Source organism: Pinus tabuliformis, chromosome 4_2 (genome assembly GCF_031772625.1).
Source record: "Pinus tabuliformis cultivar Carrire ecotype Pingquan chromosome 4_2, CPIR1, whole genome shotgun sequence".
Taxonomy (NCBI): domain Eukaryota; kingdom Viridiplantae; phylum Streptophyta; class Pinopsida; order Pinales; family Pinaceae; genus Pinus; species Pinus tabuliformis.
In genome coordinates this window covers 76217945-76290033 of record NC_142304.1, presented here as the reverse complement: position 1 = coordinate 76290033, position 72089 = coordinate 76217945, and the positions used below count along the sequence as shown (strand labels likewise).

The 72089-nt window shown below is 36.6% G+C and overlaps 1 pseudogene; it reads right to left on the bottom strand.

Moving 5' to 3' along the window:
- Positions 1-36713: 36713 nt before the first annotated feature.
- LOC149168296 (hydroxyacylglutathione hydrolase cytoplasmic pseudogene) lies at positions 36714-42227 on the bottom strand (annotated as a pseudogene).
- Between the last annotated feature and the right edge of the window lie 29862 nt (positions 42228-72089).

The window sequence follows — 72089 nt, the reverse complement described above, 5'->3', positions numbered from 1 at the left end:
CTCCACATGAATCTGTTATTTATTTTTGGCAGCGCTTTCGTGATTTGCAGTTTCAAGCTTTGAAGAGCTAGATGAAATTTTCTTATCTTTGGGACTGGTTCAACTATTGCCTTAAGAAATTTTCCCATCCCAAGAGGAAGCTTGATATCAAGCCTTGCTCAACATTCTTCATTGATGAAACTGTGCAATCTCATGTGGGAGTGGTCATTGTCTCAACTAAACGTCCAGCTTCCTCTCATTCAGCAGCTCCACCACTACCCAAAGATGTTGAGGATCATGCTCACACACTCCACTCGATTTTCGCACAGATTTGGTTGTGAGTCCTTCGAGTTCTCATATGCATTCTTTTCTTCGACCTCCATCTTTGCACTCAGGTGTTCCTCCGAATGATGCTACCTTGTATTCATCCATTCCAAACTCTTCACTTGTTGTGAACGATTAACAACCCACTAACATATTCGGTGTTGCACAACCAACATGCAATTTCATTCATGAAGAGTATGAGTGGGAGCTTGAAAATCAACACTCAGCGAAGGATGACTCCCTTCTTTCTAAGTCCCCTCCGTTATTTCCTAACCTCTTTGGTGAACCTGCCATCCATGATTTTGCATGTGTATCTCCATCCACAGATGCAACCATTGTTGATCACTCGCACAACTCACCAGATGTTAGTCCATCATTCGAAAATGGAGAGGATAAGTTACTCATTGAAAATCCACTTGATCCTTCATCTATCTTTTCCAGAAACATAGAGGATGAATTTGTTCGCTTTTCATCTACCCCTCTGTGTGATTCATCCAACCATGAGAATGTCGACGAAAATCCTGAATTTTCTAATCTTGGTTTTCATGATCTCTTCACCTCATCATCTGATCACGATGTTGATTCACTCATTGTTAATCTGTCTAAGCCACTACTCTATGAAGATCCATCCAGCAATGAAGTCGAAACCCCACAGACCATTGAGGCACTTCAGCCCGAGCTGATGGTTATGTCAGGCCCTCACTGTATTAAGGTTGATTTTGATTCTGATTAGGAAATTGTTCAAACACTCAAGGCTCCTCATCACTCATATGTATGCACTCAATATTAGTCTAACACTTAGATTTTACTTCCTCCAATCGAACTACGCGATCCCATTGCTCATGCATTGGAGGAGTCTTACATTGCAATCACTCATGTGTGACGTAAGTTATCTTTGTTTCTTTCATTTTCTTGCATGTCACAGTCAAGAATGTGCTTATGCTTCAAAGTTGCATGTACCATGATAAGTCCGTAGACTGCCTGTCATGCACACGCACTCACTTATGTCCCATGGGCACTTTGAATCATGAAGTGTGGTTGTCTTCATTGTCATATCTTTCTTGCTTGTTGGTTCGCACAACTGGGTTGCTCGCATACCAAGCCTTCACCATCATGGGTCTACCAATGCGCTAGTGATTGCATTGGAAGTATCACTTCAAGTGATCAAGCCCATGTACCGTTAGCGTAGGAGTAGGAGTAGTGTTTGATTTCAGTTGTTTGCTTGCGTGCTTGTTTGCTTACATGCTTTGTTTGCTTGCTTGTTTATTTAATTGCTTCACTTTCATTTTTGCTTCTGCTCTTGCTTTGCTTTGTTGATTGTTAGTTTGTTCACTTGTTTTGTTCATAGGTTAGTTTTACATGAAACCATGTATGACTCTTGAAGCGAGCTAGGTAAAGTACAAGAGGGCTTGTACAGCTATCGCTACTTGGTTATTTGTCATCTTGCCTTTGTATGATGAGCTTGTTACTTTTTAGTCCATGATACATCGAAGGAAAATGCGTGCTATTCAAAGTGAACCTTGGTGTAAACACAATGCTTGCACACTAACTAGTGTCACCTTCTCTAGTCGATTGTTGTTGGGTTAACCCTTGTTAGCTCAGTCAAGTAGAGTAAGGTGACGAGGAAAACCTTAACAAGCATGTTAGAGATATAATAAACTACTTCTTTGTTGGAACAACCTCTTCAGCACTCAATAAGTTGGGATTCCTCTTCCGCCTCTGAAATGAATAAGTGATATGCACAGTGAACATGAAAATGAAAAAAATCAAAAAATCAAAATGAAAAGTGAATAAGGCGAAAGAAGAGAAAGGCTTCCTGCACAGGGAGGTGATGAAAGTAACTCCTCCGGGGTACTAACCAAGCTCGCTGGTAGCAGAGCCATGCTTGTTTTCCTATGTGACTCCACCGGGGTATTTTCCAAGTCTGTTGGCAGTGGAGCAACACCAAAGATGAAACTAAGACTCTGACGACTATACTACTTGTGAACCTATATACCCCTCAACCCCAATTTAAACAATTGTGTTGCCTTGGCTTGGAATGTGTGTCAATCGACCAAGGGTTTGGTAGATGCTACATCTTACAATCAAGTTAGTGTGAATCCAAGATGAGCTGAAAACTAAACAATACTTCTGGATGTTATAGACTTGCTTTTCACGAACAAGGTCCATTCAGAGAGCTGGAGTTATACCAGTGTGTCGCCAAGTGTTGTAGTGGCTAAAACCACCCTCCAAAATTTTTCCTTGGCCTATTTTGGAGCCTCCCTACCAACCTTACATAGCACTTTTCCTTGCTTCGTCAAGCACTCAAGCTTCATGTGTTTTCCTCGCACAAACACAACCTGTCGATCACAGTTGATCCATTCCCCTCATAGGCTACTTATCCAGACTTGGTCCAGCTATAGGTTGAGCAGCTTCCCCTTGAGAATTGTGAATTTCTAGAGGGAAACCAACCTTCCCTCCAGGAATTGCACAAAAATGCTAGCCAACCCTCCCAACAGGATTTGCACAAATTTTTCCAGCAGCAGGCTGTTCAGCCCAGGATTTGCACAAATCTGGGCAGCAGTCAGTTGCTCTACCCAGAAATTGTGCAAATCTCTTGGGAAGCCAACCTAGATCCCAACCAGAAATGTGTATTTTTCTCCAAGAATCGAGAAGTCTCTTGCATGTGCAGCTAAGTTGACCGGTTCCCTCCAAGACTGAGCAAAACAGACTTGCATGCATGGTTGCTTCTCCCAAGGAAGCATGCAAAGGCATCCCTTGTTTCAGGGATCTATGTTTAGCAGTTGGAGGTTACATGCAAGGTGCAATTCCAAAACCTCCCACCAAGTGTCACTTCCCCTAGATTCGTGGCATGTGTGTCACAGCCTCGATGTTATCAAAACTCATCAACTGAACACTGTCGATCTCATTCCTCACATCAACCTTGTAGCTCTGACATCCCACATCAAATCTAGGAGCAATCAGCATATTCAACTAAGTTTTTTTAGGGTAAGCCCTCTTCTCATGCCTTGTGCTGAATTTCTATCGCTTTGTGTGTTTTTGCTTGTGGGCGTACGGTTTTCTTGATTTTATTGAACGCATGCTACCATTTACATATATAATAGCTTTTCCTAACTTTGTTTCAGTTTTCATTGCTATCTCAATGATGTAGCATGAATGAATTTGTTTTTCACATACATTCGCCCAACCGGCAAACTACCTCACCAACATGCATGATGATCTGTTTTTTGAATATTTCATTCAAGTTTTTCATGCATTGTCAATCACTTTTACTATCACTTAATGTCGCCATGCATTTACTGTCTTATTTGCTTTCAGTTTCCCATCAGTGAGTCGGGCCAAACTTGGCCCAGACTCTGCCCTTCACCAAGGCTGCATTGCGCAATCTGGGGAAGGAAGGATCACCTTCCTCTCTAGATTTGCACATTCCTGCCCAGCACTGGCCTCCAAGACTTTTTTGTGCATTTCTAGAGGACAGTGGTTGCTTGGCCCAAGAAATTATGCAAATCTATCCCTGGGCCAGTAGTCCTTTCCAGCTGGAATTGCGCATTGCACAATCCCAGTAGTCAGCAGCCAGACTGGACTGTGCATTATATAGTTCTAGTAGTCAGCTAGTCTCCCAGCAGCCTAGATTGTGCCTTGAGCAGTGTTGGCAGTCGGTCTCTCGACCTCCCAGTAGAAATTTTGCAACCTTCATGATCATTTACCCAGGTATGTTGCAAGTTAGTTCTCATGTTCATTTTGGTTTCAGCTAATAGATTGCTTGCTATGAGTGTTGCCAGGTCTCCAAGTATTGCAACTGTTCATCTACCTCTCAGCAGTACAGGTACAATGGTTTCCAAGAGAGGAGAGACAAAGACACCGTTCAGAGCACACTTGGGGATGCAGTTGATCAAGTGTCTATGAGCTTTCCTACTCATGAAGACATCAAGTCATTCATAGACAATGACATCAAGCAGAAGCATCAAAATAATTAACATCATGAACAACAGCTGAAGGCATCATACCGAATGCAGCGAATTCAAAAGGTTTTTGACAACACAGAGGCGGAACAAAGTTTCAAGATCAAGTAGATCGACTAATAATGAAGGCAATTTTGGAGACTAAGGATATGAGGTGACAGTGTGACATGATGGTCCCGTGAATACATAGAATGGAACGAAGAAGGAGTTGCATGTGCCGAAGCAGTAACTCAAGGAAGAACATGAAGCTGCACAGACAGAAGAATGAATTGCAACAGGATTAGGAACAACGGTGGGTGCAACATGCACTCATAGATGAAAGTGTTCCTATACAAGTTAAAGATCCATCCCAGTAGCTAACACAAAGTAGAAATGGTGAGCATTGTTGTTGATCGCATGCAAGGGATTCAATAACATGCATGTCATTGTGCACATGCATGCAACCCAATCCATTCAGCACACTCACCAAGGAAAAGATAAGAAGCAAGTCCAACTGGGGTTGAACATGTACTTCGGCGAGCTTATGCGCATGACCACCAACACACACTTGAAGATTAGCATGGACACTATGCATCAGTGTGCTTCTGGTTCAACCATACCCAAGAAGACCATGCGCATATTAGCAAACGAGTTGGATGAAGGGGCCAAACCAATTCACCGGTTGCAATAGAGGCAAGAGTTTGCTTCAACAAGATGTCACCATGAGGTGCATGCACACCATCATGGATGACCAAGCTTGGCATACCGAGTGTCAGTGATGTCTTTCAAGGCTTTCTCAAGCCATGTTGTCTCACATGAGTATATGTGCATTGTAATGTTGATTCATTTCAAGTGTAAGTCAAGTGTCAACAGTTGGATGTAATAGTCATAGAGTAGGTGAAGAGTCATGAGGGTAGTTGAACTGTCACAAAGGGGAATGTCAAGGGTTACCCCACCCTTTGCTATATATAGTCCCTCATAACTCATTGTAAGGGATTTTCATCAGCCAAGCTTCTACTAAGACTATCTTGAAGAAGGCTTGGACAGTATTGTAATGCACCTTGGCTTCTCCACTGCACGAAGCTAGTACATCTCTTTGGAGGAGCAGGAAGATGTGGTTGTAATGTTCCACTTTTGGGGTTAGCAGGTTTACATGGATGTATTGTATGATTGTGACTTACACTTATTTATATAATAAGAGAAAACACATTTTCATGCATATGTTGTTATTTTAGTTGGACTACTTCGGTTGCTTTAATGATATATATTGTTTAACTTACATACTTGTGTATGAATGGATTCACGTGAAATTATATGATTCTTTTTGTTAATGTGTTGCATTTTTTGTTAATGTTGTCACCATCTGTGTCATCTACTCCGCCAGACATCAGATGGACCTTTCACTTGAACCTTGCCATAACAACCATCGTACTTGTCTCGAACTGATCCGTGTGTGTTGTACGTGTTATCTTACCTTGTATGATGTGAATGCTACATCTGAGTGGACTACACCACCGGAAGCTATGCATATCCTTTGTGTTGTGCGTTCCTAGCTAATTTGGTACTGATCCCTTTCAACCTGAAACTCACCTTCACCTTCTTCTCCCTTCAAAGTGTTATAACCTCTCATATACCTTCCTTTGACTCACTGCATCAGTCACACCCTTGCTACTGACAAAGTTATTCTACTTGCCTCTGCGTTACATCGCGGTCAAGGCATTACCTTATGACCCACTGTTCATACTCCTACACCAAATGGTATGAGGTCTGATTGGGACTTCTTACCGAGGAAATCCCCTTGACATGTTGGTGGGTCCAACACCATCAATAGGGCACATTGTAAATTATAAAATAAAATATGTTTTTTCTTGAAAGTGTCAAAATACCTTCAAGTTCAAGTTGGTTGAATGAGTTGTCAAGTCAGCCTACATGAAGAGCCATGTCCACCCTTGAAGAAGCCTATATATAAGAGGAAGTTGTCCTCCACTTGGATCATGCATTCACTCATCTCTTATGTGAAGAAGGAAAAATAAAAAAACTCGAAGAAGGAAGTGCGAAGAAGTGAAGGATGAAAATTCAAAGTGTTTGGGTCTTTCTCCATTCTTCTGGAAGTGCGAAGTTAGGGTTTTTTTGCCAGACTAGTTTGAGGTTCGATTTTGGGAGAAAGAGAGAAGGAAGGTAAGCAAAGGTCTCTTAGGGAATCTTACTAGCCCTAGGACTCATTTCAAGGCAAATGATGTCAAGGGGAAGGCAATTAGAAGGAGATCAAAGTCTCCTAGAGAAGCAACAATAGTTGCAGCAGTTGTTGGGAAGCATAATTTCAAATCTACTAGGAGGTCGAAGATAATTCAATAGGAGGTCGAGGAAGACTTGATCTTGGAGGGTATTTGTCTAAGTCTAGGTCATAGTATTCACCATGTGAAAGCTCTAAAAGATAAGAATATATTTTACGGGTTTTCCCTTTAAGAGGAGGCATTTTGGCCCTGGCTTGCAACCTATCTACTATCTCATTGTTTTTACTGGTTTGGTATTTGTTTGAAGTATTTCACAATGGAATAAGAAACATCAAAGCTAATAAGTAAAAAGGTAACACAAACAGTTATCAGGTTAAGAGAGGTAATATATACATTGCCCTATAGAATTCTCAACATCCTCCACTTCTTCAGAGATATGGGCTTCTTCTCTTCTTCATTTGTTGTTTTCCTTCTTGAGCTTAGGAAAGTCTCTCTTGTAGTGCCCATATCATTAAAATCCATAGCATTGGATCTGAGACATATTGATCTTATTTTTTCTAAGGACCAAACTTGCCAAATATCCCTTTACTTCTTGACATGACAGCGAATGTTTGACCCTACTCATTTGATCATCTATCACTTTTTTCCTTCAACTTGTTTTCTTCACTCTTCCATAGTGACCACAAATTATTAAATGGAATAATTGTATCCTCTTCATAGGCCTTTGATATAAAGGTTTCCTTGTTCATCAATTACAACATTTAGAAAAATGGTGATCATTTATTTATCATATATTATCTCTCCTATATCTTGAAGTTGATTCCTTATTATAGATTCTTTTGTGAGACATGTAGATATCCCTTCATCCTTTGATGCTTTCAATTTGCATAGATCAGATCTTAGTGATATGATTTTTCCTATCATGCTTTCAGAGAATAATTCTGGTATCCTATCATATATCCCTTTTGATGTATCCAACTGTGCTACATATGGGATGAGGGAATCCTTGATGGATTTTATAAGGCTCCTTTGAGACCTTAGATTCTATTTCATAATTTAGATAGTTCTTTCCCTTCATATGGTTTGAAGAATTTTCCATTGACATGATCAATAGCTTCGTTTTCCTTGAGGACTAAGTCTATCCTCCTTTTCCATGCAAGGAAGTTCGATGACCTAACCAACTTGTTGATCTCCTTGCAAAATGAATTAATTTTACTAAATTTATTTTATAGGAATAAAGATACTTACTTGTCTAGTGACTATGAACTCTTCAACGTGATTCCTTTGTCGATGATGATTGATTACTTCTTAATGATGTGTTGATGCTTATTAGATGATATTTTTCAAGGATAAGCTTTTTATTTTGAGATGAAATCATTTGCTTCAAGATTCTTTATATTCAATTCGCTCCTTTCTTAAGTGGAAATAGGGTCTTTGAGGTCCCTTTCTTTGATCATGACTTGAGCAAGGATCCCAAGACTTCTTTTGATGAAGACTTGTTCTAGGGTTTTGACACTTCTTTGTAGATCTTGACTTCAAGATGACCTTCTAGATTTTCTTTGATGCCTTCCTATAGATTTTGTCCTTTAATGCTTGAGTGTCTCTTGATTAGATGCCCTTTCCTTGATTTTTTCACCTTAGCTAGGATACCATGTTGGGAAATCCAGAGCATCAAGATTAGGTTATTTCTCTTGTAATGATAACTGCTTGCGAATGATATTTACTTCTTTAGATTATGATCTTATCTTGGTTAGAGTTTTATAGCGTTCTTTCTTCATCAAATAACTACCAAAGCATAAACAATAAAGAGACAAGAGACATAGAATATAGGCAATCATCCAATGCCAAAAACTCTCCAACTTGAGAGGAAAACCCAAACAAATTCTTCTTCTTATAGAGACTTCAATTGATGAATTCCAAGACCTGACCCTTGACCAAGAATCATCCAAGACAAATTCAAACCTTAAATCAAATTATTTTCTTCCTTGACTTTAAATTCGAACTTAGTAACATTCTTACTATGACTTCATCCTTCCTTCTGACAATTTTGGCTCACCTGCAATTTCTGCAACTTTTCGACTACAAATTCAAAAACCCTAGATCATATGAGAGAGAATATAATGGATAGATCTATCTCCCTTTGAATTCACTATGCCTCCTTCTCTTTCTTGGTGAGTTTGTCCTTCAAACTAGACCTTGTTCACCACACTCTTTTACAGTTTGATGTGACTGCAACTTGATCTCTCTACAACAGAATAAAACCCTAGATCTCTTCACATGTGTGGAGAGAAGTGATCCAAAACTTACCCAAAACTTTGATCTTCTTGTCTTCTCCTTGTCCTACTTTGTTTTTCACTTTCTTCCTCTTGTTGATGCTCAAATCACAAGTGTGAAGTGTCTCATTGAGGGAGGTTGAATTCCTCCTTATATAGGCTTATTGATCATGACTTTAGGCTGACTTGCAATTATTTCTAGACCAACTTGATCTTGATTTCATTGATGAAGGCCAACTTTTTGGAGGTGCTTTGAATTGGTCTTGGAGGATCTTCTTGACTCAAATAAATGCCCAAAAGGGTCTTACATATTTTAAATTGACTCAATAGACATTACGACATGATGACTAATCCTAAAATCTCACAATGGGAACCTTAACTAAAAATAAAATCCCTTGAGAATGAAACCCATGAATTAATTAGAATTACAAAAATAATTTTTTTCTTCTTTACATCAATTACATAAAATCATGATTATACATGTCATTATGAAGACCAAACTTAGTTACACTTTTCAACATTGGCTCCTTCTGAAAACTAGTTGTCCAACCCTAGTGCAGGCCCTTCTACGCTGCCTCTGCACAGAACCTCACACGTGTGGCTAAGATCAGAGAAAGATCAAGTCATATTACCTATCTCTATTGTTGGAAACTACTCTTTGGCCCTCTAGAAAAATTTCCCGACCTTTGGAAGCTAAATTGACCTCCCTCTCGGCTAAATAGAACTTCCATTTGAACCTATTATGCAGCTTCACTGTGGAATACTTTTGTCATTTGTTGTTTCCTCTCGGAACTGGAATCTCCTTTGGAATAAATTTCTTTGCCCCTCACTGACTCTCCATCCCCTCTCTAGCTTGAAATCTCTCTGTTGAATCACTACAACTAGGAAGCTCGATTTCTACCAAGGAACTTGACCTCAAGTATGTTTTTCTCCAACCCCATTGACCTCCTCTTATAATTTCTCATTGGCTCACCAACCACCATGATTAAATCCTCATCAATGGATAATATCATTTCTAAGTTGATCAATGTGAGTTTCTATAGAAATATCACATTTCTCAATTAATTCTTCTTAATTAATCACTTTTCCTAAGTTAGACTTAGCAAAGACTTAATTATTAATTAATTAGATTGATTGACCCATATCTAGGTGTTTTCTCCTAAAACGTTTTTTGGGTTTTCGAGTTCTAGAGTTTCTTAGCCTCTCTGACCAAATTCAATATTAGGAGACCTATCTGTCGCTACCCAACCATTAAAAACTAACACTCCCTCTTAGCGAGGAAGGTGTTTTAGACGATCTAATAACATCCTCCCATAAACGTTGCTGATGTTTGACAAAGGCGATAACCCACCACTGCACAAATTTGATTCATCTTCCACATTATATTTGAACAAACTTGCATTTGTGTTGTCACTGAAATTACGCTATACACCCTATACTACTACCAACTCTACTCTGCGCTGCAACTAGCTCATACTGCTGCCAACTCTGCTCTGCGTTGCAACTATCTCATGTTGTTGTTGTCATTGAAACTATTGTAACTGAGAACAAAAGACTTTGAATCAACTGATGTTATGGCGAACAAATCGCTCTTGCAAACAAGAGTGATCTCCCTAGTATCAAAGGAGATCTAGTAACAAACAAAACAAGTGACTGCTACCTTTCCTTAATTTACAACTAAAGTATGAAGTATGAGATATGTAAGAGCCTCTTACCTTTTTATGAAATGCATGTGGAATTCATTTTGATGCTTTCAAAAGTCCCTCCCCACTTCTTCAAAGGAAGCTATGCATAAACAAAAACAAGCAAGGCATAAAAGCATAATGCAGATAAAGGTGAAACACAAGGTGAATGGAAATCACAACATAGCATATATCACAAGATTAAACTAATATTTAGTTATAAACTATGCAAAGGGTCAAGGATATTTGCAAAGAGCATTAAAACAAGTGCAAGTAGGAAATAACAGAACTTGTATTAATATTGAACAAGAAGAAGCACTACACCCTTGGCCTTGATGATGTATGCCTCTTCCCAATGATCTCTAATCCTCTCCTTAGGTGACAAGCCTTCCATCCCTATTCCAATAACATAAGTTTACATTCAAAATTCCTCCCCCTTTACCCTCCGGTCTGTGTTGAATTTATAGGCCAGGAGGAGGAGGTTTGAGATCCTATTTCTAAGGGATGAGATCCATAAAGAGAGGGATTAGGGTTCGTAAAAGAGAGGGAGTTTGATTCATGAACCAAGGGATGAGGCCCAAGTATGTACGGACTCGAGGAATTCAGTTGGGAAATATTCCTCCAACAAGGCTTCTAGAAATAATTTTTTTATTTGTACTCTCCTTAAGATATTTGCGCATTTCATAGTGGAAGACATTGCATTGACTTGTGCAGGCCACAATGGTCAAATATACGCTTGCACAGGTAATGGTCAGGGAAACTGTGCAAGTGCTTAAAAATAGGTTTTTAAGCAATGCAATCTAAAATACTTGTAGACTTTGGGATTGTTTTACTTCCAACTTTGTAGGGTAATGCTTGGAACATTACATTGGATAGTGAGAGATCCAAATTGGAAGTCATTTTCGTAATGGTGACAAAATTACGTGTAACAGATTGCCCCCTAATGTGAAAAGTCTAGAAAATATGTTTGAGGCCTGAAGCGCTTTATCATGCCAAAGTTCAGATTAGAGACCATTGTTGGAGACCTGAAACAAACAATCAAGGGTTACAATATAATATCTTCGCATAGTCATCACTAAGGTAGGCATTCTCATAGTCAGAGTAAAAGTATCTCAAAGAATCAGTATGGAAATATATAGAGATCCATGTCAAAAGTAGACACGGTATGAACGAAACTATTAAATATGGATCTATCTTTACAATCATGAATATTTAAAACTCCATATAGCCTGGATGGATGAAACTAGATCTAGGGTCTTCGTCTTCATCTCCATCGATCCATAGTATGAATCTATCCATGTGAGTGAATGTCTCAAAGTTGAACATGGTAGAAACCACCTAATTATCGATCAATGTTGTGAATTGTTAACAGGTGTGAGAGAAACCACCTATAATGACAATGGTTCTCAAGGTGCCCTAGTACAATCTATAGAGTGTGAATAAATGCATTGAATTTGAACACTCATAGAATCATTCAATCGAAGGTAAATGATGGGAATCTATCATCGAAGGCGAGAAACCTACCATTAAAGCATGTAGGTTTGACGGTACTTGTTGTAACTCAATTTTACCTATGCATTTGATTTTTTTTAAATGCATAAGTTTCTTTCAAAAACAATAGTTAAAATTTAATTTTTGTACTTTGTAATAAGCGAGAAAATTGAAATGTTGGTTTTCAAATTTCAATCGTCACCAAAAAATTGTTTTAAATGACTATTTTATCCAAATAATTAGTTGTCTCCGAAGGAAATAAATGACATGCACCTTTCAATGCTCAAGATCATGCCCACCCAAATCAACGACCAGCAAGCAATTGTGGGACCCCCCGCACTCCTGATGGATAACAATGCGGGGGGGTTCCAAAAAGTTGTTTTCACTTTACCGTCATCCATTACGTGCCGCACTCTCATACATTGTGGTACACACCCCCCCATCATATACCACATACTACCTACCCACCCCCCCTCCCACAAACAACTTCTGCTCACCGCCAATGCTCCTGCTAAATTAGCACTCCACTACTACCCCTACTAAAATATCCATTGCCAAACCTTCCGATAAATTCACAGAGTTATATGTTAAGCTATTAAATTCTCCCGCCAACCTTCCAACTAATAAATCCTAATGTTCCAATAATGGTAAATTGAAATAAACCGTTGAAACCCATTCCAAATTTATATCTTGTCTATTGTTTAATTCTTATCATTTTTCTATTCTTGCCTAAAGAACCATGACAAACCAAACACCGACTAGTTGCAGTGATCCTTTATGTTATCAACCATCATTTCAACTAGGTAATTTCTTAAGTTATCTCATGTTTTATTAATTTCTTGAAATGGCCAGCCAAAAGGGAAAATCCAAAATAGTTGTAGAGAGTTCGGCCTTACCTGTTGTCATTAACCTCGATGAACTCCCTTTGATCGATACATAGTACAAAAGTACTGAAACCCGATATGAATTCGATCTCTATGAACTCCATAATTGGGAATATCAAAAATTTGAGGATGTCAGTCATGAATTTTGCTTCTGGGAATCAATGTTGCCCCAATTTTGTCTTCCCCAAACCCATCATTTTCTAAATTCATCACCTGGTGCGAGAGTCGTTATTTACCAAGCCAAAGAGCCATAGTGGCCAGAAAAAATGAAATTTTGTTCTCAATAACCCCTGAATCCATTTTTCAAGCATTGCATATCAATCCCCAAGGTCCTCTTCATCCTTTTTTGACTGATTCCCTCATGGAAATTTACCAGAAGCTTATTTTTCAGCAATGAGCCCACATCTTATAGTCTTTTCTGCTTGAAAGTTCAGAATTTCCCATAAGCAATCCAGCATACTCTTCTGCAATCTTTCTAGAGATATATAGGCAAGTAATTTCCATGGTTTCTTGTCTTCTAGGGTATCAAAATGATCAATGGGTAGATGAATTCATCCTTGGATTTTTGTCAGTATTCTCATCTGGAAATAAACCCTCATTTCTTTTTATTTTATTCAATTTTTATCAGATGTTATTCATGAGAAATTTCTAAAATTTAGTGCCGGAGGATCCTTCAAGAATCAACTTTTTCTAGTTCATCTATTTTTGTATCATCAGTCAAAGGTTTAAATTTCAATTAGAAAATTAGAAAAAACTGAAAGGAAAATGAAATCTAGAGAAGAAAGTAGTTCATCATCAAAGAGTAAAGAAGACGAACACAAAATTGATGAAATAACCTCATTATTAAGAACTGTGTCCAATCAAATTTCAAGAATGGAAACTTAGCCCATAGTAGCTCAATAGGTTGCAAATAGACCTCTAGTTCAATATAAAAGATTTTTTCAATCAAATATTTTGCACAGAGAGAGACCAAATAATGACTAACAAATTTAGCCTCCATTGATGATTGATGATCAAGAGCCTAAACAAGTTATATCAATTGTGCCCAACAATATCAATTATTTTGATGACCAACCTTCTGAAAATGTTGTTGTTCCTCTCCATCAAATCCCTTAACCTGCTCAAAATAAACCATCTATTGAAATGTCAAAATACCAAGATTTTTCCAAATTTATAATTGTTGAGTTAAATAAAATATATATGATTTGAGACCCAGACAAGGCCCTGGTAGACCTGAAAATAAAGGTTACTTTTTATATTCCACTAGATAAAATAGAAAAACTTCATTTATTCTACCCCAAAATCAGCCACGAGACCAGTCTACTACAGAAAAGGTTGTCCCTACTATTTTCAAAGTCAAAATAGAATTAAAAAGGGTAAAACTTTCAATTCCCCTATCTGAACATTCAAGGAATCCAGATTATAAGTGATGGCCTACCAAGGTCAAATTTCCATTTTTAGATCACAAGCAGTTAAAATAATCTTTTAATAAATAGTCTTAAACCCTCGAATCATACCAACTTCTTCTTCTCCCCTGTTTTGCAATCACGCATACTTGATGTTCTAGAAAACATAAGCATTCACCACAGACTGAAACTTTATGCATGAAACCATAAAGCTTAGTTCCTTTATATAGATCTCGACTGATCTGATCCCCTGTTATATAGATCTCATGATTTTTTAAACAGATCTGGATACCCAAACAATCTATGTGAGCAAAGATTTATCACATAAACAAGCTAAAGCTTCAACTTATTCTCATGTAAATGTTACATACATAGTATTAATTACCCTCTTCTTTGTTATTAAAACTACATGCCCCATGGTTTGGTCAAAGTCTGATCACCACGTCTTTAATGGAATATCTCAACATGACCTCCAAAAACACTACTCCCAATAGAGTTTTAAAGTCCCCTTTGTGCCCTACTCATGCCATATTTATATTGGTGGCTAAAAACTTATAGAAAATTCTAACAACCAAAATCCATGATCAACACAGAAAACCAAACTTATATATGTATTCATCAATGCAGCTAGATACATTTTTTTCTTAAATCAACTATGTATCAAAAAAGCTAAAACTTAGAGATAACTCTTGCCCTTAATGGTCGGATTTACATTGAATATGGGTGCTCCCAAGGCCCTACCCATTATTTCTATACTCATTATCCTTATTCAAAGGGATTTACAACCATATCCCATTCGAATCCTCCAACAAATAAATCCCTAATTAATTGGACTATAAAACACCTATGCTAACAAATTCAATCACCTCATTACCAACTTGGCAATCTTAACAACTTATTACAGACAAATAATTAAAGAAAATTAAGAGGACCAACCCTCTTTGGTAAATTATTTTGACTAGTCAGGTCAAATTGAATTGATATAGTTTGATGCTCCTACATCAGACTCCCGGGGAAGAAGAGAATGATCCATCAAAATTTCAGGATCAATCTGATACTTCTGCAATTTAGTTGTTGTCATCCAACTGGTGTCTTCCACTGGTTGTCCCTTCCATCTAATCAAATACTAATAATAAGTTTGTCCTCTAGTTTTCCTAGTCACTCTCTTATCCAAAACTGCTTCCACTTCCCTTTGTGTTGCTTTTGGCAGTTGTTCCTTCCACTTTAAAGTTTGAATTTCCCCATTCACAGGTTCATCTATTACTTATATTTTTAATTCTCTGTTGGGGTATAAATATAGGTGAAATTTCAATTCCTTCTGGAAGTTCTATTTCATAGGCATTTGCAGAGAATTTTCTCAATATTCTACATGGTCCTATATTTTTTAATTTCAACTTGTTGTATGTCCCTACAGGAAATATTTCCTTCCTCAAATAAACCATAACCAAATCACTTGTCTGAAATTCCTTCTCTTTCCTTCTCATATCAGCCCTTTTCTTGTACTTACTACTGCTTTCTTGCAATCTATGTTTTACATCTTCGTGTAACTTCTGCATTTGCTCTGCGAATTCTTCAGTATTTGCACTTCTTATTTCATGCTTCCCCAAAATTTTGAGTTCATATACTCCTCTAGGGTGCATTCCAAAAACAATTTTAAATAGGCTCATACCTATACTCCTGTTAGGAGTATCAAATTGAGCTAGTGCCAAATCCCACTATTTTGGATTCTTATAAGCTGAACTTCTTAAGATGTTCCTAAGCTTCTATTCACCACTTCAGTTTTCCCATCTATTTGAGGATGATAGGCTGAACTAAAACTGAGGTTTCTACCCAGCTTCCTCCATAGAGTGCTCCAAAAGTGTCCTAGGAACTTAGTATCTCTATCTAAATCAATACTTATGGGTAGCCCATGTAATCTTACAATTTTTTAGAAAAATAGATTAGCAATATGTGCTTCATCATTAGTTTTCTTACAAGCAATAAAATGAGCCATTTTCGAAAATATATCTAAAACAACATAGAGTCTCTGCATTATAGCTGTTGGAGTCTCTGCACACTCTATTTAATCAAGCTAAGCCGGATTGGTTCTTCAACTTGTCCTGACGATGAACCACACTGGTTGGTTCGAAACGCATCGACAAAAAAGTGGTTATGTGATTTTGCCGAAGATTATCTAAACAATGTTATGGATCACAAAAGTCTAAACTCCCTAACATAGATAGAGTCATGCTCTCTTTGATTTTTTGGAAAACCTAAAACAAAATCCATGTTGGCAGCATCCCAAGGCATGTTTGGTATTGGAAATGGCTGATATAACCTAATGTTTTGGCTCCTTCCTTTGGCATGTTGACAAATTAAGCATTTCTCAACAAACTTTTTGGCATCAATTTGCATTTTTGGCCAATAACTTGAGAAAATGTCTTGTCCTGTCCAAAGTGTCCAAACAATCCTCCACTATGTTTTTCTTTAATCAGATTTTCTCTCATGGAACACTTAGGAATGCACAATTTGTTGTTTTTGAATATAAAACCTCCTTGAATCATGTAGTCCAACCATTGGCTTCTATTATAAATCATGGGATTTTGAATAGTTGTATATATTTCTTTAAGATATGTATATTCCTTGTACATGTCAATCATTTCTTCAAATCCCAAAATGCCAATATTCATCTCCTACACAACCAACTTTACTCGGTTCAAAGCATCAACAACTTTATTTGACTTACTACTTGTGTACTTGATTACAAGGTGAAACTTTATATGAACTCCACCCACTTAATGTGCTTTTGGCTTAACTTTGGTTGATTATTTATGAACTGCAATGCATGATTACCAAAATACAAAAATAAATTCTTTGGGCAATAGGTAATGCCTCCATTTTTTTAAATCCTGAACAATAACATATAATTATTTATCATAGGATGATTAATTCTGCTTGGCGTCATTCAAATTTTCACTAAAATAAGCTATAGTTCTCTGCTCTTGGCTCAGTACAACTCCAATTACTATCCCACTAACATCAGTCTCAACTTGGAAAGTTTTATCAAAGCTTGGTAAGGCTAAAACAGGTTTTTTAGTGATCTTCTTTTTCAACAGTTTGAAGTTTCGGTCTACTGCCTCTATCCACTTAAATGGTTGTTTTCTTTCCTTTATTGTTTCAACTATTGGTGCATAGATCTGACTAAATCTTCTTATAAAGTTTCTATAAAAACTTACAATACCATGAAAACTCTTACCTTAAATACGCTCCTTGGAGTTGGCCAATTCAAAATTGCTTGTATTTTTTCTAGGTCCATCTTCAAACCTTCTTCTGAGACTACAAATCCCAGGTAAACAAGCTCTTTCTTCATGAAACTTCACTTCTTTAAATTTATCAACATCTTCTATTTTTTCAAAGTATTCAAACCCAACTTAAGATGCTCTAGATGCTCTTCTTTACTCTGACTGAAAATTAGAACTTCATCAAGATAAATTATCACAAATTTTCCATCATATTCTTTTAAGACCTCATTCATCAGTCTCATAAATGTATGTGGTGCATTAGTGAGTCCAAAAGGCATCAATAGCCATTCATACAACCCACTATTAGTCTTGAATGCAGTCTTCCATTCATCCCCCTCTTTAATCCTTATTTGATGGTATCCACTCTTCAAATCTATCTTAGAAAAATACTTTGACCCACTTAAGCAATCCATCAAATCATCCATACGTTTTAGTGGAAATTTGAACCTGATAATGATCTTATTTATCGCTCTAGAGTCGATGCACATGCGCCATTCACCACCCTTCTTTGGACTGAGCATCGTTGGTACTACACATGAACTTAGGCTCTCCTTTATCAGTCCTTTATCCAACAACTCCTACACCTGTCTTCCAACTTCTTCATTTTCCTGAGGAGATAGCCTATATGTTGCTTTATTTGGTAAACTCGCACCAGACATTAAATCTATGTGATGGATGGTACTTCTAATTGGTGGCAATGCATTTAGAAATTCATCAACAATAATGTTGACGTAATCATTTAGCAAGTTCTTAATTTCCACTAGCAAATTATCTAAATTAGTAGAATTCAAAATTGCCTTGTGTTTACCCACAACAGTAAAATGATTTTTTTCTCCTTTTTGACTTTACACAAAAACTCTTTTCCATTGATCATCAAAACATTATTTCCAGTCACTCCTCTGTTCACTTCATCATTCAAAGGAAACAACGTGTGCTTCCTCCCATCCTTCTCTAAGGTGTATGTGTTTCTTCTGTCATCATGAATGGGTTTCATATAAAATTGTCGAGGTCTTCCCAGCTATATATGGCACACATCCATTGGAATTACATCACACAATACCACATATTTGTATTTACCAATCTGTATCTCCACTCTACATTGTTCTGTCACCAAGAGCTGATGTCCTTTCCACAACCAGGAAACTTTGTAGGGACTAGGGTGTACCATCTTAACCAACCCCAATTTCTCTACCATCTATGTGGAGACAATATTGTCAAAGCTCCCACTATCAATCAAAACCTTGCAACATTTCTCTTTAGACTTGCACACAGTCCTGAATAGACTTTTCCTTTGAGCCGGTTCATTTGCTTCTTTTTTTTCCTTAAGCAACACTCTTTTTAACAATAAATACTCTCCCACCTCAGGTGGCTCTTATTTCCCCTTGACCTTAGGGTTTTATTCTTTTTCTCAGCTATATTTACATTCCTTTGATTTGTTGTTTTGTTTTTAGGACAGTCCCATGACATGTGTCCAAATTCATCACATGTGTATCACCGTATTTCTCTTCCCTGACCTCTTCCTCTTGTTCCAAATCTTCCTCTACCAAAGTCTCCCCTCTGTGATGGCTGATTACTTGAACCTTGTGCTTCATTTTAATAATTCTGGAAGCTCCTCCTCCTTTTTTTGGACCTTTACTCTGTTTCTCTGACTTTGTTTTCTCAATATTTTCTCCTCTACCTTCAAAGCTACTTGATAGGCACCTTCAATTGTCTTCAGACTTGGCATATTGATTTCATCCTATATGTCATATCTCAAGCCATTGATATCCCTGGCTACCTTTTCTATGTCATCTCCAGCATGTCCTGATCTAATGATCATCTTGTACAACTCCTCTGTGTACTCTTTGAAAGTCATCCCTTTCTATCTTAAGTTTTGTAACTATCTGAAAAGGTTTAGCTAGTAATCTTTAGGCATAAATTTATTTTTTAATTTACTCATCATTTTATCCCACTGCTTAATACTGAGTTTTCCCTTTCTTTCTCTGGATATTTGTACCTCACCCCACCAGATGGATGCATGGCCTTTCAATCTAGTAGCTACGAATTTCACCTTATTTTTATCTTCGACCTCCTCATAGTCAAAATACTTATCTAATGAGCTGATCCAATCCATTATCTCTTACACATTAAGGTTTCCTTCATACAAAGGCATTTCCACATTCGGTCTTCCACTTTCTTTTTCCAACATCTTGAGAAGTTTGGTTGCTTCACCTTCTTCCTCTTCTTCTTCATCAGAATATTCTTCTTCAGTGCTGGCATCTCCCTCATCAGGTGCTTTCCTTTGAGAAGTTTCCATTGCTTCCATTCTTATGCGAAGAAGTCTAATTTCCTCAAGCATCACTGCACTGGCTACAGGTCTTCCTCGACCTATGCTAGCTCCTCCTCTCCTAGGTGGCATATTTGTTGAAGTTCTAAGAACAGAACTATGTTCCTATGCTTTGATACCAAATGATGGCCTACCAAGGCCAAATTTCCCTTTTTAGATCACAAGAGGTTAAAATCCTCTTTCAATAAATAGTGTTAAACCCTCAGATCGTACCAGCTTCTGCTTCTCCCCTGTTTTGAAATAACGCATACTTGATGTTCCAGAAAACATATGCATTCACCAAAGGCTGAAACTTTATTCCTGAAACCATAAAGCTTAGTGCCTTTCGGCACTTACACACCACCATGGCCTTCACTGATCTGATGCCATATTCCATAGATCTCATGATTTGTTAAACAGATCCGGATACCCAAACAATCTACATGAGCAAAGACTGATCACAGAGACAAGCTAAGGCTTCAACTTATTCTCATGTAAATGTTACATACAGAGTATTAATTCCCCTCTTCTTTGTTATTAAAACTACATGCCCCATGGTTTGGTCAAAGTCTGATCACCATGTCTTCAATGGACTATCTCAATGTAACCTCCAAAAAGACTGCTCCCAATAGCGTTTTAAAGTCCCCTCTGCACCCTGCTCATGCCAGATCTATATTGGTGGCTAAAACCTTAAAGCAAATTCTAACAACCAAAATCCTCAATCAACATAGAAAACCGAACTTATATATTTATTCATCAATGCAGAGTGATTCCATATACAAAGATTTTTCTCAAATCAACTATGTATCAAAAAACTAAAACTCATAGATAACTCTTGCCCTTAATGGCATGATTTACATTGAATCTAGGTGTTCCCAAGTCCCTACCCATTCTTTCTATACTCACTATCCTTAGTCTAAGGGATTTACAACCATATCCCATTTGAATTCTCCAACAAACCAATCCCTAATTAATTGGACTATAAAACACCTATGATAACACATTCAATCGGTCCATTGCCAACTTGGTAGTCTTAACAACTTATTATAGACAAATAATTAAAGAAAATTAAGAGGACCAACCCTCTTTGGTAAATGATTTTGATTGGTCAGGTCAATGTGAATCGATCGAGTTTGATGCTCCTACATCAATAAGAAACAAGTTTATAAATGGATATAGTCTTCAAGTGTAGATGTGATTAGCTTATAGGATGAAAACCTTCAGTAGATTTTGGGCCTAGTTAAGACATGAAAGATGAAAGTGTGCCACCTTTCTATGCTACATTAAAGGTTCATGATTTTTTGTTGTACAATTGTATGTTAGATTTTGGTGTTTCTCATAATTTGATACCTAAATTTATTATGGACCAACATCACTTAAAAATTACAAGGCCCTATCATGACTTGTATACATTTGATTCAAAGAAAGTACCATGATTTGGGTTAATCAAAGATTTAGTTGTTACTCTTGCTCAAATTCCTGTCAAAAGCATAGTAATGGATATAGTAGTCACAAACATCCCTCCTAAGTTTGGTATGTTATTATCAAGATCTTGTTGTGCTAAGCTTGGAGGAAGCTTACAAATGGATATGTCTTATGCTACCATTCTTGTTTATGGAGGTGAACATTTAAGGCTATATAGGGAAGTCATATTTATGCACATTGTCTGCAAAGATAATCAAGCAATAAATCATCCTATATATGCTATTGATCAAGATCTAGGGTGTTTTATTTTGGCTACAAATGATTAGTGTAATCCACAAAACAAAATTGAAGACACCATAAATGTCCCTCAAAATTCAGGCAGTGATGTTTGGAAAATGTATTTTGATGGAGCTTTTTCTAAAGATGGAGTTGGGGCAGGAATTGTTTTGATTTCATCAAAAAATAAAAATTAAAAATTACTCAATCATTTAAATTAGATTTTGAAGTCACTAATAATGTGGAAGAATATGAGGCTTTAATTTTGGGATTAGAGTTGGCTAAAAATTTGAAAGTGCAAAATCTAGTAGTATTTGGTGATTCATAATTGATAGTGAAACAGATTAGAAATGTTTGCCAAATAAAACATCCTAGATTTAGAGCTTACAGAAATGAAGTATGAGATTGTGTCAACAATTATTTTCAAGATTTTAATATTTGAGTTATCCCAAGAGAAGATAATATTCATGTAGATTCCTTGGCAATTTATGCAAGTACATTTAAAATTCCAGATTCCTCACAGTTACATTATCAGATTAAAGTGAAATATAGGCTTTCCATCTCAGAAAATTTAAGACACTTGCAACTCTTTGAAGATGATGAATAGTGAAAAAAAAAATTGTAAGCAAAAGAAAATGTTGATGAGTCAGATATGAATTTTAAACAAAAAATAGTTGATCATGATATCATCCAGTTACCTAATAATTATATTCCAAAGGGATTAGTCCCCCTTGAAAATTTGTTTGATCAAAATGAAGTACCAAAATCTTCATTGTTAAATTCACAACAAGAAGATATACAGGATTGCAATATTGGTACTGCAGAAGAAGTAAGAAATGTCAAAATTTCAACAATTTTGCCTCAGGCTGTCAAAGAAAAATATATCAATTTATTCAAAGAATACAAATATGTCTTTGCATGGTCTTATGAAGATCTAAAAACTTATAATACAACAATCATTGAACATAAAATTCCATTGAAACTAGGAGCTAAGCCATTCCAACAAAAATTGAGAAGGATTAATCCAATTTTATTGCCCATTATTGAGAAAGAGGTAAGGAAGTTGTTAAATGCAAAAATTATTGTTTCTCTAATATATTCAGAACGGATAGCTAACCTAGTGCTTGTTAGAAAAAATAATGGAGAAATAAGACTATTTGTTTTTTTTAGAAATCTAAATAAATTGTCATTGAAATATAATTATCCGTTATCAAAAATGGATCGATTGCCTCAAATAGTAACAGATTCTGACAGGATTTCAATGTTGGATGGTTTTTTTGGATATAATCAGATATTGGCCAACCAAGAAGATAGGGAAAAGACAACTTTCCCAGCCTCATGGGGAACCTTCATGTATGCCAAAATTCCTTTTGGTCTGATTAATGTCAGTGCAACATTTAAGAGAGCCATGAATTTGGAATTTGTTGGTAAGGTAAACAAATTCATAGTTATTTACCTTAATGTTTTGACAATATTTTCAGGCTCTGATGCAAAACATATCAAACATTTAAGGAAATTTTTTTCAAAGATGTAGAAAATTTGGGATTTCTATTAATCCTAAAAAATCATTGTCTTCCATGAGGGAAGGGAAATTCTTAGGACATATAATTTCAAAAGAAGGAGTTACAATTGACCCTAAAAGAGTTTCAACAATTCAGGTAATTAGTCTGCCTAGAAATAAGAAAGAAATTCCGTCATTCCTAGGAAAGATAATTTTTTTAAGAAGGTTCATACCTAATTATGCTAAAATTGTTAAAGACAATGTCAATATGCTCAAGAAAGATAATGTGATATTCCTACATAGCATTTCACTAAGTAAATATCTAATTTTGCTAAATTTTGGTGTATTACATTGTTTCACTTAGAAGAAGTGGGCTTAGGGGACCCACATTCGATTTTTGGCATGATAGGCACCCCAACATTAGAGTTCAATGGAAATATTGTAGATTTGGTGGAGTGTGGGGACCACCACAGGGAATTTTGGCCCACATGCAGAGTACGCTCTCACTGGAGCGAAATTGGTGAGGGAAATTCGATGTGGACCCGCATGGGAAACCTTGGAGGAAAACCAACAAAAGGAAAGACGGGCTCTCATTTTATTTATCATCTATCATTTTCATAATTTTTCTTTTGACATAGAATGCTTGAGAAGTGAGCCAAGTCTACATGTTGTTCAGCACATCGAGTGTTTCAGAGTGAAAAACCTATCCCCTTGCTTTGGTGGACTTCGAGTGCTAGCACAAGGAGGTAGTTCTACATCATCCCAATTTGTACCAGCAGTAGTGAGTCGATTTATAGCAGCAGGGATTGTTACAACAGCGTAGGGAATGCACAGTCATAACTAGAGGCACTCCGGGGAAGTTGGGGAGTGAGGGGAGTTTGTGGAGGAAATTTGGAGGGAAGGCTTGGGGAGCCTTCTAACCGGTTTTGCATACATTTTTGGAGCATTTAGTACTAGAATATTTAGGTGGGTCGATTTACCCAATAGGAGAGACACTGAAGCCCAAGAGGGTCAAAATTTCAGGGTCAAGATTTGGTTAAACCCTTCATGGGTTATTATGGGTTTCTTGAGTAGAGTTCCCGATTAATTTCCCGAAATTTTTTCAGCAGTGAAGAGGGATCTAACAACATATCATTTCAGGAAGCAGCACATTTCTAGGTAGCTACAGCGCAACAATTTGGCCGAATTAGCAGCAGATTGGAGGAGGGTATTTTATTGATCATTTTGGGCTTTTTCTAGCTTGCTTAGAGCAATCCTAGGTGCACTCATTCCAACACCTTGTTGTACACCTCTTTCCATTAATAAAATGAGTACACAATGCAATCTGGATGCAAATTCATGGTCTAATTGTTTGTTTTGATTTCATGGTGTGTTTGTCTATTTTTCTTTACATATTTACTGTTAATTTTCGCTTAAGGATATTACAGTGGTATCAGAGCTCATAGACTTGGCACAACCTATGGGAGAAACGCAGTCAATGACAATAGAGGATAGGAAAAACATGACATACCCGAGGTAAAGGTATAGAAGCAAAGACCAATGGTTAGAGATCACCCCTGATCCTATGACTACAGAACCAAAGGTAGAAGAAATAAATATGGGGGACAATGAAGGAGACAAAAGGGAGGAGGAGAAGGATTTTTCCCAACTCCTACTGAAGGCAGTGCGGGATCTATCTTGAAACATTGAAGGAATAGGCCAACAAAATGGAAATGGAAACAAGGGGTAGGGAGTCCAAGGGGATTTCCACTATAGAGAAGGATATGACACCTCATAGCATCATGCATCTCTCCACGCCAACATTCCCTTGATTCAAAACACACCCCCTATATCCACCATTCCTACAATCCTACAATGTAGAGCAGGTGGGCAGCCAGAGCATGAGGAAGCACCTTATGGGGACTATTTCTTGGAGTTTCAGTCTTATGGGCTTGGTTTCAGGAGGGCCATTACTTTCAAATATTTTTTCTAGTTGAAGGGCAACAATAAGCCTAAGGGACATAGTGGATGAGGTTACATGCAGGGGACATATTTGCAATGCACTGTGGGGAGTCTATTTCTCCCAACCTTCGATGGGTCCTCCAAGAGTTCAACCAAGGCATGGGTCGAAAAGTTGGATGTTTACTTCCAGCTGAACCAAATGAAAAAAGGTCAAGCAATCGATATTTCCACGTTGCATCTGGAAGGGGAAGCCCAGGATTGGTGGTTCCACGGATTGACCATGTTGTGACATGAGGGAGTAACAACCTATGATGATTTCGCTAGGAGGGTGTTGGAGTGGTTTGAGAGGAAGGATCTGGAGGAGTATTTCGAGGCGCTGAGAAGGCTCAAGCAGGTTGGGAGAGTAGAATCCTACATCTCATATTTTCTGTGATTGTCTGTGATGGTGTCCTACATGTCATAGTCTAGGAGGATCTTCATGTTTATGGATGGGCTAGAAAAGTCGTTGTGTGGGTTAGTGAGGTCCAACTAGCCCACTACGTTAAAGGATGTGGTAGGGATTTCCCAAGATTTACTCGATGCCCTACCTAGGGAAAGGGCACCATTATCCCCTAGACAAGGTTTGCAATAGATGGGGAAGGACACCAGGGCTCCACCACTTAGAGTCAACCAAGGGCATGGGAAACTAGATGATGAGACCTGGAGAGACATAAGGAGGAGGAAATTGTGCTTCACTTGTCAGGAGCCGTGGGCACTAGGCCATAGGTGTGTAGTAGGCAAGGCCCACTATATTGAGGTCTTCTCTGATAATGAAGCAAAGGATGAGACCTGTTTTGGGATGGGTGGAGAGGACATCATAACACCTCAATAGGGAGGACCACCACCACCAATGGGGGGATTTTCCTTCACAACTACTAGAGGGGTCCATGCGTCACTATGTGGGGTACCCAAATTATTGACTATGAGGATTAGAGGTAATTTTCAGGGGAAGTGTGTATCAATTCTAGTGGACAGTGGAGCTACCCACAATTTCATTTATGCTTAGTTGGTTTAGAGGAGGGGAATCACAACTGAGGATTTTGAGGGATTCTCAGTTCATGTGCCTGGGGATAGAACCATGCAGTGCACTCATTATGTGCCATCCTTGATAGTGACCATGGGGAAGTACTCCATGACATATCATTTCTTTGCGGTGGATGTACTCAACACGAACATAGTGTTGGGATTCCAGTCTCTCTATACGCTTGGAAGAGTCACAATAGACTGGAGGAATTTAGAAATGGAGTTTGTAGGGCCAGATAGAAAGACTGTGTTGCTTTGGGGGATGTACTCATACCCACCACATACTATTTCAACCCACAGGATGGAGGCTGACTTGAGGCATGGAGACATTGAGTGGGTTGTGTAGTTGAGGATCGTAGAGGCTGGGGAAAGCCCAATCCACCACATCTGGAGATACAAGTTATTCTTGAGGAGTATCCAGTGGTGTTTGGGGACATTCCACTAGGTCAACCACCTGACCGAGGGTTTGAGCACACTATCGAGTTGGAGCCAGGGGTGCAAGTCATCACCACTACCCCTTACCGACATCCCAAGGCTTATCAAGATGAGATCGAGAGGGCCATCCATGAGCTATTGGAACTTAGGCACATCAGGCCCAACCCTAGCCCTTTTGCCTCGTCAATTGTGCTGGTGAAGAAGAAGCACAGGTCCTTACAGATGTGCATCAATTACAGGTCCCTCAATAAGAATATGGTTGAAGAACCGCTATCCCATTCCCCATATAGATGATCTGATGGATGAGTTGAGGGGAGCTAATTCCTTCACGAGGATTGACTGTGGTCAGGGTACCATCAGATCCATGTGAGGGACCAAGATGTCCCGAAGACAACATTTCGATGCCATTATGGGTAGTTTGAGTTCCTAGTTATTCCCTTTAAGCTGACAAATGCACCTTTGACATTCTAGTCATGCATGAACTGCGTGTTTTGTGGGAAGTTGAGGAAGTTTGTGTTGGTATTCTTTGATGACATATTGATTTATAGTCAGATGTAAGAATATCATTTGCAGCATCTTGAGGAAGTATTATGCATTCTGGGCTAACCAAGATGCTCTACCTAGGGCACATCATTGGGGAGGATGGTGTTAGAGTACATAAGGAGAATATCAGGGCTAATCGGGATTGGCTAGAGCCCTGAAATGTGACCAAGTTGAGGGGCTTCATGGGAATTTTCACTTATTACAGGAAATTTGTGAAGGGATTCTCCCAATTAGCAACACCCCTCACAGACTTAACAACGAAGGGGGCCTTTGAGTGGACCACTAAAGCACATGAGGCATTGATCGCCTCAAGGAGGTCATGAGTAGTTGTCCGGTGTTGGCACTTCCTCACTTCACTCAACCTTTCATGTTGGAGTGTGATGCATCTTGAGTGGGTGTGGGCATAGTATTGATGCAAGGGGGCACCCCATAGTTTTTGAGAGTCAGAAGTTATTTACCCATGAGCTACTTTATTCCATCTATGATAAAGATATGTTGTCCATCATGCATGCGTTGGCAAAGTTCAGGCAGTATTTTGTGGGGAACAATTTTAAGGTCAAGATCGATCACAACAACCTTCAGTTCTTTGTAGGGTAGAAAAAATTGCAGGAGAGGAAACAATAGTGGGTGAGAAAACTACAGGCATATGAATTTGAAATTGACTATGTCAAATGGAAGCACAACGTAGTGGTTGATGCGTTGTCCAGGAGGCCAACCACTCTTTCCTTGATGATCATCGCCTTGGATTGGAGGGTGCAGTTATTAGTGGAGTACTCCAAAGACAAGTTTGCATGTAACTTCCTTGACGGGTTGGTGACGGATGATTGGTATCGGGTGACGAACGAGGTGATCTAATACCAATACCACATTCACTTGGTACCCAACTCTGCACTGAGGGAGAAGATTCTACAGGATGCTCGTGATTCACAATTAACAGGGAACCAACGGTTCACAAAGACATATCGGACCATCAGGGAGTGCTTTGCATGGAATGGCCTCAAGGATGATGTTCTAAGGCATATCTGGGAGCGTGACACATGCTAGAGGAACAAGGGAGAGAAGACACGCCCCGCAAGCCTATTGCATCCACTTCTCATTCCGGAAGGGAAATGGGAGAGAGTGTCGATGGATTTCATTACCGAGTTTCCCACAGTAGAGGAAAAAGACTACATCTATGTAGTGGTGGGCCACTTGATGAAGTACGCTCACTTATTTGCTATTCCATCTCAATATGGGGTCTCGTAGGTGGCTGAATTTTTTTCAGGGAGGTGTTTCGGCTACGTGGTCTCTCGAAGACCATAGTCGGTGACTGGGACAATAGGTTCATGGGTGGATTTTGGTAGGAGCTATTCATGTGGGTAGGTACTAAGTTCACCCTAAGTACCAATTACCACCCTCAGACAGACTAGCAGATGAAGATAATTAACAAGTGGATGGAGGGCTACTTGTGTAACTATGTGACAGGGCAGCAAAGAGCGTGGATGCGATGGTTGCACTTAGGTGAATATTGCTACAATGCCATGCATCACATGTCTATAGATATGTCACCATTCTGAGCTATGTATGGTTATGATGCGTTATCTTTCGCTGACATTATGTTTGAAGAGAGCAAGTTCCCAAGGGGCAAGGACTAGATACAGGCGAGCCAAGATATCTTGAGGGATCCACTAGTAAAAAATGTGGAAATTAGTGACTAGATGACTAAAAAAGTTAGTCATAGCAACTTTTCAAAGTGATCTACTACCAAAAATGAGCATTCTTAAGTGACCCCAATAAAAGCGAATAACATAAATGACTAATTTAGTCTCGGGTTAAAATATATGACTAGCTAATAAATAATACAACTAAAAATGACTAACGTGAATGACTAATTCATTCTAGGAACAAAAATACTACTACCTAACAAGTACTACAATAATACAAATGAGTCGTTTATGTTAGTCATTTTAATTGTCACTTCAACAATCTAAACTTACAAGTGACAGGGGATTCAAAGGCTATTATAGATTGGATGAAATGTTATATTTCCTTCAACACTTATCTATTGGATCAATGGATGATTAGAGTTATGGAGCTGATTAGAATCTTCAGGGTCATATCCTTTGATCACATTCAGAGGGAATTAAATTCAAAGGCTGACAAATTATCCAAAATGGGAGTGGGCAAACACCTCCTTTTGTAGCACGACCTAACCACTTATATATGTTGCAACAACCTTTCCAACTTCTTTAGTGGGTTGCACATCTATTTCACATTTCTTCTTTGTCTTGCAAAGTGGCAGTAACAAGGAGATGGTATCAACTTCAATCAAGGAATGTTCACTTAGTACCACTGCCAAGTTTCCTTCATGCAACTTGTCAAATGTCTTAAATTTGCTTCACAACGTATAATAGTGCTTAACTTAAAGGGAATCCAAGAAACCCTTTGCCAAATCTCTTTGTTGGTGGATTCAGAATATCCAAGCAACCCTAATTATCTTCAACCCTTTATCTCTATCAAGATTACTAGGGTGTTTAATTTTCTCAAGGGCCTCTTTCGCTTGCCATTTATAGTAATGGTATTTTTTTGCCACAAACTTAGTGCCCTCAAGTTCAATGTGATGACAACATACCGTGAATTGTCATGAGCGACTCTCACAACATTCACTTTCATTTTGTGCAATCTAGGGTTTGTTGTTGCAAATTGAGAATGGATATTGATCATCAATAACTTATGACCAATGTATATGAAAGCTATTGAATAAGATCCTTGAAGTTGAATGACATTTTATTGTCTCTTGTTCGACCTACTATGATATTTGTGGTAGATATTATTGCTTATTTGGAGATCCTCACATGTTAAGATCTTGGTTTATTATTAAGACTAAAGACATGTTGTCCTTTTCTTTTTTATTTTTTCAAGGAAAAACCAGGTAGGAAACCTAAAGGATGATTCCCCACATTCATGGATGACATCCCTAGTAAACTCATTGACATAAAATAGTACATCGACATAGTGGGATTTGAACTGAGCACTTGCTAGCACATATCTAGCCAAATTCTTGATGGAATTAGTACAAGTAGTTGAACTTTCCCCTCGTGTTGACATGTTTTTCTTTTTATTAAAATACTTGCTTAATTAAAAAAATATATATGTACCCCACATCCAACTCTAACGCTATATAAAATCACTTATATTACTATCTCATTATTTAAATATATAAAAAATAAAATACATATCAATCTTATTAACATTTATCTTTAAATCAATTTTCCAAAAAATAAATTCTATTTAAAATATCTATTTTATAACATTGCATTACTCACATTTTCTTGATCCCAAAAATTAAAAAAACAATCTTCCCATTTTTCATCACAAACCTTCTTTCTATTTTGCATTATTGTATATTTTCTGCTCTTACTACTATTTTTTGTATCCCTTACGCATTATTATATATTTTCTTCTATTACTACTATTTTTTGTATCCCAAAGATTAAAAAACCCTCTTCCTAGTTTTGATCACAAACCCTCTTCCTATTTTGCATTATTGTATATTTTCTACATTGGTTGGACCTAGATTATGATATATGCGCCACCAAATACCACTTGGTGCGAGGAGATGCATAAATATTGAAAAAATCAGATCGCGTGAAATGAGGAACAACAAGCGAAAATAAAACTCAGTACAAGATACATGAGATGCATCAATATTGAAAAAATTAGATCGCACGAAATGAGGAACATCGATGGAAAATCAAACTTAGTACAAGACACATCGAATGAAATGAATGAAGAAATTTAAAAAAAGAGGAACACGAAGACTGAGGATGGATGTAGGTTGGAAAAGTGAAGGAGGAATATCTTCTGGATCCTAACCTAGACATCCATGCTCTCCTCAGTCATTTCAATGAATGATACTTCGGCAACTCTTTAGGCGCATGCACAGTCGATTGGAGTTCCAAGTACATGACTTTGTAAGAATTACCCTACCAACTTACCTTTTTTTCCCTGCACACAGGTTTGTCAAATCAAAATTTTCACCATCATCGATCCTCGTTGAAATTTCGATGCACTAGACAATCAATATGTGCTCTAAAATTTCTTTATGGAAAATGAAAATTAAAAGAAATTTCATGAACCGATGAACAAAAATTGTGATCAAATTTGTAAAATTGCTAAAGGCAACAACAATTAGTGACTTATTGATTACTGCAACTTTTCTCTGGTACATAGTCCGTAAACAGTGTATACCAAGTGAGTCTTTAAGGATCATGGGAATTCTGTTACCTAAATTATATACTCCAGAAGGGAATATTTATCCCGGGAGTGAATTAGGGGTTAGAAAATAGAAGAGCCTGACTTATTTTTAGCACTTGGATTATTTGCAAGCAAGTAGCCCTTCATCCTTGAGATATGAAGCTTCGACAATCTGAATAAAATGAATTGGTCTCTAGGGTCTAGGTTTTTTATGGCAATTAGAATTACAGATTTATTTTAAAATCGGATCTATGAAACATTGAGTAGAACTTTAACTTCTAAATGTTTCAAGTTATATAGAATTGCAAAAACCCTGATAAGTCAATGGGAAAATTCTCTAGAATGCAAGAGGACTCATCGGTTTCCTATCAAATAGAACAATTTAAAATTTTAAGAACAATTATGCAAAGAGAAATCGAGTAATTGTGAAATGATTGAATGGAATAGAAGTTGTACTAAATATTATTCTATGGGAGCAAAGAAGGACAATGTTAAAGGGATTCAAGAAGGAATGTAAAACACCACCTATTACAAAGGAAATCTAATTTAATCTAACATATATTCACTATTGGTTGTGCTTAATTGTGTTCATCTCGGGTAGTGAGGAGGAATGACTGTTATCCTCCTCAGCTAGGTTCAACTCCCACAAGTGATATATTGAGATCATATTAAATAAATTGTTGTAACAACTTTGAATTTTTTTTGTTAACTGACCCTAAACCCTGGGGTTTAACCATCCTTTAAATGAGGGAGAGTAAGTTTTTCCCAGATTCACTACTGAGCATAAATGGCTAATGAGTGGATGTTGGGATCATTAAAGCATCACTATGAGAGTTGTGAAAGAAATAAAGATATCTATGTTGCAATTTTTTGTGAGATGGGGATGGCCCGAATGAGTTTTGAGGAAAGTTTAAAGTTTTTTGTCAAATTGACATCATCTACAAAATTATTTTTTTATTTTTGTATAATTTGTGTACGTAGGTAGAAAATTTGTATTAGATATTATCAAAATGAGTAACATCAGACAATCTTGTTATGCTTACTTTCCTGCCACAAGGGAAACTAGACCAAAAGCATAACATTAATGCTATTGTCCAAATAAAAGGCCTAAAACTTATAAACAAAACCCATCATATTGTACCTACTAAAGATATTATAGCCTATTTTGCAGGCTTGAGACCCTATTCTATCTTTATTTGTCATTAAAATAACATAAACAAGTGTGTTGTAAGTTGCCTATAGAATTTCCATGAAATTATGATCTGCTAATAAGAATAATCTGAAGAAAACAAAAAAACAAAAACAAACAAAAAAACAAAAACAAAAACAAAAAACAAAAACAAAAACAAAAAACAAAAAACAAAAACAAAACTAAAAACAAAAACAAAAACAAAAAATTAAAAAACAAAAACAAAAACAAAAAACAAAAAACAAAACAAAAAAAAAAAAAACAAAAACAAAACAAAAAAATCACACAAAAAAACAAAAAAGCAAAAAAAATAAATAAATAAAACAAACAAAAAAATAGAAAATAAATAAATAAATAAATAATTATCTACTCAATTTGTAGCAGAATTAGGAACAAAAATAAAACATAGTCACACAATATTTTTTCTTTTAATACGGAACCCAATTGGGAAAAATCCTCTGCTTGATGAGAATTTTATTGATAGAAAAAATTGAGCATTTGTTCTCTTACAAAATACTGTGGTTTCAATCTAAAAGACACACTTGCCTTTCATGCTTGATCTTTGAAACCCTTGTAAGATTGTTGATCTTTGCTTCCCTCTACCAACCTGTGCACAAGCTTCTCTTGCACACTCTTCCTCTCATAAGCTCCACTCACAAACTTGTGCTTCCTATTGCTTGGTCTCACCAATGCATGCTCACCAAAACAATGATTAAACTTGTGCCTTCGTTCCTTCTTTTAAAGGAAATACGAATGGTTAAAATGAGTGAGTTTTCTAATTAAGGAATTCTTTGCGATTGATTGAGACAACATGAGTTAATTGGTCATGCAACACATCATATTTCAAGCTAACCACTTGAAACTCGATCACTTGTGTTTTTCCTCAATTACCTCACACCAGAAAATCAAGAACTCAACCTTCAATTTCAACAAATCAGTTAACTACCACCTAAATCATCCTAATTTTTAGGAACTTGAGTCATGCACAAGAAGGAAAATGTTCTTGCTCCTATGATTAAGGCAAAAATCAAGGAACCATTTTCTCACTAATATTTTCAATACTCCCTCTTAGAGAGGAAGGTGTTCCTGGAAGAACCTCGTCCACCTAGATCTGTCTTCAACTCTACCAAGTTCTCTACTACTACAACTGCTTCCTCTGAAACAGAATACTTCCCTGCTTTATGTTGTGGAACCTGCTTTCAAGACCTATTCTTTCCCACCATGCTCTATGAGTCCCCCACTTTAGTCATAAATTCCATGTACCCTATGTATCCCTGTGGCTGATTCTTGATTTTGGGAGGCTAACATCTCTTATGATCTCCCTTAACCAAATCCTCTACCCACTTAGCTCAACTCTCCCAATACTGGAAGTATCTGACTGAGTTACTACCTCTACTCACCCTAGGTTATGGTCCTCCTCATCATCATCCTATTGGCCAGCCCAATTTCTAACTAGCTTAGATTGAAACTGAGATACTGGTCGAGGCTCCATCTTGAGAGCTCTAGCTCAACCATCACTTCTCTACTCTATGCACTACCTACCTTGTTTCTCAAGGTTGCACCTATCTCTACCTGCAACTTGTAGAGATTCTTAACCCTCAAACCTATCTGCTTCTTACATCCAAAAGCTAAGTGTTGGAGGTATGCCTTACCTCTATTGAAGATGACATAATATCAATTGTCCTCAAGGGTGGCTGTTGAAACAAGATTCTGCCTCAATCCTGGAACATAAAGAACATCTATGAGGTGAAGGGAATTACCTAACTCCCTCTGAAAGTTGAAAGTACCAACTCCTCTAGCTGCATACTGACCATCATATCCTAGCTCAATTTGAACTTGTATTTCCTTCTCCTTCATGTGGTTGAAACTCTTCCTATTACCGGTCACATGGAAGGAACCTCCTTAATCAATATACCACATGCTATTATCTGTTGAGCTTTCCATGCAAGCCATCAATGAGATATCCTTCTCAAACTGGGTAGAAAATTCATGTACCTCTATTGATACAACAACATAATACTTCTCGACCCCCTTCTTCTTACCGGTACACTTAGAAGCATAATGTCCAAAATCATGCAATGGAAGCACTTGATATTATTTTGATCCTTATTCTTTCCCTTCTCATTGGACACAGCCTCTCCTCGGCCCTTCTTTCCCTTAGCCTTGCTACCCTTGCATGCCAGACCACGGTTCTCCTATTCCTCTATCATAATCAATCTCCCTTTTGTGTTTCCTCTTCAGATCTCTTCCTATATGAAGTTAGTCGAAAACCTTTCCCACCTTGGGAAGTTCTCTCTCCCACTAACAACATCTTGAAAACCTTTTGATGACTTGTGAAGTCCAAGTAAGGAAAAACCCACAATATCATGATTAGATACAATTTCTTACTATGTTTTATTCATTTGTAATGTTGAGTGCCAAATTATTTTTAACCTAGAGTCTAAAATTTTCGTAAATGATTGCGTGTGTGATCCTAAGCACAATTGTACTTTTATTTTTGGTTGTTTTATCTCTGTTGGGAAAGAAATGTGTCGATATAATCATAATAGGATTTGTGATTCTATTTCTTTGTGCCAAACACTTTATCAAAAAACTCTATTGTTGTCTTTTAGTGAATGGGTTGATTCCAAGATAAATTTTCTCAGCAAGCATTTTTTAATGGTGGTGACAACATAGTTTTCATTGAATTCTTGCAGTATGCAATGTCAATGGAAATATGTAATTCACAATCAAAGCATAATATGGTAGGATCTACAACATATGTAGCTACAAAACTTATATGAAATCATACTTAGTGATCATTTGTCATCCCCTTTATTTTGGTAACATTATAAAAACTTGAAACTTTGCAACAATATTTTGTATGATCCATGGACCACCAAACTGATTGTGATATGTCCAGAGGCAAGTATTTTCCAAAATTTTTGTAGTTGGAACTAAAGAAAGAATTATGTAAGTATTACTCATAGCAGTGATGGTGTATGATACACTGTAGAAAGCATTTTTTACAATAATTGCTAACTATCATTCCCTTAGCAACCCTCTCACCTTCCTCCATATTTCGTGTGAAAGCCCCATAAGCAATACAACTCATAAACAAACCCCTATCCAACATTTCTTTCAATTTGTTGATTGGATCCTAAATTTGGATAGTGTTGCAGAGTTCATAGATCAGGGAAAAACATATGAATGCAAACAACAATCTTTAAGAGTAATTGTCCAACACATTATTATAATGAAATTTCCTCTGGCATATCAAGAAACCTTCCTAACATGAAATTTTTGTACTTGGCCTTCAAATAATCCATCGTAGTTTTTTATAGATTCTTCTCTTTACTTGATGGCAACTTCTCTAAAAGAGTTGCTTCCACCAATTTCAAGCTCTCCTCACCTGATAGATACTTCTCTCCCACATTAACTTTGCTACAAAGGAAGAATTTTTTTTTTGTTAACTGAGAGGAAAACACCTTGGAAATTTTGATAGGATCAAGAGACACTAGACCTAACTCATATGCAGGTACAAAGTATTCATTTTCATAGTCAACCAAAAATGGATAGGTGTCTTTCCCAGGTGTGAGTTTAGATGTAGAAGGAATAACCCGTGAGCTGTCAATAACAAGCATTATTATAGAAAATGACATTCTGAAAAGGTTTGGTGCTTTAGAATATTCACTTTTGAAAATTTGTTTCTATTCCATCAGGACCTAAAGCAACACCTTCTCCATTTGAAACCAAGACTTATGCAGAGTTGGACAACTCTAGACTGCCTTTTTTGATGCAAATAATGAAACTATCCATTCTCCATTTACAAGAAGCCATAATGGTAGGGGAGGGCATTGTGTGTAGATATTGCTGGTGCAACTGCAGATTTTAGTGCTCCCTTCAAGGAAAAAGTATCTGAGAAAATTTTTCCACATAGGATCAAGGATGATTTTAGATAGTCTCTTGTAATAAACTCTCCATTTTCATTTTTCCCAAGCCGAACATACTGACCATGCCTATATATTGTTTCGTGACAGAACCAGTGAGTTTTCCAAACTCCAATATCATGGAACCGAGTTTGTTTGCTATTCATTTCAAAACCTGTATACCTGCTATTAAAATCTCACTCGTCGCTTTATCCTAGTCTTATTTTATTTTTCATCATAATTCCTCTTGATGTAAGGCAATCATATTGATTCTCAATGACAACAAAAAAATATGACTCGTCTTGAGCCCAAACTAAGCAAGCTCGTCATTTCTAAGTACCCAGAAGTCTGAAGTGACTTCAAAAACTTGCATATGTACCCAAACTATTATTACATATTAGGCCCCACAACTTATTAATGTTAAACTAGGAAATCTTCTTGAGGCTTGGCTATGGATAAGTAGAGGAAGAAATCTCTGATTTTGAATGGCCAATGGCACAGTGGGCTTATTCTCCTTCCACTGTCACTCAATCCAGTTAAGTTTTTGCTTGATCATTGCATTTTTTTGGTTCAACATTCATTATGCACTAAACATTCTTCACCACATAATCATGTCCACAGAAAACCTGAGTTGACCTAGGCAACGAGGCCAATATTTTGCCTCTACTAAGCCTTAAATTTTTTTTCCACAACCAGCAATGAACATTGTGTGTGCAAGGCCTTCATAGTCATTGTCTTGCCCAAATATAGTTCATCACTGTGCTCTAATTCAACAGTACAACCTTTGACATGATCTTTTGCTCCACCATAAACTTAAATACATGGGACTAGTTTCTTAAGTTCTTCATTTCCCCAGCGCGATTTTAGTGATGATGGGTAGTTAAAAATTATTTAATGTTTGTCCCATATGCCTCTGTCGCCTGTAAAATGTTCTGAGATTCCACAGGATCAACACCTTAGACATCAATGGAAATGCTATCTAGCACCAATCACCTTACATTCATTTTTTGTTTCTTAAATTGTATCGAACATAATAGCTAAAAATATCTATAGCTTCTTAAATTGTATAGAATAGAATGACTAAAAATTTTAGTCATTTTTTAATGCCATTATTGGTGAGAAAATGGATTTTGTTATGTTAATTCCTAAATCAAAATAGACAAGTGTGAATCTGTGAATCAGTTCGGGACTTACGCTAGTAATCCTTTTCATACAGGGAATTAAAAGGTCTTAAAGTAGTATTTACAGAGAATTCAAAGGTGTTTTAATTTTTAAATATTATTTGACTTTCTTGACAAGATATTTGATTGTAGACCCTAATAACGGATTGTGGGAAATTTATACTATAGAATTGTTTCAGTAGTAAGGATGATACCCACTCTGCTTATGATCACTTTGTGATTCATTCCTAGTGTAGCATAGGAAGCACAAATCACTTTACCATTCATTTACTTTGCCATTCTTTCCTAGTGTAACATACGAAGCACAAATCAGGAACAAAACCAAATCCTCATTACCCTTATCACTGAAATTTAGTACGCTTTAGAAATCAACATAAATTGTCCAAAGGGTTAAGGTTTTTAGGGATTTTTTGGTTTGCTTCTAGAATGCACGTGTCAGATTACTGAGATTCAAATTTTACTTGGAAATAACAGGTTGTAATTGAAATATGCATCTTTCATTCACATATGGATGGTCCAATGGGACTGGACTTGAATTTTGTTTAGGAATTATTGAGGAGGGGTCTAGTTGTTTCTTGAGTAAATTTTCCTATATGGATGGATAGTTTATGGTGCAAATATCAAAAATAACCCTACATCTAGATTCCTTCATCATCTAGAGTAGTTTATCAATGATATGTATAGGAGGTGTCTTTTCATTGTTGTTTTAGTGGATATGTTATCCTACTACTTTTCAAAGGTGTGTTTGCTAATGAACATTCATTTTTTGCTAGTATGGTTTTTTAGTGGGTTTCTAGAAGGAATTAGCAAAAGGTTTAGTGTGTGTTAGTAGATGTTGTTCATATATTCTTATCTAAGCTTGATATCATGAGATATGCTAGAAGGTTTTAGTATTTTAATGCTTCCGAAGTTGTTATTTTAGTAATTGTTAGGCATTAAAGTGATCTAGGTGGATATTGGTGGCCACCTGCCAAGTCCACCTGGACCCCCACCATTTTCTTTCTCAACATTTTCAGTTTCCTTAATGGTAGCACAACTTACTATTTTTAGCAGTTTTTCGGGTCCTGAACTTCCGGAGCCGTTTTGAGGCCCTAAACGACGTTTTTTGGGGAATCCGGGGACTCGTGTTGCCCGTTCCAACAATGATAGTGCTCGGATAGATCTTTCTAATGAGCTATTGTACGCGTCAAACGGAGATCATATGCCAAAGTTACGACCCCGGGAAGTTGATGTACCAACTTACCCCCAAACAGGGCCCACAGTTTGGCGTTTCATCTCCTAGGGTTAGGTTTTGGAATGTTAAGGGTTTTTCCATTGTTTCTCAACAATAAATAGGCCTTCGAGCCTCATTGTAACACAGTTCAGAGGCATGTAGCCATCACATCTCTTCTCAGAGATAAGCTACCATCGCCCTAGCTAGTTTATTGCAATTTCTGTTTGTAAGCATATTTCAGTATTTTCCATTAATGAAATGAAGTATTATTTCCGCTGCATCTTTGTGTATATGGTTATCTCTGTAATTTGTTGCGTTCCTGTTTAAATCCGGATCATAAAGGCATTTTGATGGTCCAGGAACATTTAAATTACAGGGTAGTGAAGTGATTTGATTATTTAAGAGGGTACAATTACTCTTTTGTTGCAAGATTAGAGTTGAGATTACTATTTTTAGAAGAGTTGTATATGGGAGTCTCTCTTCTATCTTGGAAAGACTCAGTGTTCTTGTCCTTTGATATTTTTTTTATCTTCTTCTAGTCGTCTTTCGAGAGTTAGTTTTTTTTAGCGGGGGCTCAATATTATAGGTCAATGGATCTATGTGATGTAGTGAATGGTAGAACAAAGTAAGTTTCATTCCAAAGTGTTAGGCCTCAAGGCCATGTCAACTTCTTTTCATTAGAACCATTAATTTTTGGGTCGGAAATCCATATGGCGGTATAGATTTAATGATATATTTTTATTAGGCCACGATTAGTGATTTTTTTGTTGTTTTTATTGCAACATAAAGCATGCAATTAAATAGTAAGGCATCATCAACCTCATAGAGATCTGTAAGTTTTTGCAAACATAATTTAGCTCTTAAAATCAAAGTTATTCCACATCTAATTTTTTTGTGTCAAAGCTAAGAGAAATGCATGTTTATGGCTTCTGCAATTTGGTACAAGAACTGGGTATTTACGTTTAATGGTAATTTCAAGATAAATTTGGGTGATGAATCATGACACCAATCATGGAGATTGAACAGGCTTTTTTCTGCATTTCTATGTTTAGCAAGCTTGTCTACCTAGATTTGTAAGATTTACATAGTTATTTCCTTGAATTTTTTATCTACATAGAATGCAATTGATGCAGTTTGATGAATTCTGAGTAATGAGGAACTCCAAAAATCTTATCAAAACCCTAATTCTAGCTGCCAAGGCCCTTTCCAAATATCGATCTCCATATGAATACAATGGAAAAGATTAATCTATAAGCGAGAAAAATGTTCTCATGCAATTGTGGCTATCCATGTTCATGTAGGAAACCCTAGAATCATGTAGGAAATTAAAAACTAAAATATTCTGTAATAGAAGCTATACATACCTCAAGATTACATACCTCTGCCTTTTATGATTGAACATTTTTATGTTCCATTAAACTTGATGCTTTCCTTGCAAACTGAAGTTATATAGTTAGGTGATTGAAACATAAAGAACAAAAATTAATATTTACTTGATTCTGATAGGATCTTCGAGGCATCCTCCACAAGCTGGTGCAAGACAAACTAAACAAGTTCTTTGCACTATTGTATATTATTTCCTTCTTTGAGACAAATATACTAAGCTTACTCAACGAGATCTTCCTTTCTTCCATGAAAGAATATGGACTGAATCCTTTCTTCACAGTCCTTGACAATAATGTTGGTTCTTTTGCCAAAAATTTCTTGAACTTGAGCAGGGACTGATATATTCTTCCTCCAAGACTTAGATTTCAAAGTCAGCTTATATATATATATATATATATATATATATATATATATATATATATATATATATATATATATATATATATATATATATATATATATATATATATATATATATATATATATATATATATATACTATATATGTGTATATATGTATATATATATATATATATATATATATATATATATATATATATACACACACATACGTATATATATATATATATATATATATATATATATATATATATATATATATATATGTATGTGTGTGGATATATATATATAGATATATATAGATATATCCAATCTTTTCCACAGGGATCTCTTCTCCTTCAAAAATTACAGTGGTTGTGGCTTTTATAACAGGGCTACAATGCCTCTAAACAAATTTATCTTGGTTCTTTTGACAAGTAGACACTTCGTTTAATATGGGGACTTCTCCTAGTCCACAAATGATATTCTATTCTTGTGATATAGTTACCATGGATATTTTTGTTCTTCAAGCCTGTGACTAGCTTCTACTCCTCTTTGATCCTGAAATAGAGACAAAACAAACCTATAAAATAGTCTTATTTAACCCTTCGGCCTAGACTTCTTGAGCTCGGCTACTTTAGGTGCATAATTAGTCCTTTAGCCTCTAAACAACAATGATCTTCTAGTTGCTAATGCTTTTTGACCTTAACTCTGATACCATGTTGAGAAATCCATAGGGAAACATAGTTAGGGGTTTTATTAATGTGACTTCTCTTTTCTTTACACTTTCTTGTGATGTTTATTATTAGTTCTTCTTTCTAATTATTATATTCTTATCATCATGACAAATGACAAACAATGAATATCACAAACACAACAAAGAACATAAGATGTAGGCACTCAGTCAAGGAAAAACCCTTCTTCTAGGGGAAAACCTAGAAATTCTTCTTCTCTTCTTTAGAATCAAATCAAATGAGAAAACCAAGACCAAGACCTCAAGATATCCTTTTATCCACCAAGTTAGCCTCCCATGAACAAGTCAAACTTTCAAATATCAAGGCAAGGAAAAACATCATGTCAACTAGGCTTTCAACCCCTCTCTTCCTTCTTCTTTAATTTTTTATCTCCTAACTCAATCCTGCACCTTTCAGCCCTATAACACTTCATTAAACTTGCAAGTGTGGCATATGATAACAAATTTAAGACCTCCTAATCTCCTTCGCTTGGCTTCCTTTTCTTTTTTCCATAGGATAGGCTCTCCTTTATGTATTTCACACTTCATTTCCACTTCTAGTTGCAGATCGAATGCCATATTTGTATATCCTTCTCAATAGGTTGAATGCATTGGTATATATAGTAGTTTGAAGCTACTTTTTTAGGCCGATATGAGTAGAAAGGAAAAATGACTTGATGGAGGAGAGACTAGACATGGTTTTGACAAAAATATTTTTCTTCTTTGAAACAATAATCCCATGAAGGGTCCATTACATGATGAGATGGACTAAGATTCATGACATAAATTGTAGAAGCCTTCAATGGAGGATTTGACCTAGAAACAAAATAAAAAAGCATGAAACCCATGCTCTTAAATAATTTTTCATTTACAATATTGTTTTTCTTTCCTTTTGAGAAATACATTACATCATGACTCAAATACAATTATGAAGACCGATACTTGTTACATTTCTTGACACCTTTGAGTAAGTTCCATTGAGGAGTATTTATTCTATCACAAGAACCCATGTTTTGAAACTAGCCTTACCTTCTACCACCTTTTGAACCCAGGTTGTCATTGTTGCTTGTGTCCAAATTTCTGACTAGACAACAGTTGGGTATTACTTTGATAGGTAATTTTATTAAATTACTAAAATAATTGTTTGATATATTTTAATTAACCCAGTATATGAAACAAATAAGGCATACTTTTCCTCTTTATGGTACAAAACTTCACAAGTGATGCACACTACAAACAAATTGCATTTGAGTAAGTTCTGGTATAGAGGAGTATATGTTGTGTCAAAGTAACACAAGTCGTGAACCTAGCTGATTTTCTACTAGTATTTGAACCTAGGCCATCATTCCAACTACCGTTCAATTTGTTGTTATACCATGGTTGGATGGAAATTTTTAGGTGAGTAAGTGTTGCAATTGAGGAGTATCTATTATGTTAAAGTAACCTAGGTTATCATTGTTGCTAGTATTCTTTTTGTTGTTAGACCATGGTCAAATGGACTTTGGTTAGGTAATTTTGTTAAATGATTGAATTAATTGTTTTATCCATTTTATTATCAAGTGTATTGTTGAGTTTATTGATCACCAATGCATTATAAAATATTGCAGCCGAGAACTTCCTCATCTTTTGGACAGAGAAGTGAGTGAAGGAAGCCTTTATAGGTTCCTAGTCGATACCATAAAACATCATGCCTTAGTGCATAATAATATTATGCATGCTATGGAACAAGTGTCTTGATCACTTGCACTATGGATCGCTTTCTCACTTGAAAGATGTGGTGTAAGGATTTCGAGATTTCAAGATAGGGAAAATCAATGTGTGCAAAGGATGTGTAGTATCTAATCATTCTAATCTCTCTTTTTATCCGGCGAGTAGAGGTCGAAAGAGACTATTGAGTTGATACACTTATATGCATGTGGGCCATGTCTTCCTCTTCATTGGAATGTAACCTATATTATGTTTCTTTCATCAATGTTTCTTCTCAAAAAACTTGGATTTATTGATGAAAATTGAAGATGAAGTATTATTGAATTCAAAGCCTTGGTTGAAAATCAAATAGGGAAGAGGAACAAGGCTATTTGGTTCACTAATAAAGGAGACTACAATAAGAAGGAGTTTACAATACCATAGAACCCAATACAGAATGGGGTTGTTGAACATACCAACATATCTATCATTGAGATAGCAAAGGTCATGATTCATGAAAATGGACATGGAATTGTCTAATGCATTTGGGTAGAAACATGCGATATTGTTGTCTACATATTGGGTTTATGTCCACGTAGGATCATCAAGGATAAAACATTAGAGGATCCTTTACTAGTGACAAGCCATAGGTATCTCATTTCCGTGTATATACTAGTTCAGTTTATATTCATGTTCTTGATGGGAATTTGGAAACATACTAAAATTGAGCCCTCAAGTATCAATGGGATCTTTGTTGGATATATTGAAACTTGCAAAGTGTGGTATATCTACATTCCTGCACAATGGAATACAGTGGTGAGTAGGGACGTGAAGTTTGACAAGGGTGGGCAGTCCTCAAGGTTAAAAGAGTCTCCCATAAGGAGGGACAGAAGCAAAGAGATTTTTGTTTCATATTTAGATCTAAAATTAAAAGAGAAACCAGATTCAGATCTGTCATATTCAAGCAAATAAAAAGAGAGCTCACTACCTTTCATTTTATCTAGAAAGACAACATGTCTTACCCAGATATTATAGGATGTATATGAACAAGTTAGAGCACTTAAATCTACATTTTGGGCGAGTCATCCATCTAAGAAGTTTTCTATTTGTGTTTCATTAAAGACCTATGTTGCAGTACACAAAATTTTAACTTTCTGGTTTTTTTTTACAGATTTAGTATTTCTCAAATCCACACTCCATCACTTGTCATATTGATATGAAGTTATTGTATGTAGTGTCTACACTTCCGATCTATAATTCTATGCTTTTAGTTTTTAAACTTTTGAATTTTTTATTGTTTTTTCTTCATACTTTCATTTTCAGATGTGGTAAAATCTTTGAGTGCAGGTCTGCTGATGTGAATTAGAAAATTTAACAGTTAAAAGTGTTGAAGTGATCATTGCCCTCCCTAATCCTAGAAATCAATCCTTTTTCATGGTCAACGAAGAATCTTTGAGTGCAAATAACTTCACACAGCCGACTTAATCTATTGAAGGGCCTACCTCTATCTTGTCAATCCTTATAAAATGATGTTAACACTCAAATATTTTCATATAATGCTCGATGTGGCTCAAAGCTAAAAGATTATTATCCGTGGGATTAGATGCAAGTGCTTGCTCCCCTCCTTCCTGCTCTACAGATAAATCCAACAGCAGAAGCCACTAAAATAACATTATCGGGCATTTTTGTTTTCTCTAGTTTCAGACCACATGTTATTTTCTTTTGACTACCTTAGAGATTTGTGACAAGGGCTTTGGATCATTTGTCTTTGCAGGCCTTTTGAACTTCAAGGAGGGTTGTTGGTTTCCGCTGTTTTAACTAGCCTAGTATATGAAATACATAAGACCAAAATATATGTTTATGGTACAAAATTTCATAGATGAACCAAACTACAAATAAATGTTATGTTTGAGGAAGGGTTGCCATTGAGGAGTATATATTTTTTCAAAGTAGCCCAGGTCTTGAACCTGGCCTTATCTGTGACCACTGATCAGTTTTTGAACCCTGAACCTAATTCATCACTGTATATCTAGATAAGTCATCTAGGTTTGCACACTAAGTGATTTGGGATGATTTCATATCCCTTATTTGGATATATTTTCAAACTATCCCAGGTGCAAATCATCTTTAGGTTAATAATAGAATTCTAATTATTGAAATATCATGGACCTCAGACCTAATACCTATCACAAGTTCAGATTTTCTTCACTCATTAAATATGCGGCATCAAACCCTATGAAACCCTTCATTATTCCCTTTGATGGGTAGTGGCCCATTTCCTTTGTTATAAGTGCTTCTAAAAACACACCACAAGGGGATGCACTACATAGAACGTACTTCCTTTGGTCTATATTCCAAGTCTGAGGGCTATATCGGTTAATATTCTAGGTCTGAAAAATAAGTTTGTTTACAAGTAAGTTTCATGTTGGGTTGTGTTATTCTTTCCATGACTAGCCCATGTAGTGAACTAAGGGGTTAGAGGGGGGGCGGAGCCCCCCCTTTGTTACGTTGATTGTGCAGCAGGGGGGTCACATTGGGGCGGAAGCCCCCCTTGTCCGAGGGGTTTGAGGGGGGCGGGTAGCCCCCCTTTACGGGGTCCGGGGCAACACCCTGGGAAAAACAAAATTGGACCCTATATTAGGTTGGGCAAACCTACCTATGGTTTTGTGCATGATTTTCGCACATGGTTTTGGACGCGATGGTTTTCGATCCATGGTTTTGGATGTGATGGTTTTCATTCCATGGTTTTGGACGTGATGGTCTTCAGTCCATGGTATTGGATGCTTCGGCATGTATAAATATGTATTGTAACATTAAAAGTAACATAATGAAAATCAAGCCAGTAGTCCCGGTTTTCGGATCCAGGGGTAAATCTCAATGTATATGTGTTTTATGTGTTATACTTTCGCATTGTTTATTTTCTGTGTTTTAGAATTTGTATGTAGGTAATTTCTATACAGGGTTAAAACCTACATTTGGTATCAGAGTTGTTTTGGCTTCAAGGGGACGCCTTTGTTGTTGAGGGCTTTCGCTTGGGCTTGTGGTAGACCCCGTTTAGTGGGACATCTGCGGGATCGATTCTAGTGGTGAAAGAAGATGGCAAGCAGTGGAATGATATAGATCGATAAATTTAATGGTCATAGTTTTGAGTCGTGGAAACTCAATATGGAGGACCTGTTGGTGGATAAAGATCAGTGAATCACGGTAGATTGGGTTACTAAACCAACGGGAGTGTCTGATGAAGAATGGAAGAAGTTGGATCGGAAGGCAAAGAGCACAATATGATTGTGCGTCTCAAATTCAATATTGTTGAATGTATCAGGGGAAGCTACGATGAAGGCTTTGTGGGACAAGTTAAGGACTTTGTACCAATCTAAGTCTCTAGTCAATAAACTGTTCCTACGGAAAAAGTTGTATAACCTGAGGATGAAAGATGGAGACTCGGCGACAGAGCATCTGAATGCGTTTAAGATTGTGGTAAGTTAGTTATCGTCTGTTGATATCAAAATTTCAGATGAAGATAAGTGCATTAGTTTGTCGTGTTCTCTACCAGATTCGTGGGATAGTCTGGTTATTGCAACAGCTAGCAATGCAACTGCCTTGTAGTTTGATGAAATAGTCTCATCCTTGCTTACGGAGGAGATGAGATGGAAAAATATGGAGAGCCAGAATGGTGATGCCTTGTCTGTACGAGGACGATCCCAGGAAAAGAAACAAAAATAAGTCATTGAGTGGGAGATCTAAATCTATAGGGAGATCTAAATCTCTAGGAAAACCTGTAAATGTGGTGTGCTGGAAATGCGGAAAGGAAGGGCACTACAAAAGGGAATATAAATCTAAAGCTCCTGACAAAGTAAAGGGATTTGATGTGCTCCTTCTATAGAGGCAAAAACCACCTCAGATGAAGGTGGGGATCTGTACTTGGCTTCTTCAAGTACACATGTAGATCACGAGGCATGGTTGATTGACTTAGGTGCATCCTTTCACTTCACTCCCCATAGAGAGTGGTTCTACGAGTATGAGAAATATGATGGTGGTGATGTCTTCTTCGGGGATGACAGGAAGGCTAGAATAGTTGGTCGCAGAAAAGTAAAGTTGAAGTTGCAAGGTGGAAGGGTTAGAACACTTCTCGGTGTTCTGCATATTCCTGCATTAGCTAGAAATCTGATTTCTGTAAGCAAGATGGATGATGCAGGTGTAAAAACAATGTTCGAGAAGGATACCTGCAAGATGGTTCAGGGGGCACTGGTATTAATGTGGGGAGTTTGAATTGGAACTCTGTATAAGCTACAAGGTAGCACTGTTGTTGGCGGGTGCAACAGTTTTGTGGTTCCTAAAAGTGGAGCAGAAAATCTAGTGGTCTCTGGAGAGAAGACCATGCTGTGGCATCAAAGGCTTGGACATATTAGAGAGAAGGGCCTTCAAATACTTCATGGTAAAGGTATGGTAGAAGGTATGAGTAATAGCTCTCTGGATTTTGATTTCTATGAAAATTGTGTATATGGGAAGTAGAATCAGGTGAGTTTCCCCTCTGGTGGTAAGAGGGGAAAACAGATATTAGAGCTTGTGCACAGTGATGTGTTTGGACTTGTGAAAGTTCCATCACTGGGTAAGTCTTTGTACTATGTATCCTTTATAGATGACTTCTCAAGGAATACATGGATATATTTCCTTAAGAATAAATCTGAAATCTTCGATAGGTTTAAAGAATTTAAGGCTCTGCTGGAAAACCAGACAGAGAAGAAGATAAAGGTGCTGAGGACAGATAACGGTGGAAAGTTTTATCACTGAAAATGCTGTAGTTAAAAATTTTTAGCTTGGCTTAAAGTCAGGGTGTTTTCGCAGCGCCTGAATACTGTTTAGCAGTTTCGCAGCGCCAGGATTCTTTTAGCAGTTTCGCAGTGCCACTTGTTTTAGTGATTTCGTAGCGCAAAACACTGATCTTGCATTGGCTGCGCTGCGAAATTGGGAAATGACAGATATTTAAGGGAAGCTTCTAGAAGAACTACACAGAGCTGCATATGTGGCATTGTTGCAAAACAGTGTCTATGGTTTAGTGGCCAATTTTCTTGGTAAATCAAATAAGAGCTTGTGCAGTCTTCGATAGATTATTCTTTTCTGTTGGATGATAATGATATAAGAGGGGAGTCTCATATTAAAGATTTGATGGAAATTCTGTTCTAGCAGCAACTATTGCATGGGATAATTCTCTTTTGTGGACCTTCAACAAAGGATTAGATACGCTTGAACTGACATTGCACCAAGTATCTGCTGAATTGAGAACATTTGGAAACATGCTTCATTTGACCATGATAAACAAGAACACCTTAAGTCTTTGAAGCCATTCAGGTGTTTGTGATTAATAAAGGGTTACCAATAAAGGCAAAAGGTGTTGAGTGGAAAGGAATAGAAGCACGTGCTGGCCTCTCTGGCTAGTCAGCTGTGCTCCATTTTGCAACTTTGGCCACCTTTTTATACACCCTTTCTTCATTGCTCTACCCAATGCCAGTATTTGGACAATTCCAGTGTTAATACTATTTTGTATTCCTTGTTCTTCAATATTGTTTTCTTGTGTGGCAGCAGTGTCCTCATTACCTAGCAGGAGTATAACATGTCTTCTATTTTGGCGAAAACTTGTGGAGAGGATGAAAAAGTGATTGCTGTACAACCCAAGTGTTTGGAACTCTCGTTCAAAATCTTTGGAGCAACAATTTCAACACCGATTTCTACAGAAGACAGCGCAGGCAAATATTCAACGAATGACAAACTCAGCCGTGCTGTAGGAGATGAAGAAGCGTCGTTCGAATATAGTAATGTTGGTGATAATTGTCATGCGAAAAAACCAAATGTAGGGAGAATGGAAGCTGATGAGGGATCATGTGCAGGTGCGAGAATTAAGAGCAGCAGCTCTAGTACCAGTGATCGTAAGGTGTCTTCGATGATACCCAAGAAGAAGCCTGATTATAAGGGCAAGGTTCTTCCGTGTCCAAGGTACGAATAGTCTAGAGAAAGTGAAGAGAGTTTTTCTGAAGGGAAGGGTGTACAAACAAAGGTTGCGGTGGACATAATGCACTTTTAAATAAGGACCGAAATTTCAGTTCGTTGGTTTGGCACCGACATGAGTGATAATACAGATGGCGCTGAAGGAGTTAGGTTTGGTCTTTTGGCTGATTTATACGCGTCCACATAATCGGTATCATGATAAATCCGATCCTCATGACCGTGAATGGTGTTAAGGAGCCCGAGTATTTTGTAAACATGTTGCGCAGATCCGAGAGGCACGTGCAGAGTATCCAATGCCAAATGTAACTCATACAGATGCTACTTAGAAGGATGATGTGCTGAGTGATGTTTTTTGTTTAGCTCACCGCGGTTTAAATAATGGCGTTATTCCAAAAAAGACACAGAGGTGCGCCTGCCACTGAAAAGATATTTCCATGGATGCTCATCCCTCGGCTATCGAGCAGCATAAGAATTGGATCCGTTTCTGGTGAAACGAATGGGGGGTGTCTACCATAGGGACTTGAAGCCAGAAAATTTGCTTCTGGATACATATGGAAATCTTAAAGTATCAGATTTTGGCCTAAGTGCTCTGTCTCAACAAGTCGGGGATGACGGTTTGCTTCAGGGAGGCAGAGCTAATTAATTATTTTAGATCCCAAGAATGAAGTAATATTTCTGTAGTTGGAGTTGAAGTGCATTTTTAGGGAGTTGAGGTTGAATTGTTGTGCCAATTTTGGAGAGACCGTGTAGGGTCTTCCTAGAAATCATTCGCTCAGCCAAGTTCTGGAATATTTGTCCATATTGCTGCCTTTCAAAGCAAGGTTTCGATCAGCCAATTACACCCTAGAGGAGGACAAATGATTTACTTGCATTTCAAGAATTTGTGCCAAGTCTATCTTCAAAATTTGGAGCTGAACTTGTGGTCGAATTTACTACAACTAGTGGGCCAAAAATCTGTCTTAGGGACTGATATTTTCATGTTGATCTCAGATCTGAAGGTGCCACGAATTTGTCATTTCTGGGTTGAAATTTGCTAGATTAAATACTGTAGTACCTTTGTGTTGATTTCCTGAGTATACCCAGGTGTTGGGAGGTGAAAAACAATTATTAAATCTCTGTTGAACACTGCATGTAATTGCTGATACTATTACTCTGAATGATGACCTCCATATGCAGTCATTTGCTCACTATAGTGGCTGGAAAAAGGGTAGATATACAATGGGGCAATTGCAGACTTATGGTCATGTGGTGTCATCCTATTTGTTTTAATAGCAGGTTACTTGCCTTTTGATGATCCAAACCTTATGACATTGTATAAAAAGATATATAAATCAGATTTTACATGCCCTTCATGGTTTTCTTCTGGTGCAAAAGAGAAATTACAGGATGAAGATGCAAGGTTCAAAGACTGGAAGAAAGGGTCATTTGAATGTAGCTACAGAGGTATTTGAAGTAGCTTCTTCTCTTTTTATGGTTGAAGTCCGCAAGGCTAGAGGTGATACCTTGGAATTTCTTAAGTTTTACAAGAACCTTTTGGCAGGCCTAAAAGTATCTCCAGAAAGCAGAGGAATCCGAGCATGCTGTTTGAGTTTGTTTTTAGGAAAAGCTATTGACATTGAAGCCTGGCAGCTAAACAGGATTATTTGCAAATTGTTGTTCATTTGTTGGAATGAGGAAGATCATTAATAAATGTAGCACAGTGTTAGCAGAAAACCAGTGAGGGGGACTGTGTTTTTAAATCACACAGCAGTTTCGTAGCGCGCTACGAAACTGCTGTAGGTGATGATTTTAAAAAAAACACAGAGCAGCTAGTGTAATACTGTGAGCAGGAGTTGTGAAAGAGAGACATCTGTCTATGCCACCTACAGTACATTCAAAAACATGGTAGTACTTCATGCCTGGGGTTGTTAAATGATTTGGGAACATGTTGCTACACTTTCGGAGAAGGTTGGGAGTCATAGACCATTATAATAGGAGCACACTTTCTGGTCATTAAATGAGCCATCAGCGCTTTCAAGCATCCCAAGCCAGTATTCATTGTATCTGCAGCTCAGCCATCTCAATCCAACTAGCAAAAGGACATGTGTCAAGAGCCAGAAAAGCATCAAGCATACGAGGAGAAAGGAATTAATGTTTTAGTTTGATTAGGATTGTGTGCAATTACATTTCAGCACTTTGTAATAAATGCATTAATTAAATAGCATGTAGGAAGAGTTAATAGCCACCTTCGAGGCTCCCCTCATGCTGGAGGAGGAAGCTCGAGGTGTTTTAGTTTGCTTGCCTATATATGGGCCAAGGTAGGATGTAAAAAGGGTTGGATTGTATATACAAAAACAGAGTTTTTTAGAGCTTATGAAAAGACTGTTACAGTAATGGCAAACAGGGTTTTTTCTTCCCAAGATTCTCAATGCATCTTTTTGTTCAAATGTGATGGTGGTTTAGTTTCTTAATGTTCTTTTTACAGCCTTGTTATGGTACAATCCCTCAGAATTCATATTATATGCTCTGACTTCCTGTGTGCTTGACAGGCTGTGGGTTTTGGTGAAGCATGTTTGAACATCACTCAGAATTCATTTTTTAATGCTCTGACTTCCTGTATGTTCAGCAGGCTTTGATTTAGGTAAATTATGTTTGAACCTTTGATGATGCAAAGAGCCTTGGCTTCTATGAGATGACTGTGATTTGGTTTATTAACTGTGAGAGACTCCATAGCCCAATGAAGACTAATTTGATGTATGTCCAACCAGCTATATTTTTATAAATGTGTGAAGAGTTAGCCCTCTAGTGTTTGAAGGATTTTGTCAAGAGTCGTGAGAGAGCCCTCTCTGATTAGGAAGGCTAATTCCTAATCTAAAGTATGGTCTGAAACAGTTACATGAGACCTTGCTTGGTTGCAGTCCCTAGTACTGGTTTTGTGATAACAGAAAGTTTTGCAGTAAGGAATTTGAAGAATTCTGTAAGAAGTGTGGTGCAGCATGGCAGAAGACTACTCCATAAACACTTTATCAAAATGGAGTTGGAGAAAGAATGAAAAAGGCGTTGATGGAAAGGGCAAGAAGCATGATCAGTTGTGCCAAGTTAGGACAGGAATTCTGGGTAGAGGCGGTGGAGACAACATGTTACCTGGACAACAGATCACCTTCATCAACATTGGAGGATAAGACTCCACAAGAGGTATGGACTAGTAAGACACCCTCTCTTTCACATCTAAGGGTATTTGGATGTGATGCATATGTACATGTTCCCAAGGAGAAACGAACCAATTTGGATAGTAAATTTGAAAAGTGCATCTTTATTGGGTATAAGGATGGTTTAAAGGGTTATAAGCTTTGGAACCCAGTAACAAGGAAGGTTGTGTACAGTCGAGACGTGGTGTTTAGAGAGGTGAAAGATGTTATTAAACATGAAGTCCAACAAAAGGAACCTAAGAATATAGAGTTTGAGCTAAAGGAGGAAGAATCAGATTCTACAGCAGAGGAGGAATCAAAAGATGAAGAGCCACAAACTCTAGGTGTGAGAAGATTAGTTCGAGAAAGAAGGCAGCCAGAAAGGTATATCCATATTCTTTCTGTTCAAATTTTGCTTTATTTATTACTGATGATGATCCCAGAACTATGAAGGAAGCAGTAGATTCAGAGGATGGAAAACTCTGGAAAGAGGCCATGGTTGATGAAATGGCATCTTTGCACAAAAATGAGGCTTGGGATCTGGTGGAGTTGTCAGCCAGAAGGAAACCCATTGGCAGCAAATGGGTGTTCAAGAAGAAGACAAATACATAAGGAAAGGTGGAGAAATACAAAGCTCAGTTGGTAGCAAAAGGTTATTCCCAGGTGTCAGGAATTGATTTTGGTGATATTTTTTCTCCGTTGCCAAGGTAACTTCTATTATATTACTTTTATCTGTTGTCGTTGCTTTTGATTTTGAGGTAGAACATATGGATGTGAAGACAACATTTCTTCACAAGGATCTGGAGGAGGAAATCTACATGAAGCAACCTAAAGGCTTTGCGGTGAAGGGTAAGAAAGAACCGGTATGCAAGTTGAAGAAGTCTCTATATGGGTTAAAACAGTCACCAAGGATGTGGTATCAGAAATTTGATACATTTATACGGGGACTTGGCTTCACTAGAAGCAAAGAAGATCACTGTGTTTATTTTAAATTAATTGGTGACCGTTTTATTTATCTGGTCTTGTATGTGGATGATATGTTGCTAGTTGGAAATGACAAAGAAATTATCCAGGATTTGAAGACCCATTTGTCCTCCAAATTCGACATGAAATATCTTGGTGCTGCAAACCATATTTTGGGCATGGAAATTAAAAGAGATCGAACAAAGAGGAAGCTCTGGTGAAACCAGAAGAAGTATGTCGAGACAATATTGTAGAGGTTTAATATGCAGGATAGTAAACCGGTGAAGGTTTTTGCTCCTAGGGGTGTAAAGTTATCTTCTGAACAGTGTCCCAAGACACAAGAAGAGGAAGAGGACATGTCCCGTGTTCCATATGCTAGTGTAGTCGGTAGCCTGATGTATGTGATGGTTTGTACTAGACCAAAAATTGCATATGGAGTAGGAGTATTGAGCAGGTTTATTTCAAAACCAGGGAAGGAGCACTAGATAGCAGTGAAGCAGGTTTTCAGGTATTTGTGTGGCACTAGTGATTATGGTTTGTGTTACCATGGAAGACTAGGATTGGACAGAGAGTTGGATATTCATGGCTTTGTTGATGCAGACTGGACTGGAGATCTGGATCAGAGAATATCTACAAGTGGGTATGAGTTTAACCTATTTGGAGGTGTTGTCAGTTGGATGAGTAAGAAACAATCTATAGTGGCACTATCAACTACAGAGGCAAAATACATGGCAGCCACTCATGCAAGAAAGGAAGCAGTTTGGTTATAGAGATTATGTTCAAGTATGGGGTTAGTACAAAGAGCTATAAGGATAGACTATGACAGTCAAAGTGCAATTTTCTTGGCAAAGAACCTTGCATATCATTCAAAGACAAAGAACATTGATGTTCAATATCACTTTGTGAGGGATATCATAGAAGACAAAAAGGTGTTGCTAGTAAAGGTGGACACTTTGAAGAATATTGCAGATGCATTGACAAAATTTGTGATCTCTGAGAAGTTCTCTTGGTGTAGAGAAAAAATGGACGTTGTAGGGTTGGATAAATGACTAAGCTCTCTTGTGGCCCCTTGTGGAAAGAAAACAACAAGTGGGAGAATGTTGGGTTGTGTTATTCTTTCCAAGACTAGCCCACGTAGTGAACCAGGGGGTTAGAGGGGGAGTGGAGCCCGCTCTTCGTTGCGCCAATTACACAGTGGGGGGGTTATAGGGTGGGTGGTAGCCCCCTATCCAGGGGATTTGAGGGGGATAGGTAGCCCCCCTCTACAGGGTCCGAGGCAGCACCCTGAGAAATTTTTTTTGGGACCCTATATTAGGTTGGGCGGACCTACCTATGGTTTTGTGCATGATTTTCACACATGGTTTTGGACGCGATGGTTATCTGTCCAATTAAGTTTGTTCTAGCCTTCTATGCAATCATGTTGGTTGGATTTTTACAACATTTTTATCATTGAGACTAGAGCATCAAACCCATTGAAACCCTTCACAATTCTATCTCATGGGAAGTGTCCCATTCCATACATGGATACGGTACCTAAGATGATCTCTAATAGCATTTGAACCCCTTTTTCTTTAAATCCTAACCTTAGGGACTACAAGATGCTATAAATCAAGGCTTCCATTTTTTCTTTGATTATATGTTGCACATACTAGGAATTGATGTAGAATAGCAATGACATTATGTTGATGGTTCCTAAAAAATCATTCTTCCTTAGTCACACTAGATTGGGTTTTGAGGAGTTATCAATATTGAATTTTATCCATTTTTTAGGAGAACGTTTCCAAAACTACTAGCCATTAAGTGACCTAAGTCTTCTTCAACAATTTTTGGTTTTGCTTTAAATATTTAATTTTGTACATTCTCTATCTAATGCTTTTCCTTGCACCTTGATTTGAAAAATAGTGTCATCATTCCCACACCCATGAAACTTGGTTGGTTAGTTTTAAATAATCATGGGTCAATTTGAAATACTTGTAGATAAAGGTGCCTACATTTATGTCAAGACTAATAGGTATATATATTGATATTTTGGATTTGATACAAATAAAAAGTATGGAAAAGCTCCATGTGTAGTCATATAATCAACCAAATTATATAGGACTTCCACTCTAATTTCTATGATGCCAAGCAAGTATTTAATATTGTGGCAAGGAATATGGTTTTCTTCCATAGGACTATAAGGAAACAAGAATATCTTATATGCATCAAAGTGCTTCTAAACCTTCTCATGCAACATAATTCTAATTCCTAGGAAATACAAACAAGGATAGCTAAAATAAAGCACATGGCCATAATAATATTTCCAGAGATCTTGGCACTTTAAAAGTCGAACTTGCAAGACCATGGTGAAAAATAGTTCTTCCTGAAAGCTGGAATAACTCATGGCCACAACAAATAAAAACTACAGTTGAACATTTTTTACTTCAACGAACGAGCATTTCACTTATAATAATTTTTCCTTTCCAAATATTGAATTCTATAGACTTGCACTTTTTAAATTTCTTTGTCTAAACAAAGTTTTAGGTACTATACAAGTGCCATAAACTGTACATTGTTCATAGATTTTCTTAGTCTAATCTCACAAAAGCAAGTGACTTTCACATTTATCCTAAGGATTTCACCTCCACATCCAATGTCACTTGGTTTTTTTCTTCGACGCAAAATGATTCTTTAAGGTTCAATAGTCATGGTGGTCATCTCGTTCCTTTGTGGTAATTGGCTTAAAGGACCCTCAAAGATTTGATATTTCTCCCTTGTTATGATTTATAATATCCACTTTCAGTTGCATTTACAAATTTAATGTCACTTTATAACCAATTATAATTAATGCATGTGTACAAAGTTTAAAGGATTAGGGAGAGGAACAATAGTAATCATGAACTCAATTGTTGGGGATGTTGCAATGGAAATTCTTCAGTCACTGATTATATGCAAGGCAATTGCTTTAAAGTCTAACATGGTAAGTAAAAAAATGTTTGTTTCAACATTTTGTCATCATTCACTGTTTTCTTTGAATATTGAAAATGGAGTGATTTTAAGGGCCAACTTTACAATAAACAATGATTGTTGAGTTAGACAAATATTTATTGTTTTATGGTTTAACAAGAATAATTTTTGGTGAATTCTTCCTCTTGCACTCTTGCATTTATTGCTATTTCTAAGATCAAATCTCTACTTATTAATGGGTAGGGAACCCTCTTAGGATTCAATATTTTTGGATTATTCTTATCTATTAGAATTTCTTCCCAAAACACACCTTGAGGCATTGAACTACATGACACAGACTTCCATTGATTTATATTCCAGGTCTAAGGACTATCTACTCCACAATTTGCATGCAGGACTTCAATCTAGTTGAATCTCTTTTGAGCATGCCATTCGAACGAGGCAGAGCACAACGAGAATGGAATGCTAGTAGATAATTTAAGAATCTGTCAATCACACTAGCGAATCAAGGCCTTGGTAGCTCTGTTAGGAACTTTATATACCAGATAAAATGAGACTTGGTAGTCATATTGTAGGCGTGATCATAGGATATGGCTTCCCAATGAAAATCCAAAGAGGGGGGACACTTTTATTGAAATAAGTTATTATTGAAATTGTGTGAGGGTGAGCATTTAGAAAGTTTGAAAGATAAAGGATAAACAAAGAACAAAAAGAATATTTATTAGGGATAGGATATTGGAAAATTATGTACTCTCAGGCCAATCATTCTTAAATTATGGATGGGAGGAGTTTGTTATCCCCTTACTACTCTTTTTTTATTCCCTCAGACAGTGTTACTGATAACTAGATGTGCATTAGAGTTTTTAACATGTTTGTTCCTTTGACAACAAAGTAATCACTCATGTTAGAATTTTTTTTTATGGACCTAATGCTTTGGTATAAGAGAAAAATGAAATATCTAACCTGCATATTGTATACTTGTAACTTGCATACTTGTATTTGTAGCATTCCTATTTGATAGGTTAGAATGGAACTTTCTGCTTATTTTTTATTTCTTGACATTGTTCTGAGGGAAGAGAAATCCATTGGAAGCATTGACATTTTCATTGTAGTTTCAACCATGATTAATTGGGATTGATACCCATAATGCACATATAGTGAATCAATTGTAATCTCTGCAATGTATGTTATTGATTGGCCCACGAACTTATGAAACACCCCTGTTCTGTAGGTAGATTATTTACTTTAAAAATTGGTTCTAGGCATTGAATATTTTGTAAATCTTATTCAAGGTTTAGGATAAATTGAGGCTTTTTCCAAGGCATCTCAAAAGATGATATTGGAGAGAAGTGATGTTGTCTCGAAAAGGCAGGAGAATTTGTTAAAAAAATTCAATGAACCACAATACTACTTTTGTCCCAAAACCAACTTGGAAGTTTAGGAAAGTATTTTTACCAAGAATTTTCTTTCACACAAAGAAGACTACATTCACATTTACCAATTCTAGATTAAAACACACAGGTTATAAAAATTCACCATTTTCTTGTCACTCTAGCTAGATTTGGTGAATCAAAATTTCATGATTAATTTTGGCTAGGAATTTCTTTGTTTGAATCGATTGAGTTTTTTTCAAGAGTTTATGAGGTGTTGCAGTATTTTCAAGAACACATTGTTCATTCTTTAGTTTATTTGAGCATACAAAAAAATATGACTAACGCATTGTTCGATTGTGTTTTCCAGGTTATTATTTTTCCACAGACATAAAGGAGTCGTGAGTGCCCTTCATATTCAAGAATTTGATATTCTATGAAATGCATCCAGATAAAACCTTTGTGATGTCATTGTTACTATGTTTTATTCATTTGTAATGGTGAGCGCCAAAATTCTTTTTAACCTAGAGATCTAAATTTTTTGTAAATGATTGTGTGAGATCTTAAGCACAATTGTACTTTTATTTCCGCTTGTTTTATCTCTGTTGAGCAAGAAATGTGCTGAAATAATCATAATAGGATTTTTGCTTCTATTTCATTCCGCCCAACACTTTATCAACAAACTCTATTGTTTTCTCTTAGTGAATGGATTGATTCCAAGATAATTTTTCTCAGCAAGCATTTTTTTAATGGTGGTGGAAAGATAGTTTTCATTGAATTCTTGTAGTATGCAATGTCAGTGGCAATATGTAGTTCACAATGAAAGCATAAGATGGTAGGATTTGTAACATAAGAAACTACAAAGCTTATATGCAATTATATTTAGTGATCATTTTTCATCCCCTCTATTTTCGCAACATTATCAAAAACTTGAAACTTTGCAACCATTTTTTGTATGATCCATAGAACGCCAAACTGATTGTGATAGGTCTAGAGGCAAGTATTTTGCAACATTTTGTAGTTAGCACTACAAAAAGCATCAAGTATGTATTACTCATAATAATGATGGTGGATGATATACTGTAGAAACTTGAAAGCATTTTTGACAATAATTGTTAACTATTGTTCCCTTAGCAACCCTTTCACCTTCCTCCACCTTTCCTGTGAATGCCCCATAAGTAGTACAACTTAGAAACAAAACCCTATTCAACATTTCTTTCAATTGGTTGTTGAAATATGGCAACAAGAATATTCCAATTTAATTTGTCCTTGAATTAAATTGTGAGTTAAAATTGAATTTAGTCTTAACTTGGAAATAAATTAATTAGTTGGAGAAATTCAAGTTAGAAGTTTTTGAAGTCATACAAGAGTTATCCCTTAAATTAAGGAGATAATATTGAGTTATATTTTAGTTGTAATTAGTTAACTCATTTTACTGAGTTAATTCAGTTAAATTAGTTCCAAATTGTTTGAGGAACTAATAGTGAGTTAACGGTGAATTGATGCATTAATGCACTCAACTAGTGTTACTCCAGTTAACTGAAGATTCCCTCATCAGAAACTCATGCATGTCTATTCTGACAAAGACCCAGTTGAAATTAATGTTCAAGGACAATGTACTATCAATTGTATGTGTTTTCTCATGGAAAAAACTCATGCATGCAGTCAAGGATTCATCGTTGAGGATTGCGCAGTTTTAAAGGTTGGTTTTTCCACTTAGTTATAGGCTAATAATCCACAAGGAACAGCTTAAGGAAATAGGAGCTTGGAGGGCAGAGAGGAAGGATGAAGAGAAGCCAAGATTGCCTATGAGCATATGTGAGGATTGTACTGAGAGATGGCTAGCTGTGAGAGTTAAGGCTTTGTATAATTCCTATGTATTTCCACCATGTATGATAATACAATAGTGTGGGGTTTTTATCTAAGGATTTCCCCAAAGTATTTTCATGTGTATTGTGCCATTGATTCTTCTTCTTCCGGATATATTGTTCAACTCGATCTTTAAGCTTCCGCAAATTGATAGTAGAAGTAGGTTATAGTATTCTGCTTTGATTTATATTGCATTACTGGGTTAACCTATCACAGATTTTCTGCATTGGTTGTTTGCATCCTGGATTTGGCTAATGTTGCAAAGGTCATAGATCACAGAAAACAGATGAATTCAAACAACAATATTTAAGAGCAATTGTCCAGCACATTATTAGAATGAAATTTCCTTTAGGAGATCAGGAAACCTTCCTGACATAAAATTTGTGTACTTGGCCTTCAAATCATCCATTGAATTTTTTGATGGATTTTTCCCTTTACTTGATGGAAACATCTCTAAAAGAGTTGCTTCCACCAATTTCAAGATCTCCTCACCTGATAGATACTTCTCCCCCACATGGATATTGGATAGAAAGGAAGAAATATTATTTTTGTTAACTGAGAGGAAAGTCCCTTGGCAACTATGATAGGATAAAGAGACACTAGACCTAACTCATATGCAGATACAACGTTTCCATTTTGGTATCCAACCAAAAATTGATAGGCAGCTTGACCAGGTGTGAGTTTAGATATAGAAGGAATAATTCCTAATTTGTCAACAACACGCATGATTATAGAAGATGGAATTATGAAAAGGTTTGGTGCTTTGGAATCTTCACTTTTAAAACATTGTTTCTATTCCATCAAGACCTAAAGCAACACCTACCCCATTTGAAACCAGGACTTTATGCAGAGTTGGACAACTCTGGACTATCTTTTCCAATGCAAATAATGAAACTATGGGTTCTCCATGTATAAGAAGCCATGCAAGCAGGGGAAGGGCACTGTGTGTAGATATTGCTAGTGCAGTTGCAACTTTTAGTGCTCCCTTCAAGGCAGAAGTATCTGAGAAATCTTTTCCACATAGGATCAAGGATTATTTTTCCTGGTCTATTGCTATAAACTCACAATTTTCATTTGGCCCGAGCCCAACATACTAACCATTCCTATATATTGTTTCCTAACTGATTCAAAATGGATCATTCTATTATTTTTCATCCATCTCGATGCATTTGGAGTGGAAAAATGTGGAGGAATCAACTCATGGGACCGTTTTTAACGGCGGGACCCAGTTTGGCGAAATGGGGTCTGAAACCTTCCAGGAGCATTTTGAGGCACCAAACGATGTTTTTTGGGGGTTAAACATGGTGTTGTAGCACGAAAAATTTTCATGCTATTATACACAGAAATATTTCCAACAGCGCAAGAATCGCGTCAATCGGAGTCAATATGCAAAATTTATGCCACTCAGAAGTTGACCTTCCTATTTTCACACCTATAGTTCAGGAAGATGTTGTGTAAACCCCCATTATTCATGGAAAAGGGGCTAGCTGTTGGGCCGTTAATATGCCATTATTATTATCACTTTTGAACGCTTATTCCACCCATTTCTACCATTCTTCATCACGTCATTTATTATAATTTATTATTTAAATCCATTTTATAATGATTTATGCTCTTATGAATGAATATTATTTCTTCTCCTTTATTTCTAATAAATTGATGATTATGCGTGATTTTATAAATGATAGTTTTAATAAATCAGTTGTAACATTATTCACAATTTTTAGCCTCCAAGATAATTTCCAGATTGAAGACTTGATCATTAAAAGTGCCAACTCAGAAATTCGCTGGAATAAGAAGTGACAGTTTTGCGGTTGAGATTCTGAGCAAATGAAGCAGAATCTGGAAGATCTGGAACATGGGTTTTATCTAGAACGGACCTAATTAACTTTTTTAAAGAACGGTTTTCCCAAATTCGGCTTGTACTGAGAGAAACGCAGGGTTCTTTGAGCACGATTTTCTCATATTTGTTGTTGCGGTCGTCCTCCAAATCTCAGATGCAAAGCCAAATTCGTCTTGCTCTTGTTGAAAGCTGGATGGAAATATATCTTCTTGTTTATCAATTGGTTGGAAACAATCTAATTTTGTAATAGAAATCATGTTGTACTTATCTTGATTGTAACTGCTCTCTGATCTCTCTTTATTTGAATCACAACAGAGATCAGAGAGGGGGGTGATTTCAGAGGGATTCGAATGATGGAATTGAGGATGAAGTAGAGCTTCAGAATTGAGGATGGCAGAGAGAATGGATAATGGCTGAGAGATTGAGAGATTTCTTGTTGTAATTCACTGTAACTCTGCTCTGATATTTTAATATAAATCTAGTTGCCATTTCATCCTTGATCTTGAAGTAACCCAGCAGCATCTGTTGGCGGCTAAGGGCCCAGCCTCTGGTGGAGTACGTTGCTGCTGTATTATATCTTTATGCTTCATGTGTGGTTTGATTTCTTTCTTTTACTCTGTTCAGTAATCTGATGCACTTTACTGTTTTACATATCAGCACTATTAGATATACTTGATGGGATACTATCGTTATCTGCAACAGGAATGCTATGTTATCATTTTAACTTTGTATCACATTACTGTTCCTTTTGATAATTGATATAACATTTTTGTTCCTTACAGATTGTCATTCGATTACAGATTAACCACGTTGTATGTTCCTAAATCGGTACAACTGTATGATGTATTCTTAAATTGTGACTATTGTTTATTCGGGATTGATGTTCCGTTACAATTGCTGTTACTTTATAACTGTGATTCATGCATATTGTATCGAAGCTCAGATTACTATCCCTTTTAATGATAAGTGTGTTGCGTGCTTGACTTGGATTGTTGTACATTCATATTTAGTTGTTGTTCCATTTCTGAATTGTTGTTTCATTTTAATTGCTGGTCTATTTCAAGATTGTTGATTTGTTGTTTCATTTACTTGCCATTTCTTAAGGACAGACTCAGGCTGTAGTGAGTGTCAGCTTCTGCTATTTGGCTCCTAGACCTCTGATCTGCTCCCATCAGTTATGAAAGGGATAGGTTATTGCCACCAAACCCTTGGCTGATGTGTTGTTCTATTTCATTGTTATTTCCTTTACTTGCCATTTCATTTACATTCATCAAGGACGATCTCGGGCTGTAGTGAGCCCCAGCATCTGCTACCTAGCTCCCAGACCTCGGATTTGTTCTCATCAGTTATGAAAAGGATGGGTTATTGCTACCGAACCTTCGACTGATGCAATGCTTGGTGTGATTTAGCCTTTTGAAGTAGTTAAGTTGTAGACATGCACCCATTTACTTTGTTGTTCATTTCTATTGATTAATTACACTAGTTTGCTTTTAAAGAGTTTTCCTAGTTTACTTTCAATGGCAGCTTTATTTCAAGTTCGATTTCCTTTTGATTGCTTTAAAGCAGGACTGTCAACTGTAGATAACATTGGTTATTGCTTCCTCGTTCCCAGATTGATTGTCTTGTTCCGGTTTGATTTCAATTGCATCAATCTCTAGAGGAATGAGTTATTGCCACTGTATCCTCAATTGATGTTTGCTTACTGAATAGTTGGATTTCAGAGCATCTGAGTTTATGTTATTGTTAGATTTCTTTTTCAAGTATTCATTTACTTTTGTAGCTTTTAAGCACTATACTACAAAACATTACTCTTGAGTAAATAGCCACCTCAGACTGAGTACACTCTTGAAATAAAAAGTTGTCCCTGGGTTGATAATTAATGTGAAGGTAATTAGGAGTTTAAAAGACACCTTTTTATCGCTCCACATTTTGGCGCCGTTGCCGGGGAGAGTGTAGCCATTTCTAAAGAGTAGTGTGAATCTGATGAGTGCATGCTAGGGAAGAGTTGGATCTTAAAAACGGAAGGTAAGAACCTGCGTGCGGAGCATGTAAAAGCCCTGCTCCACTGTCTGCTTTCCTAACAGATTTGTTGTTGCTTTGTTGTGTAGAAATAGATGTTTGAATTTTTGTGTGAATGACTAGGGAAAAAAATTGAAATTTTGAAAAATGAATCACATAATTTCACTCAAGTGGTGATTTAAGCACCACCCATTTCACTAACTAATTGACAGGAACATTGGAAGAAGGAGCTTCGAAGGAACACATGAAGAACATCTTCTGTTATGGTAAGAAACTACCCAACATGTTTTTTTGAATTTCCTGCTCAACTAATTCCACACCCTCACCACAATAAACCAGTACAACATACTTACAGTGTTGGACTGCCAAATTTACCCACCCTTCCCACCCATTCTATCTTACATGTGCCATTAGAGAAAATCTACAATGAGATTCAGAATGTTTTAAATTCAAAAATTGTAGAAGCTATGGAAGAAAATGAGGTTTCTTGTAGGTTGCACCAACAAACCATTTTAAAAGCTCAAGAACTTCTTGGTATGATGGGAAATCAGGAAAGGAACGGATATATTGAAGATTGGTTTCACTCCATCACGTGTTTGCATCATCACTCCATACTTCAACAATTTTTGATACCATCTTTTCAAGGGAAGTTGGCTTCTCATACCCTAATTTTTATCAACATGCATTTTTTCAAATTTGGGTATGTGCATACGTAAAGCCTCAATTCTAAAATGGTTCCACTGGAAATACTCTTATACATAAACATATTCGATTCTCAAAGAAGAGTAGGATAGTGGAGAAAATAAAATAAATAAACAAATAAAACAAATACATCTTTTTTATTTTTATTTTTGTAAAGCTAGTTGTTTTTTATTGCAACATGCTATGGAAATCAACATTGGTGATAAATTTTTTTAATTCATTTGTGTATGTAGATGACTTATAATGGAAATAATAGTTCTACAAACACTTATATTCATTTTTTATCATCAACATGAAAAAATGGTTGAATATCATTTTTTTGGCTTTCGGGCTTGATGAGATTTATGGAAAAACAGTCAGGACAGTCATGTTTTGAGAGACCAGAAGTGAATATTTTAAAAACCTGTTTCTACCCTTTCACGTTTTGTTGTTCCTTTCTGAATGGAACAGCACTTCTGCACTTTCACGTTTTGTTGTTCCTTTCTGAATGGAACAGCACTTTTGCACTTTCACGTTTTGTTGTTCATTTCTGAATGGAACGGCACTTTTGCACTTTCACGTTTCACTGTTCATTTTCGAATGGAACAGCACTTCTGCACTTTTCATTTTTGTTGTTCCTTTTCCATGGTTCATTTTTCCATTCCTTTTCCATGGTTCATTTTGCCGTTCCTTTTCCACGGTTCATTTTGTTGTTCCTTTTCCATGGTTCATTTTGCCGTTCCTTTTCCACGGTTCATTTTTGTTGTTCCTTTTCCAAAGAAACGACACTTTCATTTTTGTTGTTCCTTTTCCAAAGGAACAACACTTTTCATTTTTGTTGTTCCTTTTACAAAGGAACGACACTTGCATTTTTGTTGTTCCTTTTCCAAATGAACGACACTTGCGTTTTTTTCTATTCATTTTCCAAAGAAATGACACTTTTTGTTTTTGTTGTTCCTTTTCTAAAGGAACAGCACTTTTAGTTTTTGCTGTTCCTTTTTCCAAAGAAACGACATTTCCATTTTCACACTTTTTTGTGTGTATTTTTGCTTCTTTTTTTTGTGTACATTTCCTTTGTTGTTCCCTACACGGAACGCCACTTTTTGAATTTTTTTGTTGTTCATTCAAAACAGCAACACTTTGGGAATATTTTTGAGAGCAACCCTTTCCTTCCTCTTGTAGGATTACTCCTAGTTCATCTCAACCACATTTTACTGATTCCCTTTCATGTCATGAAGTACACTACTTTTATAAGGACAAGAATTATGGATTCTATTGAAGCAAGTTAATATCATTCACGTTATGATCTTTAACAGGACAACTCCTTGATGATAGCTTATTTTCAAAAGGGACACAATTATTTATATACTACTTTACTGCATTGTTTTCTGTTAAACATGATATTGATTGATCATCTTAATACCATGCTGGTTCCACCCTTCCTGGTTATAATATTCTCTGTCTGTAATAAATGAGATTATGGGTATATTTTTTCTATTGACATGTTCAACTTCTTCCACCATCCCTACGCTTAAGGAGTACTGAGCCTCCCTTATTTTATCATAAAAATATGTAATAACAACAAAATTTTGTTCGTAGATGGAGGATAGGGGGTCTCATTACGAGCCAGCCTACCATGTTCATAAGGTTGTAACAAAGTGGCATTCCCATTATGGCCACCACACCAGGGTTATGATCCATTGGATAGCCAAATTATCCTTGGAACAGGAGGTCTCATCACGAGCCGGCCTGATCACTTTTACTACATCCCAGTGAATGGCAGTGTGATTATCTGGTTACCACGCCAGCACACTGATCTCTTCTGTAGAACAACATTGTAACTCTCCATTTATAAATTAAGGATCCTGGCTCATATGGGTTAAAAAGCAACCCTGTCGAGGCTATGGACGCCTGCTGGCAGCAGCAGCTCTGCTTATGGTATTGAAGTTATATCTTATTGTCAATTATTATTATAATACCCTTTTCTTATTTTTTCTTTTTATTAGAGAAGTTATTTCCTTAAATTTTTCCCTGTTTTGAACCTTTATGCATGAGAAATTGTTTTATGATCAATCACATCATTTTCAGCTAGAATACTGTCAGCAAAGCATCTTTTTAGCATATTGTTGTCCTTTTTCGTTTTGCATAAACTATCATCGATCCAAAGCGTCCTATCTCTTATTCATAACTATCTTTACACACTTTGCTCTCAATATAACCATAACTTTCACCGTCCTATCATTGATAAGTGTACTCTGCTTCATTTACTGATATATTGTTCATTCCATTGCCTTGCCGTCAGCACCACCCCTTTCATATGCTTTATGGTTATGGAACCCATTTTCCAATTGGAGGGGGGAATGTATGCATTATGGGATTGCATGCGATATGATTACTGCACTTTTCCATACCTTGTTGATTTGACAACATATTAGTTTTGCATGTATACATAAGTTTTTCTAATTGAAATTTTGCATGCATCTTATCTGTTGCTATTCAAAGCTAACACTATGGATTCAAGAACATTGTATGCAAAATAGTGCTTTGTTTACAGGAGAACAACAAGTATGGGCAAAATTCTATTCGTAGCATGACCACACTATTGCACTTAACAGAAGAGGCTCGCGAACGTGAACAATTCTTCAGACATGATGTGCTTACCTGGATTCCACCTTTTGCATCACTTTCCGCACCAACTCAGCTTCAACAACTGCCAATCCATATATGTCATTTCACATTTTTCTTTTTGGAGGTAAAACTCGAGGTAAAATAGCATAATTTTCTAATTTATTACGAATTTAGGAGAATTTAATGAAAATCCATTTTGAGCATTATTTATCATCCTTCATTCCACATCTTTACCACTTCCCCTTTTTTCAGCAGCATATCATTTTCGAGTGTGGGGGAGTGTTCCTTCATTTCTTTCTTATGACCACGTCATTCATATTCTTTATCATCCATTGCTATTCTTATTCATTCTCAACACCTCCCTTATTCCATGTTGTTTTACACCAAGCATAGCATTCAACAGATAGTAGCAACCACCTCTATTTATTTTCTAGCATCGCATGAGGGCATGCTAATTTTTCAAAGAGGGGGAGGAATTGCTACGCATGGTGGATGTTTTCTATTTTCTTTCTTATTTAAGGCATACAATTTCAATGTAGAAATTGATTTCCATAATATTTTTAAAACTATGAACTCAATTTTTGTGATCTCTAGGAAACACAGACATACTATTAAAATACACATACCTAGTTTCAAGATAAATTGGTTCATAAAATTTCGGAAATCATGCACTCTCACCTTCAGCCATTTTGTTTATATCTCATGATCCGTGCATCAAAACAGTCTGATTTTTGGATCATAAAGGCATTCATATATTATAAATTTACTTGCCAAATTTCAACAAAAGTTGGTTTGTAGTTTTTGAGAAAATGGTCAATGAAGTTTGTTGTTATCTATATCATATTTTGCTGCAACTTCATACATATAAGTTGAATGTCAATGTAAAGATTGTTATGTCTTCATAAAGATTGCTAAAATTGAATATTCATTAATTAAAGAAGCATTCATTTGTTCTCAAATTTTTATTGCTTGGTTAACACATGGGTTTTGTCTTGGAGTTGCATGAGGACATGCAATATATTCAGTTTTTTGTTGCATGAGGACATGCAATATATTGAGTGTGGGGGTATGTTGGGCCGTTAATATGCCATTATTATTATCACTTTTGAACGTTTATTCCACCCATTTCTACCATTCTTCATCACGTCATTTATTATAATTTATTATTTAAATCCATTTTATAATGATTTATGCTCTTATGAATGAATATTATTTCTTCTCCTTTATTTCTAATAAAGTGATGATTATGCGTGATTTTATCAATGATAGTTTTAATAAATCAGTTGTAACATTGTTCACCATTTTTAGCCTCCAAGATAATTTCCAGATTAAAGACTTGATCATTAAAAGTGCCAACTCAGAAATTCGCTGGAATAAGAAGTGACGGTTTTGTGGTTGAGATTCTGAGCAAATGAAGCAAAATCTGGAAAATCTGGAACATGGGTTTTGTCCAGAACGGACCCAATTAACTTTAATGAAGAACGGTTTGCCCAAATTCGGCTTGTACTGAGAGAAATGCAGGGTTCTTTGAGCATGATTTTCTCAGATTTGTTATTGCGGTCGTCCTCCAAATCTCAGATGCAAAGCCAAATTCGTCTTGCTCTTGTTGAAAGCTGGATGGAAATATATCTTCTTGTTTATCAATTGGTTGGAAACAATCTGATTTTGTAATAGAAATCACGTTGTACTTATCTTGATTGTAACTGCTCTCTGATCTCTCTTCATTTAAATCACAACAGAGATCAGATAGGGGGGTGATTTCAGAGGGATTCGAATGATGGAATTGAGGATGAATTAGAGCTTCAGAATTGAGGATGGCAGAGAGAATGGATAATGGCTGAGAGATTGAGAGATTTCTTGTTGTAATCCACTGTAACTCTGCTCTGATATTTTAGTATAAATCTAGTTGCCATTTCATCCTTGATCCTGAAGTAACCCAGCAGCATCCGCTAGCGGCTAAGGGCCCAGCCTCTGGTGGAGTACGCTGCTGCTGTATTATATCTTTATGCTTCATGTGTGGTTTTATTTCTTTCTTTTACTCTGTTCAGTAATCTGATGCACTTTATTGTTTTACATATCAGCTCTATTAGATATACTTGATTGGATACTATCGTTATCTGCAACAAGAATGCTATGTTATCATTTTAACTTTGTATCGCATTATTGTTCCTTTTGATAATTGATATAACATTGCTGTTCCTTACAGATTGCCATTCGATTACAGATTAACTGCGTTGTATGTTCCTAAATCGGTACAACTGTATGATGTATTCTTAAATTGTGACTGTTGTTTATTCAGGATTGTTGTTCCGTTACAATTGTTGTTACTTTATAACTGTGATTCATGCATATTATATCGAAGCTCGGATTACTGTCCCTTTTAATGATAAGTGTGTTGCGTGCTTGACTTGGATTGTTGTACATTCATATTTAATTGTTGTTCCATTTCTGAATTGTTGTTTCATTTCAATTGCTGGTCTATTTCAAGATTGTTGATTTGTTGTTTCATTTACTTGCCATTTCTTAAGGACAGACTCAGGCTGTAGTGAGTGTCAGCTTCTGCTATTTGGCTCCCAGACCTCTGATCTGCTCCCATCAGTTATGAAAGGGATAGGTTATTGCCACCAAACCCTTGGTTGATGTCCTGTTATGTTTCATTGTTATTTCCTTTACTTGCCTTTTCATTTACATTCATCAAGGACGATCTCGGGCTGTAGTGAGCCCCAGCATCTGCTACCTAGCTCCCAGACCTCGGATTTGTTCTCATCAGTTATGAAAAGGATGGGTTATTGCTACCGAACCTTCGACTGATGCAATGCTTGGTGTGATTTATCCTTTTGAAGTCGTTAAGTTGTAGACATGCACCCATTTACTTTGTTGTTCATTTCTATTGATTAATTGCACTAGTTTGCTTTTAAAGAGTTTTCCTAGTTTACTTTCAATGCCAGCTTTAGTTCAAGTTCGATTTCCTTTTGATTGCTTTAAAGCAGGACTGTCAACTGTAGAGAACATTGGTTATTGCTTCCTCATTCCCAGATTGATTGTCTTGTTCCGGTTTGATTTCAATTGCATCAATCTCTAGAGGAATGAGTTATTGCCACTGTATCCTCAATTGATGTTCGCTGAGTGAATAGTTGGATTTCAGAGCATTTGAGTTTATGTTATTGTTAGATTTCTTTTTCAAGCATTCATTTACTTTTGTATCTTTTAAGCATTATACTACAAAACATTACTCTTGAGTAAATAGCCGCCTTAGACTGAGTACACTCTTGAAATAAAAAGTCGTCCCTGGGTTGATAATTAATGTGAAGGTAATTAGGAGTTTAAAAGACACCTTTTTATCTCTCCACACTAGCCACGTGTTTGTGATGTAAAAGACTCTAGAAGAGTCTATTTTGTTCGTGTTTGTGATGTTTGTGATGTAAAAGACTTAAGAAATTAAATAAAATTGTAATAGTGTAGAATCTCATATTTTAAATATAATATTATCAAATATGTTGTGAGGAGTTGTCCAGTGGAATATCCATGGCAGTGGATCACTGACAGAATTGGTGAGTTTGTCAAAGTCCAATATCATGGAACCGAGTTCGTTTTCTATTCATTTCAAATTGAAATTTCAAAACCTCTATACATGTTGTTAAAATCTTACTCGTCGCTCTAGCCTAGTCTTGGTTTATTTTTCGTCATAATTCCTCTTGATGTTAAGGAAATCAGATTGATTCTCGATGAAAACAAAAATAATTATGACTCATCTTGAACCCAAACCTAATCAAGCTTGTCATTTCTATGTACCCATAAGTCTGGAGTGACTTCGAAAACTTTCATATGTACCCAGAAGATTATTACATATTAGGCCCCACAACATATTATTGTTAAACTAGGAAATATTCCTGAGGCTTGGCTATGGATAAATAGAGGAAGAAATCTTCGCTTTTGAATGGTCGATGGCACAATGGATTTTTTCTCCTTTCGATGGCGCTAAACCCAGTTAAGGTTTTTCTTAATACTTTCATTTTTTGGTTCAACAGTCATTGCACACTGAACATCCTTCACTGTACACTGATGTCCCCAAAAAACCCGAGTTGACCTAGGTAAGGAGGCTAATATTTTGCCTCTACTAAGCCTTAATTTTTTTTTCCACAACCAACAATGAACATGATGTGTGCAAGGCCTTGATAGTCACTATCCTACCCAATGATAATTCATCATTTTTCTCTAATGCAACAGTACAACCTTTGACATGATTTTTTTCTCCACCATAAATTTCAATACCTAGGACTAGTTTCTTAAGTTCTTCATTTCCCCCTGCGTGATTAAGTGATGATGGGTAGTAAGAAAAAATTTAATTTTTGTCCCATGTACCTCTGTCACCTGTAAACTTTTATGAGGTTCCACATGACAAACACCTTGGACATCAATGGAAACACTAACACACACCAATCACCTTACATTCCTTTTTTGTTTCTTAAATTGTATTGAACAGACTGGGTAAAAATTTATATAGTTTCTTGGAATAATTTTATTGGAATTTGTCATGTCTTGGGGTTTTGTCTCTTTGCATTGGGAGACCTATGAACACAACTTATCCATGCTTGATAAGTTGGGCATCTTTCAGTTGTAACTAAGTTGGGAATGCTTTCAATAACATGTGAGGAATTGTCTTTTTCTCTTACTCATAAAGGACCTTATCATCTTTATGGAGAGTGGAACCTTTTGTCTAACGATTTTTTAGTAACCACTTATTTTAGTAACATGGACATGTATATGCAATAGACCAACACGTTCATTTGTAAATGTTGTGATTCCCGTGGTACTGAGTATGTGAATAAAAAAATTTATAACCCACTTTATGTTTCATCTATGAATATGTGGGTTGATTACTAGTTCAGTTTTATTTGCAAAAAAAAAATGAATACTTATGCGCCCGTAGGTGGGAAAGTACATTACAAACTCTTTAGGCCATTAGCCAACTTATAGTTCTATTGATTTTTTCTGAACTTTTTCTTATGATTGTAAGAATTCACCACACTTATGATGAACAATGTTCGTTGTTGTACAATGTGATTACTTTTATTTGCATTTATTGGAAAGGAAAAGATTGAATGTAATTTTTTGGTTTTCAAAGTTGCTATTTTATCACATTATTTAATGTTTTCCACACATTTGGGATTTTTTATATGTTTGGGACAAACATTTTTCGTAGCCTGTGTTGAAACTATTTTTTTCAATTCAATTTTATTGAAACTTTATAATTAAATTACTAGGAATATGCCATTTTTGTCATTTAGGGTAAGTTACTCAGTGGATTCTCTTTGTTGCATGTACTTGTAAATCAACAAATCAATCACGATGGGGAGGTCAATAGAGCCTGATACATGCCACATAATCCTTTCATTATTTCCACAAAAACAGTTAGTGCAGAAGTCTATGTGTTTGACTACAACAAGCATCCATGAAAGCCCCCTCAAGATGGTGGTTGTAATCCTGATCTCAGATTGAGGGGTCATAATACAGAAGGTTATGGTTTATCATGGAGCCCTTTTAAGCATGGCCATCTTCTAAGTGGTTCAGATGACACACAAATATGTTTGTGGGACATTAATGCACCTACCAAAAACAAAGTACTTGAGGCCCAACAAATACATAAGGTGAGTTATTTTGACATATGTTATTCAAAGTAACTTTGTATCTGACTGCAAATAAATCTACCCATCATAATGTCTTCTCATAATCATTAGGTTGGCATT